Source organism: Rhinolophus sinicus, linkage group LG12 (assembly GCF_036562045.2).
Source record: "Rhinolophus sinicus isolate RSC01 linkage group LG12, ASM3656204v1, whole genome shotgun sequence".
Classification (NCBI taxonomy): domain Eukaryota; kingdom Metazoa; phylum Chordata; class Mammalia; order Chiroptera; family Rhinolophidae; genus Rhinolophus; species Rhinolophus sinicus.
In genome coordinates this window covers 45827480-45883485 of record NC_133761.1, presented here as the reverse complement: position 1 = coordinate 45883485, position 56006 = coordinate 45827480, and the positions used below count along the sequence as shown (strand labels likewise).

The 56006-nt window shown below is 46.3% G+C and overlaps 1 long non-coding RNA gene across 2 annotated transcripts; it reads right to left on the bottom strand.

The window, feature by feature from the left end:
* Positions 1-22020: 22020 nt before the first annotated feature.
* On the bottom strand, positions 22021-38211 carry LOC109455439 (uncharacterized). 2 transcript variants are annotated; one of them, XR_002138652.2, is made up of 3 exons: positions 38027-38211; positions 25854-28119; positions 22021-25380 (listed from the first exon to the last, which is right to left on the bottom strand). It is a non-coding gene; the product is annotated as an uncharacterized LOC109455439 (long non-coding RNA). The 2 variants fall into 2 exon arrangements; XR_002138653.2 differs by having other exon boundaries at positions 22021-25331.
* Positions 38212-56006: the final 17795 nt, after the last annotated feature.

The following is a 56006-nucleotide window of genomic DNA, read 5'->3' as shown; positions in this document are numbered from 1 at the left end:
AGCTAAGAGAGTGACAGGAAATGAGAGGGAGCCATGTGTAGGGCTCTGTTGACCATGGTAAAGGATTTGGGTTTTGTTGTAAGCCATGTGAGGGTTTGAACAGGGACATAAACTGTGCACTCACCCCTCACTGAGATTATCCACTCTCATGACTTCAAATGGCTTCTATATAGCTTTCTAAATATATATTTTGAACCCAGACCTCAGCTCTGAATCCCAGATTCTTTATATCACTGCCTACTCAGCTCTCCACATGGATTACTAATAGATATTTATATGTAACATGTGTGCATTATTAGCTTGTTCCCTACCCCATATCTCCTCCTCCCACAGTCTAACCAATGTCACCAATGGCAACGCCATCCTGCTGGCTCTTCCAGTCATCTTTTACATCCTGTCCGACTCATAAGGAAATGCTGTTGGTTCTTCTTCCTTCTGCAATCCCTGCTTCCATCCTCCCCTTTTTTTCTTCTGTTCTCCTGGCACAAGTATGGCTGTTGAAAAGTCTGATGACAACTTGATTTTCTTTACCTTATAACTCACTTGGTCTTTTTCTCTTTTTTCCCCATCCCCTCCTCTCCCCTAAGTCACTTGGTCTTTTTGCCTGAATGTCTAAGGGATTTTGTATTTTTCTTGAAAGTCTAGAGATTTTGCCAGAATACAGTTTGGTATTACTTGTTCTGGGTTGATTTTGACTTGATATATGTAGTTTAATTTTTTTGATTAATTTCAGAAAGTTTTCTTGGTTGTAGTTTTTAATTTTTGTTCTCTGCTTTGGTATTCTGTTTTAAGGACTTCTATTATATAAATGTTGGATCTTCTTTGCTATCATCTATGTTTGTTATTTTGTCTCAAATCCCTTTGCATTCTTTCTTCATTTCTTTTGATTTAATTTTTTCCTTTATATTTTCTATGTCTCTTAAGGCATTATTTGCTGGGTTTATGCACTCTTACTACTACTGAGATCTGTCTCTACTTATAACATTGTTCCCTGCCCTATATCTCCTCCTCCCACAGTCACCAAATGGCAACCCCATCCTGCTGGCTCTTCCAGTCATCTTTTACTCCTGTCTTTCTCTCACATCCTGTCTGACTCATAAGGAAATTCTGACACCAAAGGTGTGGGTTTTCCACACTAAACAATTCTCCGGCTCTCTGTGGATGCCAGCTAGATGTCCTATAATTTAACTCAGTTCTGACACTACCTGGAGATAGTGCAGACCCCACAGGTTAAGGGCTTAGTCCCACAAGACTGCGTCCCACTTCAGATACCAATCATAAACAGTGGGTCCCCACACTTTTGTCTGATTTGGCTACAAATCAGGGATTCCCATGAGCTTCTCCTCCCTCAGGTTCTGTAATTTGCTATAATGGACCAAGGAACCAAGGGAAACACTTAACAGTCATATGAAGAGGTATATAGGGCAAGGTCTGGAAGGGTCCTGAGCACAGGAATTTGGGGTGCACCAACCTTCTGGAACATGGATGTTTTCACCAGCCTGGAAGCTCTCTGAACTCTTTTGTTTAGGTTTAGGTTTTTATGGAGGTTCCATTACATAGGCATGGTTGACTAAATCATTGGCTCAGTCCCTCTTCCCTCTCTGGAGGTCGGAGAATGAGGCTGAAAGTTCCAAACCTCTAATCACATGGTTGGTTCTTCTGGCAACCAGCTCCCATTCTGAGGCTTTCTATGGGCCCCTAAGTGTTACCTTATTAGCAAAAACTCAGATATGGTTGAAAGAGGCTTATTATGAATAACAAAATTTGCTCCTCTCACCCTTAGTATTCAGGAAATTTCAAAGGTTTCAGGAGCTCTGTGCAGGGACTGGAGACGACAAAATATATACTTGTTATTATATCACAATGTCAATACTCTTGTTTTGTTTTTAATTTGATCTAATTTCTGATATGATTTAAAAATTCTTAATACTTCCCTGAATTCTATCATTTTACTTCTGAGTTTTTGTAGCTCTGATTTATGTTGTTCTTTTAGCTTTTTTTTTTTGGAAATAAGTTGTAGACTTCATCTGTTTTTGTGGGCATGTCTTTCTGGCATGTTTTATGGCCTGTAGGGATGTGATTCTACGACTTTTATCTTTTTTTTCCTAAATAATTTTATGTGTTGTTCTTTTGTGTTGAAAATTTATATGAAATTAGATTTTCTGAATCTCGAGAAGATGTAGTTCTACGTGGCTTCTCCAATTTCATTGTTCTAGGGTGTTCAAGAATATGGTGGCTTACTTTCTGAGGCTTTGTTCCTCTCACCCTTTTCAGATGCCCTTTCTTTTGTCACAGACAGCTCTAGTCCTTTTAGACCTATAGTGCAAATCCTTGAACTCACCATTACTCGAGTGGGCAAAATCCTTCCAATGTCAGCTTCTGTTCTCAAATTGGCTCTCACAGCTTTCCATCAAATGCCTGTTGGGTATTTGGGGATTTTCCAGTTTGTCGGATTTCTGATTCTCTCCTTTGCTTCCTCTTGCACAGTTGTTATTTCTGTTGGTGGTTTGTCCCCACCCACTTACACCTTGAGGATCATGGAAATACTTTGCCAGTTAGTTTTGTGGTACATATTGCCCATGAATTTTTGGTTTTGTTATCTATTTTTCATGGTGGAATTTGGAAAGATTCAAAAATCATGCTATAGGCATCATCCCAGAATCTCCTTCAGTCCATATTCAATCTGTTATCCAGAATGGTACTATTAAAATGTATATCAGATCATGTCACCACTTTAGTAAAAATGCTTTAGTGGTTCTCCATGTCACTAGAGCAAAAGCCTAAGTCCTTATATTGGCTTTTGAAGTGCTGTGTAATCTGACTTTCTCTGCCTCTCTTCCCTGTGACCTCTCTGAACTCATATCATACTACTCTCCCTTTGCTTGTTACATGAGCATCACACTGGCCTCGTTACTCTTTCTGAAGTTTGTCAGGAGGGGTTCTGCTTCAGGGTCTTTACTCTTGACACTCCCATTGGTCTTTATTTAAATCACTGTCTCTTTGTCACCTTCCCTGGCCAATCCTATCTAAAATTGCACCCCTTCCAACATTACCTATTTCCCTCCACCTTTCCTGCTTCATTTTTTATTAGCACTTATCACTAGATATTTTTTATTTATTAATTTCTTTACTAATTTTTAAAATGTCAACTAGAATGTAAATTCCATAAAGGTAGCTATTTCTGGTCAAATCTAAATTTTTGTTCCATGAATGAATCCCCTTCACACCTCCCTGTAGTTTCACTGTGGAGAACTGTAATGTGCAGCGCACCAGAGTTTGAAGGGAGAGACTAATTAGGTGGCTCCTGCAGTTACGCAGGCAGAGGGTTGTGCTGGAAGTGGGGATAAGTAGTTGACTTTGTGATCTATCTTAAAGGTGGCACAGGCAGACTTGCTACTTACCAACCTAGGTTGGTGGGAGCTGCTTAATTGTTTGATTGACAAACTATTGGAACATGTGGGCATGAAAATGACTTCGTGACTGGCTGATCACAGCTCCTGGTCCCAATAAAGTCTCAGTTGGTTTTTCATTGAGAAATCTGCCAGGTGCAGCTAGGGGAAAATCCAAGCGTCCCCAAGGGAGAAGACATTTTGGAGGTGGGGTTAGGAAACGTGTTTCAGTAAGAATTTGCTACGTAATAAATCAGCCTAAGGCTTAGTGACCTAACACAACAAACAGTTATTATTTTTCCATGACTTTATGGGTTGGCTAGGCAGTTTCTCCAATGATATTGCCTGGGCTCACTCATGTGGCTTCACTCAGCCAGAGACTCAGCTGGGCCGAAAGGTCATCTCAGGATGGCCTCTCTCACATGTCTGGCAGCTGGGGCTAGTGGTCCAGTTGAGGGACTCTCACTTCTCCATATGGCCTCTCCTCTTCCAGTGGGCTAGACCAGCTACCTCACATAGTGGTCCCACGGCAGCACTCCAACAAGGCAAAAGTGGAAGCTGCAAGAACTAGCCTTGGAAGTCACACACTGTTACTTCTGCTAAATTCTGTTGGTCAAAGCAAAACACAGGTTAGGACAGAGTCAAGGGATTAGGGAAATAAAATTCAACTCTTGATGGGAGTAGTAGCTAAGCCACTGCCAATGGGTATGTTTACTAAGACAGGAAGAACCTGGGCCCATGTTTTGCAGTCCCCCCAAAGAAAGGAACCAACATTTATGGAGTGTTAACTGTGTTCCAGGCACTGTGCCAGTAGGACATGCGTGATTCTGCTAAGCCCTCACAGCAATCCCGGGAGGAAGGCCACTGGAGAAGGGGAGATCCCAGGACCTGTCCAAGGACCCACAACCAGCAAGTGGAGGCCGGCATGCAAGGCTAAATTGCCTAACTCTGAAAACCTGTTTCCTTCCTTTCCTTTTTAATGATCAGACTGGTCATGCATTATCTTGGACATGAGGGGGATTCAGTTGACTGTACCTCTCCCCTGCCCTTTTTCCCCCCTTTGCAGATTTCATGAATTCCTCACCTTCTTTGGGGATTTTTTTTGGGTGACATGCTTAATAGTTAACATTTCCTGAGTAATTACTGTACATGTACCACAGTTTTGTTCGTGGTAGACCCTGATCTCCAGACACAGCGTCCCCGGTTGACTGGGCTGCTCTGAGTTGCTGGATTGGTGAACATTCATTGTCCCATCAGACTGACCTCCTGTCCCGGCTGTTGTCAGTTTTCTTTGCTGCAGATCCCTGCCCAGTGGGCTGTGCTGCCCTGCCGCCTGGCCTGAGAGTCCTCTGTCTTCTGAATTGTGTGTACTACCAGCTAGCGTTTTGGAGAGCCTGGAGCTGCCATTCAGCAGCAGGGCGGTCTCACTGCTGGCTGGGGAGAGGGGTGTACTTGTGGGTAGATTTGCTCTCTGGCCTCCATTTCCTGTTTTCTGAGGGGAAAGGTGAGCAATGTTGTTTCCTCTCTGGGTAGGAGACAAAGGACAGCAGTTGCCAATTGGTGAAAGCCTATCCATACAGCAGGTTTTGCATCTTCTGCTGACTGCTTACCTTAGCATGGCCTGCGAGAGTCTCACAACACTTCCACATGCACGGTCCCATGAGAACCTTGCACCATTCCTGTGAGGGAGGCAGGGCAGCTGATCACGCCCACATGTCAGGCATGAGGAATGTGAAGCTGTCCCATGAGTCCTTGTGGCCTCCACGTTAGACCTGGGGCTCAAGTCCAGGTCTGTCCAACTTTAAGTTTCACTTTTCTGCCCTCTTACTAGGCTGCCCCTTGAAAACCAGGTGACAGGATGTGAGCATCAGGGAGGAGTCTGGGAGCAAGGGAGGAACAGATGACCTGTATCTCTCTCCAGTATCTACTAGTCACTACCTGGAAGCCGGCAGCTATGATGTAACCACAAGCATTTTCAGTGATGGCTGCCTTTGTTCTGTGGGTGGGATGGCCATGCCGGCTGGCTGGGGAATCCCACTGGTGACAACACAGCATCCTTTCGAGCTGACACGGCAGTAGACACCCCAGACCAATTCTAAGCTTGACAGAATCTCTGCGAAGCATGTGAAGGGACAGCAGACGTCAGAGCCCTCCTATAAATCTACTTCACAAAGATTCTCTGTGGTTGATTCACTGATGACTCATTTATAACCTGGTTTCAACATTGTGAGTCAAAATGCACCACTTTCATTAAAAATAACATTCACTGGGAGCTAACGGCTTTCTTTTTTCTGTTTTTTACTGTACTGTGTGGTTTCTCGATAGGAAGCCGTCAGATGGCAGGCGAGGTGTCAGATGGAGCGACGTGAACATAGTTACACAGACTTAGCTGCTCCAAGGGTCATCGAACAGAGAGCCCGTACCTGCTGTGGGTCCTGCAGCCTTCTGAACCGCAAGTGTGAACAGCCAGTGTGAGCCTGTGGGTCTCTGCCCTCTAGGAGAGTCTGGTTTGCACACACATCTGGAAGGATTAGGGGCATCTTTGGCACTTGTTAAAAATGCAGACTCCTGGGCCTTACCCCACACCCTCCCAGGGTGGGGCTTTGATAAATTGCTCAGGAGAATTTTAGGCACAGTGAAGTTGAGAACCTTGACCTTGGGTGAGAGGGATGAGAACTCTGTAGGCCGGCCTTCTCTGAGAATGGAGGAGTGAGGGGAGAGGTTGGCAGGGCTGCGAGACTGAGAGATGCTGATGTAGTAGATGAGAGAGGGAAATGCAGAGGCGGGTGGGGTGGGGGTGAGGCAGCACTGAGGATGAAGTAGGCCCCCAGAGTCCCCTGGGCAACTGCACTAAAACCCCCTGCTTTGTTTGAGGCACCCACGCTCTTTCTGGTTTGGGGACCAAAACTTGGGCATCCCCTATTTCCCTGGTGAAAAGAAAACCATACAAGGAGGGTTTAGGGGGCATTCTGCAGGGTAAACGGCCCCTGCTTGGTCATGTCATTATATTTTGTGTTCTTTAGTGATGTGGAAAAGACATTAACAAGACAGAGTTGAATTTGATCTGGAGGACAGTTTAGAGGATGCTACCCAAGGGGCCAGCTGCTCTTGGGGAACCACTGTTTTGTTTTTTTTCCAGTCATTTGTAATTTTTTTCACCCATTCTTGTTGTTGTCGTTCTAAAATTTTATTTCATGAAGACTTTTCCCCCAAGCTCAGACCTGACTCACTTGGGTCATCCTCCCCTTCACTTCCTTGTCTGAAGGGTCTTCTCTCCAAGATCTCCTGGAGCTCAGGCTCTCTTAATGATGGGGAATGAGGTGTGAGGTCCGAGAGTAAGGCTTTTCATCACTGATGGCCTTGTTGCCATGGGGACTGTGGGCATTGTCACTCAGCATCTTTGCCCTGGCCTGGTCCCACTGTCTGACCCTCCCGGCGCCCCCTGACTCAGCTGGCATGAACACTCAGCCCCTTACTAGGGCACTGCCACGGTCCTCACCTCCTCTTCTTCTCCATCTCCCCAGCCTGAGTCTGAGCCCTCTTTCTGTGGCTTCTATGACCCCTCTGGCCTGAGGCCTGAACTCATGCCTCCCCAGCTTCCCTCCTCTGCTGTGATTCAACCAACTTCTAGTTGCTTCCATACCAAGGGACCTCCCCAAATGCTTCCCCAGCACCAGCCTACATGGCCGCCATTCCTGCAGGGTCTCCCTCTCTCCTGGAAGGTGATCAGACAGTTGGATTGGAACCCTGGTGGCTCAGTGAGGGATCTTAACATTTCCTGGTCCTCACTCGCCTCTCTTGGTCAGTTAGCTACATCTTGAGGCAAATGGCCACAGGTCAGGAGAGGGTCTCCATCCTGGGGCTCTGTCTCTCAGTGCTTACCAGGAGCATCACCTGGACTGGTACCTGTCACACGGCCCAATTTTGGTAAGAAACTTTGGCTGAATTAATTATTAGGGTGCTTGCTGTTGGCTTTGGAGTTGGTTTGGGGAGGTGCTTTGTTTAGAAAAAGGAAGCAACATAGAATATTGGCTAGGATGGCTAAATCTGGAGCCAGAGTGCTTGGGTTGAAATCCAGGTTCTGCCTCTGTGTGGCTGTGTGATCTTGGACAAGTGACTTAACCTCTCTGTGCTTAGGTTTTCTCATCCATAAAAATGGGTATGACAATAGTGGTGCTCATCTCTGAGAGTTTTCTGGGGATTAAATTAATTAATATTTGTGAAGCATAAGGAACAGTGTTGGGTGCCTACTCAGTGCTGTGTGGATTTGTACAATTTATTTCCTTTACTTTTACAGAGTAGCAGACAGATCCAGGGAGGGGGAGTAAGCAGCGGGGCCAGCACATGCACAGGGGTCTTTTCGAGTCACTCCTCCTTGTGGGGCCCCTTGATACCAGTGACGTAGAACATGACCCAGGCTCTCCCATCCAAAGACATTTGCACGGGGCTTTAAGGTTTAGGCAGGTCTCTGCCCAGTGACCCGACTTTTGGTCAATGTCTGAAAATATGTCTAGCACTCATCTCAACACCCCCCCAACCCCCGCTGCTCTTGTCTCAGCATCCAGAATTCTGTGAGGTGCTCAGCCAGAAACCAGGGTGACAGGCTGCACTTCTCCCTCACGCCTGTCCCAAGTGCCACCAACTGTGCCTCTTAGTGGCTCTGGAATTGACCCCCACTGCCTGTGCTCTAGTCCAAGCCACTGTGGTACTGTCTTTGGACAACTGCTGTAGTCTCCTAGTGACTGGAAAATATCAGGCCCTAATTGGTGGAACCTGTCACGTTACCTTCTGTAGGAAAGTTTTTGCAGATGTGATTAAGTTAAGGAGTGTAAAAAACATTTAAACTGTGGTGAAATACACCACCTAATATTTGCCGTTGTTTAAGTGAACCGTTTTTTTAAGTGTGCAGTTCTGTGGCATTAAGTACCTTCACATTGTGCACCCAATCCCCCCATCCAGCTCCAGAACTCTTTTCATCTTGCAAAACTAAAACTCTGTCCCCATTAAAGTCCCCATTCTCCCCCGATCCCTGCTCCAGCCTCTGGCAGCCACCATTCTGCTTCCTGTCTCTGTGGACTTGACTCTAGGGACTGCAGAGTGAAAGCATACGGTATCTGTCTTGTTGTGACGGGCTTATTTCACTCAGCATACTGTTCTCAAGGACGTTCACTCATGTTGTAGTCAGTGTCAGAATTTCCTTCCTTTTTAAGACTGAATAATATTCCATTGTATGGATGGACCACATTTTGCTTATCCGTTCACCATTGGTGGACACTTGGTTTGCTTCCACCATAGGCTATTGTGAATAATGTGCTATGAACATATACAAATACATGTTCGAATCCCTACTTCCAATTCTTTGGGTTATACACTCAGAAGTGGAATTGCTGGATCCTATGGTAATTCTATGTTTAATTTTTTGAGGAACCTCCATACCGTTTTCCATAGTGACTGCACCATTTTACATTGCCACCCACAATACACAAGAGTTTAAGTTAAGGATTTTAAGATGAGGCGGTTATCCTGGATTGTCCAAGTGAGCCCTAAATGCATGCCAGTGCCCTTATAGGAAAAAGGCAGAGGCAGATTGAACACACAGTGAAGGAACTGAGAAGATGGTGGCAAAGGTTAGAGTGATGGGAAGAGGCAAGGAGTGGGTGGTCCCCTCAAGCACCTGGAGAGAGCATGCCCCTCCTGACACCTGGACTTCAGCCCCGTGAAACTGATTTCAAACTTCTCTCTTCCAGAACTGTGAAAGAGAAACCATTTTTCTTTTGTTTTAAGCTATCAAACTTGTGGTAATTTGTTACAGCAGCCACAGGATGCACTGGTTTCCCCACATTCAACCTCCTTCTCCTCTCACTCAGGCACTTCCAGGGTTCATTCAAACATGCAAGCTGGATCATGTCACTCTTTGGTTTGGGTACTTTCAGATGTTTCCCACTGCCCTTGGCACAGTGACCACCTTCTCCTGAACAGGCTTCTGTGGCCCTCAGGACCGGCTGGCTGCCTCCCTCTGTGGAGGCATCACCTCACTTTCTCCTCGTGCTTTGTGCTTTGGTCATAGCCATTTTTCCTTGTTCCTCAAACACACCAGCCCCTCTCTGGGGCTGCTTTCCATGACCTCCAGATGATGTTGGCCACCCGAGGCTGTGTGGTCCCCAAGCTCTTCGTGCTTGTCCATTATCACGCTCCTCACACCTTGCTACAGGAGCTCATCTGCTGGTCTGTCTTCGCTGCTGGACTGGGAGCCTCCGACAGGCAATGACTCTGCCGTGCTTACCTCTTGGTCCCCACTGTCTAGCTCAGAGCTTGGCTCATGGTACACACCGCTGACTCTGCTGGTTAAATGGCTGAGCAGACATGGGAAGGGAAGCGAGGAAAACTTCCCTCCAAGACAACAGGGAAGATGTCAGAAGTCATGTTGTATGTTGTTCCTTGTATCCCCCAGAAAGCATGTGATACCATGCTGGGTGCCAGGAGTGGGCACCACTGTTGGAGGAAGATTGGGATACTCTGGAGCCAAATAAACCACCTGAGCGTTGCTCGTCGCTGGCCATGGGGTGGCCCCAGAGATGTTACACAGATGTTACTGGTCCATCGTGCTCTTCTTGAATCTTGGCTAGCATGTTGTCACCCCTCTCTTGCCTTCCCCATCCCCCAAGCAATTCAACACTCAGACACATACACCACCCTGACTTGCAAAGTATTTTTAAAGAAATTGAAAGAACATATAATAGAGGTAAAACACACATAATGTGAAACTTACCGTAACTATTTCAAATGTACAGCTCAGTAGTGTTAAGTACAGTCTCATTGTTGCACAACCATCGTCACCATCCATCTCCAGAACTCTTTTTGAGAGTTCTGGAAACCCTGTACCAATTAAACAGCAACTCCCCATCCTCCCTCCAACCCCGCTCCAGCCCCTGGCAACCACCATTCTACTTTCTGAGTAATATTCCACTGTATGGATATAACACTTTTTGCTCATCCATTTATCCATCAATGGACACTTGAGTTGCTTCCACCTTTTGGCTACTGTGAATAATGCGATATGAACATGGGTGTACACAAACATCTTTTAGACTCGGCTTTCAATTCTTTTGGGTATATACCAGTGGAATTGCTGGCTCAGATGGTAAGTCTATGCTCAACTTTTGAAGAATTGTCATACTGTTTTCCATCACAGCTGTACCAACTTACATACCCACCAACAGTGCACAAGAGTTCCAATTCGCCCACATCACTGGCTCCCAAAGTTTTGATGGGTTTTGTAGACTTTTACTGAATGATTCTTGGTGGAGGTTGGAGGGAGGTGGTGACATTCCATATCATACCACAAACGTTCCTAAAAATGTCCTTTAAGCATCTCTCTCTTTCCCTCGGATTCTATTTCTGGTGGCAGATGTCTCCTCTTGCCCCATGCTCTTCCCCACCGACAGGAACTTCCTGCTAGTCTTATCATCCCTTTTATTATTTATTGTTTCAAAAATATTTTTTTCTGGCTCTAAAAAAATCCTTGTTTTGGAGAAGTTTTAGGTTCACAGTGAACTTGTGAGGGATGTACAGAGATTCCCCATATGCCCCCTGCCCTCCCCGCAGCCTGCCCCATGACCAATAACCCCCACCAGAGTGGGACATTTGCCATAACTGATGAACTTACATTGACTCATCACAGTCTCCAAAGTCCACAGTTTATGTTAGGGTTTACTCTTGGTGTTTGGATGAATTACAATGACATGTGTCCATCAAGGTAATATCGTACAGAGTATTCTCACTGCCTTCAAAATCCTCTGTGCAAAAGTGCTTTTGGGTTAGTGTTTGTCCATGTGGGTCAGCACTGAAAACGTTCACAAGTCCCCCTCCCACCCACTTCCATTCCCCTGAGGCCACCCATGTGTTACCTCCTTGAATACATATATTTGGAGATATTTTACACACATATGTAGGAGAGCAAATTGACGAGGGTAAAGTGAAGCACAGCAATAACAGGTTGGCAACAAAAACAGAACTGAAAGTACCCATACAGGGAAAAACCAGAGAGGTCTGTTTAACACCAGCTGAGCTCATGAGATAGGATGGAAAGTAACCATCCGGTTCTTGGTATGATTTGGACAATGAAAGCACACGTCTGGAAGACAAGCAATTTACATTAGTACCATCGCCAAGGTACCAGGTAGAACAATCTGGTGGGGCAGTGGCTCAGGACCCCTAACCGAGATCTTGAGGAGAATTCTAGGCAGACACAACAGAGGGTGCAAAGACAATAGGGGGGTTGGCATTTAGATAAATATATATATCCAAGCATGCAAATTGGAGACATCTGGGGTATTGCAGACCTGCTTGCTTCCTCTCTGCTCCAATCGGTTGTCAATGCAGACGTTTTCACTTTGGAAGTGTCACACTGAGTGCTTCCCTCTCCACTTCCCTGTCATTGGATCTCACTGGGAGGACAGGCTCCAGGCAGGGCAGTGGTGGTCCACATGTTTGGCTGTGCTTGTGAATATCTGTTTTCCTCCTCTCTGGTGCATGGCTTATCCCTCCATCAAGCAGGGCCAAGACTGGTTTTCACCAGTGGAGCATGAAAGGAAGTGATATTGTGTCCAGGGACGAGTGGTTCCCTGGGACAACTTTATTCCAGGGGAGCAGACCATGACTCAGAAAGAACCCACGTTCTTAGCCTCTGTGCTCTCCTGCCTCCTCTTAGTCGCCTCTAAATCAGATCCGCCATGAAAGAATAAGTATTTCTTCTTCATTCCATCATCAAGGGTATTCCTGTGGGCAATCTCAACTCTTCTGAGGCAGCAGCTCCCTAGGGCTGGAACCTGGGCTGTGCCTTGGGCCCTCTTAAATCTATTTAAGGATACCTCTGTCTTCACAGGGGCCACTCAGATATTCATCCTTCACTTTAGTGGATGGAATGCAAGTTCCTGTGGGTCTTGAGAAGTACCAGTAGCATATTCTAATTCAGGATTAAACAAAATTTCACAATCCTGAATTTACATGTTATTATAAAAACCTTTGCTAAATGATTCCAGCTGTAGTGGATGGTGTCTGTGTGTCGCCGCATAGTGTGACTGGTTCTGAGCCTCTTGTCCCCTCATTGTACTTCCACTGCCTCCTGTAGTTCCAGCCTCCTCTCTGCATCCCTCACCCATCAGTCAGGAAGACCCATCTTACCGTAGGCCATCATCATTGTGACATCTGTGTGCAACAACAATCAAAACCCAAGTAGAATTTCTCAGATCTTCCCTCTGGTTAAAAAAAGATTCCAATAATATCTCTAGGTCAGGGGTGGCCGTACAAAAATATTGTGTTCATTAATGTATATATGTATATTGAAGGTACGTGTTTTGTTCTGACTCCGATTTAACAAAATGGATAGAACTCTGAATAAATGAACGTGCTTTTCATGAATTCTGGCTCTGGCAAAAGTAGTTAATGGATAGAAACATTGAGGATTGTCCTTTGGCATGTGAATGAAGGACAGAATCAGTAATCCTATTGGGGGCAGGGTCTGTGTGTGTGTGTGTGTGTGTGTGTGTGTGTGTGTGTGTGTGTGTCTGTGTGTGTGTGTGTGTGTCTGTGTGTGTTTTCAGCACTAAACTATGACAGAATATTTCTGAAGCTGAACTCCTGTGAGAGAATGTCTTCCTCAGTACCTGCAGAGGTCAATGTGTCTGTTTAGCTTCACAACATTTTTTCATGAGACTTGGTTCTGTCTTCAAGTTTTGCAGGTCTGTTTCAAACCCTTGGTGACCTCTTTCTGCCTTCTCTGCTCTCTATTTCTTCTTAATTAAGCTCCAATCAAAAGTTGTCAGTGAAATTATGAAACTGATACATGTAGGATTCCAGAAAGAAATACAGGTAAACAAGGATTCTTTTATTCTTGATGTGACTCTTGGAAAGACTGGTTAATTTCTCATGAAATGACCAGGATCCTCTTTTAATCTTGCCCTGGAAACCTGTGTACTTTGGGATTCAAAGGCACATGAATCTTCACTTGGCAGAAATGTAAATGTTTTGAGAAGTCTGTGTCTTTGCGAGTTTGAGCCACTGCAGAACCCAAGGGACCAGTGGATGAAGGATGGATGCTGTACACTGATGATCTGGGCAATTTCTAACTCTGACAAGACACAGAGACTGCCATCTCCCACCCCCATATCTCCTGTCACCTTCAGAAGACACCTGGCTTATGGGGGCCATGGAGAGAATGCCCCCTTCTCCCTGATTTTGGTCCATTATGACATGATAATGAGGGGCTAGAGGAGCGCCCCAATTTAAACCCAAGCAATGGTTTATACCATTGCTATTCCTTTGCCCTTTTTTGGGGGTGAGGATGGGAGTGTGGGAGGTAGTCTCAGGCTCCTTTGTGAATTTTAAACTCTGCATGTTTGACCCAAATGGACAGTCCATAAGTATCCTCAGAATGGGGTCCTGCCTCCATCAGATACCTGAAACTAAGAAGGAGGAAAAGAATGGAGAAAACGGAGCTTAATTTGGGGGTTGTCAGATGGTTGGGTTCTAATGAAATCTGACGGACCCTGTTTTAGCCAAAATGGAGAAAAAACAGGCCTTCCTGCTTTTCTTGTTTTGTTCTCCAGTCCAGCAGATGCACTTGAACGTCCACCTATTACAGCAGGTGGCGGTTCCACCCTTGGCTGGTGTTGTTTACAGCTGTGTAGACACACCTGGGGAGCCATGGGGCTGCTGAACGCCGAATTTGTGTCTGGAGACCAGGTCCAGCCCTGCTATTTGTTAGCTCCATGGCCTTTGGCAAATTGTGTTTTTGTTTATCTCCAAAGGGTGATGGTAACGTGGATACTGTTCATGTCATCGAGGTGTGATGAGGGTCACGTGAGTGTGGTGGCCAAGAACTGAAGAAATGCGAGCGTTAGGGTTGGTTCTGAGGACTTTAAAATGATGGCTCATGTGAAAGTTGAGTAGGACCTAGATCTTGTCTGGAAATGTGAAAATCCAGATAATCAGACTTTTAGTGTGCTAGAGCTGATGGAAACAGAACAAATATTTACTCCAACCCTTCCACTGGACAGATAAGGGATTGCCTCTTAGAGAAGTGCGTCACTTGTGTTGTCTGGGGCAGTGTGAACAGCCTGGAAGGGCCCCTGAGCGACTGTACTCCACAGTGAGTCCACACCCCATGCAGTGACACGGCTCCAGGGCTCCAGGGACTCCTAACACGTCCTAGACGAGGAGCACCTTGCCAAGCCAAGGGGATAGGAAGTCTTGCCCCTTCAAATAGAACTGACCATCTGAAAGACAGATGGCAGAGCCAAGAGGTCAGACCCCTAAATGAGGAACAAAGGCCAAGGGAGTGAACCAAGGGTAAGATCCAGAGAGTTCTGCTGTTCCCATTTATTGCGAGAAACCCCTTTGCCATACGAGCATAGGTAACGTTGGCCAACCCTCCCATGTCCCTGAGGACCAAACCCGCCTGCGAATGATGGCCCCTCTTGGGTGGCAGGGCCCAGGGGAAGCCGTGACTCACAGACACTGCCTGCAGAGGGTTCTTTCTCCACAGCAAATAGCACTGGTGGAGCAGGATAGGTGTGGTGAGACCAACCGCAAAGGCTAGACTTTAAGGGCCTGAATAAACGCTGAGGAGTGATGCCTACTAGCAAAAGAAGGGGCAACGCAAGCTCTTGACCCCACCCAGCGAGGCCTTGGCTTGTCCAGTGGAGCCAGGGATGGAGGAGGTAGAACGTGGGGGACAGTAGCAAATGAGAAGCGCAGGTGCCATCCCAGGAGAACAGACGAGTCTTCTTTCCAAAGATGTGTGCACATGCAGGTCCTGGGATCTCGGTGCTTTGAGACAACCGACACCTGCAACTCTGATCACATGGGGACAACTGGGCAGGGACAGCTGTATGCTTGTCACCTCTGGAATGTTGGAAATGCTAGCCCCAGGAAGGACAGTAATCCCCACACGCTCAGATTCCCCACCCACCCCCTCAAGCACACCAGGTCTGTGATCCTCTCGCAAGATGTCTGTACTCGGCCCTGTTTTCTTGACACTGATGACACTTCTCCCTGTCAAACCTACATAATGAATTACAGCAGAACATGGGTTCTCACGTCTGTACTGGAAGAAAACAATATCTGCCTTCGTTTTCCTAGTCCATTGGACTTGGTATTAAAGAGACAGAAAAATGGCTGAGAAACAGCACAGCTGAGGACCAGGGCTACAGAATTGGGGCTCAGGCCCCTGTGTGGGAAAAGGCAGAGAAGGAGGGAGCAGGCAGCCCTCTGATTTCCTTGGATTTGCTATCGGATTGAGCCTTTGGGCTGACAAACCACAGAGGAAGGTTGATGATGGTCACACATTTGCTGGGAAAATGGGGGCCCAGGAGGTTTAGTGGGAAGGTCCTGCACTCTGTCCCAAAACACAGACTGTGAAGGGAATAGCTGTTTTTCTTCTAGAAGCAGCCTGCACACGGCCCTAAGGATTCAAGCATCGCCGGGGAGCCTTTTCTGCAGGACTGGTAGTACCCGTGGCTCCCGTCAGTGAGGGGAGACTACCCAGATGCCCTGGGACTGAGTCTGTGAGGGGAGTTGAGTCAGAGGGAATGCCATTTCTTGCCCTGGAATGAGGCCAGGGCACGAGGGGGGACTTTTCTAAAAATAAGCCATTCATGTTTGGACACCATGCTTCTGTCTCCTCAGAGACCGGGCACTTTGTGCCAGCCCAACTTCTGTGTGCCCAGGGCTGACTCAGGAGAAAGTTCCTTGACTCTTTTTCTGCCAGGGTGGGTGCAGGGGAGGCCATGCTGGGTGCTGAGTCTCCCTGTGGCAGCCCTGGGCCTCCACCAAATGTGGGGGTTATAGGAGGAGCTCAAAGCAGGGGCTGCTCAGGCTCGAGGCCCCTCCCAGGGTGTCGGTGAGGTCTGCTCCCCCAGGGGCTGTCCCTGGGGCCTGTGCTGGCTCCCCGCTCACAGAAACCCAGCTGAGCCCTGGCCCCTCTGAATGCTGACACTCCTCATCAGCTATTAATGGGTGTGGATGGGGGATGTGAGCAGTTTTATTCCAGAACAAATAGAACTTTATTGCTATTTTTTAAATGAAAACGTAGGTGTAATTATTTTTAAAAATCAAACTTATAAAGAAGAAGTTAAGAAATCACCTCTATCTCCCTTTTCCCGTAACTTTCTAGAGGAAATAGATGTATTTTCTATATAAGTATGCACATTTGCTTGAATATATTTTCTTTTTATGGAAAATATTTGGCCTAAGAATGGGACTAAGTTAACATTTTCTACCTGAGTTTCTTCCTTAGTAATATAGTGTGTCAGCTCCCCACAGCCATGTTACAGGCTTACATGGTCATCTGAATCGCTGCACAGGTAGGAGTCATGATTTAACCTGGGGGTCGGCAAACTTTCTGTAAATGGCTGGCTAGTAAACATTTTTGGTTTTGTGGCCAGATGGTCTCTGTTGCAGCTACTCAGCTCTACAGTTATATAGCTCCAACGTGGTCCAGGATCATCTGTAAAATATGTGAATGAACAGGTGTGGCGATGTACCAATTCAACTGCATTTACAAAAACAGGTCCTGGACTGGTTTTGGCGAGTACACACGTGCACGCACACACACACACACACACACACACACACACACACACACGATCCAGCTGTGTCTCCTTGTCTGATAGCATCCCCTAGGATAAATTATAGGCTGTATTTTTGCTAGGATTTCAGAGGGAAGGTTGTAAACCAGCTCTCATGACCTTCGTCTCTGATTTCACTAGGGACAGCATCTTCACCAGGCCTGGAGAGAAAAGCAGTGCTTTGACAGGCCTCTTCTTCAGGTCTCCCCTGCAGATATCACCTTACATTCAGAAGATGCCTCCCTCCTCCAAGCAGAGCCTGCCTGGGAGCTCTTTTTCTGACAGATGCCAGCTGTCTAGGTGGCTTCGGAGAAGAGGAGGGAAGTGGAAATCACTTCCTCCAGGACACAGCGCTCCCATGGGGATTCCAGGCACATGCTGGATCCTGGCCAGGTGCCCTGGTGACCCTGAAGCTGACCTAGCCTTTGAGAGACAGGTGTGGGCACACACTTTTTTATAGAACCCCCAGGGAAGATGGGGACCAGACGGATAAGATTGAGGGCAGCATCTGTCTTCCAACACTTTTCTCTTTAGTATAAGAAGCAGAGCCACCCTTGAAAGCGTGACCCTGCTGCCCTGAGAAGCAGCATTACAGGGACCTGGTGCCAAGGGGTCTGAGTGGTGCCGGCCATAGAAGGCCACTGCTACTTCTTGTGAGGAGGTCAGACCTCTCCGGTGGGGCTCAGCCTGTCATGTGCTGGGAGTCAGGGTAGGCTGCTCACTGAGGGCTGGCGCTGGCGGAAGAAAGCTCAGAGTTCTGTAGGAACTCCGAAGAGCAAGTGTGGGCAAAAAAGCAGGAGTGGGAGCTGTTCAGAAGAGCACTGGGTGGGGAGAGAGGGCGCAGCTCCAGGCCACACTCACTGTCACGTTGGGGGTTGTTGGCACGTCACTGAGCTTCTGGGGCCTCTGTGTCCTCATCTGCAATGACAGGGCCTTGATGACAGTGCACCTGACATCTAGTTCTGTGAGTAAAACATGAAGGTAGAAAAACGTGCATGCATGTGCATATGTGTACATGAGTAGTATGCACACACATGTGCACATGCACACACGTACACGTGTATGTGCATGTGTATATGTGAATGTAGCAAACACGTAGTCTTTTCGGTTTATGATCACCTAGCATGAGGTGTGTGTGCCAGTCCTCCTGCATCTGTCCTATGCCCGACACACCTGTCATGGCCTGTGACATATACACAGGGACTGGGCAGCCTGAGCTGTGGGGCCGCTGGGGTCTTTGCCCACAGTTCAGTTTACCCTGGGAACCCATGGGCCTGGCATTGAAGACCTCCAGGGTCCGCTCCAAGGAGAACTCGTGGTTCTGGGAGGGAGATGGATTGCTCCGTTTGGAAGTTTGAGAGACCCTCGATGGCTCCAATCAGCTGGTGTGACATTTGCCCTCTGAGAAGCGGTAATACAGTGTCCACGGATCTGATGATTTCCAGTAAAACCTCCACGGACAACAGTGCCAGACCTGGCTGGATGCAGACTTCTGTCCTCCAACCACCTTCACAGGCTTCCTGTCACACCTGTGTCGTCCTTGTTCCCACGGTTTGCTGGAAATGAGTGGATTATATTCCCCCTTGCCGGGGTCAGTTCTTGCCTTTCAGCTCTGCAAAGGAAAGAAGCCTCTTTGGGCCCGTACCGTGGTCTTGTTACGTGGGGACCAACATCTAAACTGCTGCTTGACTAGGTAGCAGGAAGCTTTTAGGCAAAGGATATTTGTTTTCAAATGTCACTGAGCACAATTTATTCATGTCCTCCAGGTTCATCCATGTTGTCGCATATTGCAAGGTTTCCTTCTTTTTGAAGGCTGAATGGTGTTCCATTGTATGTATAGACCACACTCTCTTTATCCCTTCATCTGTTGAAGGACACTTAGGTTGTTTCCATGTCTTGGCTATCGCGAGCGATACTGCAATGAACACAGGAGTGCAGATATCGCTTGAAGATCTTGTTTTCAATTCTTTTGGATAATTACTCAGAAGTAGAATTGCTGGATTATTTGGTAGTTCTATTTTTTGAGGAGCCTCCGTACTATTTTCCATGGTGGCTACACCAATTTACAATCTCATCAACAGGGTACAAATGTTCCCTTTTCGCCACATCCTCGCCAACAGTTATTGTCTTTCCTTTTTTTTTTTTTTTTTTTTTTTTTAAATAATAGCCAACATGACATGTGTGAGGTGGTATCTCATTGTGGTTTTCATTCGCACTTCCCTGATGATTAATGATGTTGAGTATCTTTTCATATACCTATAATTAGCTCCATTATAGATGGAGGGAAACTGAAGCCAAGAGAAGTTTAAGAGGGCCCGTTCCCAGGGTCACACTGTTAATAAAAGAGCTGGGATTCAAATGTGACTGGACAGCCTGGCAATGTCATCTTTACACTCCACTCCCTGCTATGGGCTTAATGCTTATGTCCCCCCCCCCCCCCAATTCATACATTGTAATCCCAGTGCCCAATGAGATGGTATTAGGAGGTAGGGCCTTTGGGAGGTGCTTAGGTTATGAGGGTGGAGCTCTCATGAATGGGATTAATGCTCTTATAAAAGGGACCCCAGAGAGCTCCATCACCCCTTCTGCCATGTGAGGACACGGGAAGAAGTTAGATGTCTGCAACCTGGAAGAGGGTTCTCACCAAAACCCCGCCATGCTGACATCCTGATCTTGGACTTCCAGCCTCCAGAACTGTGAGAAATAAATGTCTGTTGTTTATAAGCCACCCAGTCTGGGGTATTTTGTTATAGCAGCACGAACAGGCTAAGACACTCCCTGAGTAATTAGGGTAGGAAACAGGCCAGTCAACTGCACGAGGCAGGGGGAGCAGCAAACACTTAAATTCAGTCTGAGTCTTGAAGAGAGAGTGGGAGTGGGTGGGAGCTACAAGAAGGGAAGGTAGGGGAGGGAGAAAGGCAGATCAGGGACCAGCAAGTGGAATGAGAGGGGCAGGTGGGCTTGGCCCGTCCCCTGGCTTGTAGTCTGCAGTGGGAGGTGCTGGTGAGGGGGGCATGGGGACTGAGGTGGAGAGAGGCAGGACTGATTGATGTTTGGGGGAATGTGGGCTCGTGTCTTGGAAAGGCGTTAAGCTTGACCGGGGCCTACGGAAGGGCCACAGTGTTCCAGAGACAGGCCGGTGGCATAGCTCTAGAAGAACCCTCAGAATGGGATGCAAGGCCAAGCGGCTGCAACTCAGTCTGGAACTAACCCAAGTGTCCACAGGGGCTGTTTGGGGAAGCCAGAAGAAGCTGACACAGGGCCATGTTCTGAAGCAAGGAGGTCTTTGGAGAGCTAGGTCCTGGCACACCCTCTTGCTCACATCACAGACAACTTCCTTAGGGATGAACTCCCTGGGCTGCCTGTGGGGAGTAGTACATGGGTGCAGTGGAGAGAGCAGTCAGGAGGTTCCTTTAGTGCTCCAGTGGGTGGTGATGGTGAGAAGGAAGCCAGAGCAAGGCATTTGCAACAGATACAAAGATAAAGCCATCCCTGCTGATGTTACACATGAGGGGAAAAGAGAAAAGTCAAGGACCACTGGTGTGCTTTCCTTGAATAGGAAAAGTCTGACACTGGGGTGAGGTTGAGGCTGCAGATACAAATTGGAGGGTCATCAGGAAGAGATGATATTTGCAACCACAGAGTGAGACCACCTGGCCCCAGACTTGGTCCTTGAGTCTGGCTGACTCTTTTGAGGGCTTTTTTGCTACAAAAGGAAGCAGAGAAATAGGGAGCGTTGTGGGGTGAATTGTGTCCCTCTCCCAAAAGATGTTGAACCTTAACCCCTGTTCCTGTGGATGTGACCTTATTTGGATACAAGGTCTTTGCAGAAGATGAAGTTAAGGCGAAGTAATTCGGGTGGGCCCTAATCTGATATGACTAGTGTCCTTATAAAAAGAGGAAGTTTGGACACAGAGACAGACACCTACAGAGGGAAGACGAGTGCAGAGACACAGTGAGATGACAGCCATCTGCAAGCCAAGGAGAGAGGCCTGGAACACGTTCTCCGTCAAAGCCTCAGAAGGAACCAATCCTGCGGACTCCCTCATCTCGGCCTCCAGAACTGTGAGACGACAAATTTCTGTTGTTTAGGTGGCCTGGTTTGTGGTACTTTGTTACTGCAGCCCAGGGGTGTAGCTGAGGTAGGCGTGGGGTTCACTGGAGGTCTTTTAAGAGGGGAGATGAAACAGCACACTTACAATAAAATGGGAGTGACCCAGAGTTGAGGGAAAAATAGGGGATGTGGGAGAGCAAAGAAGGATTCTCTGAAAAGACCAGTTCTCTGCGCCTTGGGCCTTTGCAGGTGGTGGTAGTGGTAGGGGTTCCTCTCCCCAGACCCCGCCCACCTGTCCAGGCCTCAGCTGGAGGGGCTGCCTCTCTATAGGGCCCTGGGACTCTCCTCTGTGCTCCAGCCACACTCACCACTTTCCACCTGGTTTTGTGATTGCTCCTGTGGAATGTCTGCATCCTCCATCCTCCCCTGCCCAGCACTCAGAGGGACCAGGACGTGTGTGTGCCCAGCTGAGAGCCCAGCCATGGGAGGGACCCTGTGAACACGCTTTGAACAAAGAATGTGAAGTCCTTCTGGATTGTTCTCGTCCACATGGCACTGGTTTTAGAAGTTGTTTTGGAAAATCCGTCCTGGCATGCTCCTGTCTCTCCACAGACTAATGTTGGTTTTGTCCTGTGTTTATTCAGTGCTTTGGGGGCTGTAAGTCTGAAGATGCTGCACCAGGAACTTTAAACTGGGGCAGAACCTGTGAACTGTGTAATCTTGAGCAAGCTACTTAACCCCCACAGCGCTTGGTTTTTCCATTAGTCAAACAGGGCAAAGACCTGGCCTTTCTCTGTCTCACAGACGTGGATGTGGTGGCCCCAGCTAACTGCTGTAGCAGAAACAGGTGTGTGGATTCCTGACAGTGTAGGCTCTAACTTTAAGGCACAATCACTGGGTTTCTTCAAGAAGGGCTGGTTGACATGCATATGTGTAAAGAGGAGGCAGATTTAGTCACTAATACTCTTTATTTGCAAGTCTGAATTTTTAAGATTTTTAATTAAAGATTTTAAAAATTGTGGCAAAGTATATATAACAAAAATTTACCATCTTAACCATTTTTAAGTGTCCAGTGCAGTGGCTTGAAGTGCATCCACATTGCTGTGTGGTCATCACCAACATCATCTCCAGAACATTCTCATCTTCCCAAACTGAAACTCTGTCCCCATTAAGTACTAACTCCCCATTTCTCCACCCAGCCCTTGGCAACCACCCTTCCACTTTCTGTCTCTATGAATGTGACTCCTCTAGGGACCTCATATAAGTGGAACCATACAGTATTTGTCCTTCTGTGACTGACTGACTTCACTTAGCATGATGTCCTCAAGGTTCATCCATGTTGTAGCAGATGTCAGAATTTTCCTCCTTCTTAAAGCTGAATAACATTCCAGTGTGTGGATGGACCACACTTTGCTTCTCCATTCACCATAGACACTTGGGTTGCTTCCACCCCTTGGCTAATGTGAGTAATGCGGCTGTGAACATGGGTGTGTAGTCAGAACTCTGCATTTCATGTCATGGCTTGACTTACATGCATTTCCTCGTCATCCTTGGCATCCTTAGTCCCGTGCTTTGATTCATCGAAGGGTCTGAGAAGCCTGGCATCACCTGGGCTGTAGCTCCTGCACAGGTGATGCCTTTAACAATTCTTTAATATTTCCACGTGGTCTTTGCCGAGGGAGTTAAACATTAGATAATTTAAGGGATTATGGTTTTGAAGTTAGGCCACTTTTTTTCTCTCTCTTTCTGGAAGATCATCTGTTTTATCTCCACTTGACTTTTTAAAAATGCTGGAACTGTTTTTCGATTGAACACAAAGGTTTTTTTCTTTTCTTTGATGTTTATACTACTGAAGGTGGAAAAATAAGACCTTTGCTTATTAACAAGATGAATCAATCTCTTTCCCCCATGGGAAACTGAAAACAATTTAGAGAACAGAGTAAACTTCAGATTTTCCTGTGATGTGCATTCGGTTGACCTTTCCCAAGGTAAGATTTAAGAGAGACCTAGCCGGACTTGACAATGACACAGGCGGGTGTCACCAGGTCTCACCCCTCGCCTTGCTCTCGCCTATCTGTGCAGCCTCTGATGGCACTTCTAGAGAGAGTAGAGTCAAGGCCCAGAGAGGTTCAATGTATTAGTGAAGATCACTAATCATGCTGGTGCTCAACCCAGAGCCCTTCATTCTGCTGCACTGGACAACGGCTCTGAATAGCCACTTCTTGAAGGCAGTACTGCTTGGTATCTTTCTTCCTGTTCACTTGGTATGTGCCACGTGTCTTTGGGGAAATTCCCCATAAGACGGGTGCATGGTTAACACCTCCTTTGTCTGACCGGGTCACATGTTCCCCCTTTGGAGATAGTGGGGCCCGGAGTTTCCAACCTGTTTGATCTGGAGCCACTGCCTGTGACTCGGGGCTCCTGGCCGATGCTGGGGAGGCCTCCTCCCTGGGCCTGCCCCGAATCTGGTACATGCCCAGGAATGGGAAGTGGAGAAGAGACAAAGCAAAGAGACTGTGTTGGAAACAGACTGCAGAGCTGAGAAGATATTGAGAAAAGTGGCTTCGAGCCAGCCCCTCCTCTCTCCAAGTATGCCAGGAATGCTGGGCCCAGAGGAAGGGGACAAAACAGTAGAAAGAAGGAGAAAGAACAGCGTGTCACCAGGGCGCACTCCTAGCTACTCCAGTTGTCAAAACAAAGCAAAAGGATACTCTTTGCCCAGAATAAAAGTGGATCAGAACTCAGAAACAATTGCTACTGAAATTTGCATTTATAGTAGGTGAATACCTTCAAAAGCAAGTCTCTTAGCCTTTTTTGCTTCCCATTTTTGGATGAGGAAGCAGCTCAGAGGGCCTTAGGAGAGAATTTGTTCAAGCACAGAGGGAGTGAGGGAGCTGAGATAGAATCTCCAGTCTCCAGGGAACTGCTTAGGGTTGGGGATTTGCTTCCGAATTTGAGTCAAAGGGCAAGACAAAAGGACAAAAGGTCGAAGGGTACACAGTGGGGGAAGAAAACAAAACAAAAACAGGAAGTGGCAAGCCCCGGGGTTTTCCATGGGAAGGCTGGTAAACAGGTCCAGATATAAGGAGGAAAAGGAAGAAAAAGGAAACCTCTGAATCTTGTAGAAGCCGCTTGAGAACTTGGGAAATGGGGGTCTCAGCAGGATCCAGCTGGATGGAGGTGCGGCTGGGATCAGGACCCCCAGATGGGACACCTGAGCTCTGGACTCAGCACTGGCTCATCCTTGCCTCATTAACAGATCTCTCAGTGCCCCCCTTCTCCTTTTGGAAAGAGAGTTTGTCACCTCTTGCGTCCTTTAGAGAGGTGTGTTCATGAGTGTCCTAATGCTGAAACATGAAAAGGGGTCTAAGGTAACCCAAAAAACACATCCCCATCTCTGAGCAAGTAAGAACAGGGTATTTCTGATGTACATGGGCATATGGTATTTAGACCTGCTGTCATACAAACGGAAAACACGTGTGCTACCAGAATTTGGGAAGGACAAGGCCAGAGATGGAGCTGGGGGAGGCTGAGGGAGGCTACCTGCCGTCCTTTCCCAGCTTGAATTCTGCCCGTCCCTCTCCTAATCAGGTCAGGGGCAGAATTCCCTTGTTGCCGCCTTCTCAGAAGTCAATGGGTGGAAGTCTGTGGGACAGGGGAGTGACAGGTCCTGAGAAGGGGTCCAGGAAGGAGGTTCATACAAGAGCAGAGGGCAAATATCCTGGAGCCTGATGCCCGACGCAGTGGCCACTGCTTCCCTGCAGGGCCTGACTCAGTGCCACACAGAAGGTGTTCAACACAACCTTCTCGACTTGAATTGAAGAGGTTCTTTGCCAACAACAGGAGGGAAAAGATAATCTCCATTTTCTTCCTGGCCATGTTCTGTCTTGAGATCTTGTTTTGGTCCTTAGTTAATCAAAGAAGTCAGAATTTTATGTGAAAAGAGAGCATGTCAGTGTGTTTCTAACACAGTGTATGCAAATGAGCCAGTAAAGTGTTTTACAGGCAGCCACCAGAGGTCAAAGGTCACCCTCCATGTTCAACAATTATTTTGCTCAAAATAAACAGGCAAGCAGGACTGCAGGAAATGAGTTGCAGCAACTTCAACTCATGTGTGAAAGTTTCCAATTAGGAATTCAAAGAGCTTGTTGTTTAATGAAAAAGTGAAATGCATTCCTTTTATGTGTTTCCCTACTTCCTTGGTGGCCTCTGGCTGAGAGCAGGTTCCACTCGCAGGAATATGGCGGTCATTTAGTTCACCTGATAGGAGGCGGAGTATGACAAGTGATTACATGACCAGAAGTAGAATCTAAAGTAAGGGAAAAACAGTTGATCAGATCTTCTAGTTCGAGGGTTGGCAACCACTGCCTGGGCCAAATATGGTCCACAACCTGTTTTTGTAAATAAAGTTTTATTGGCACACAGCCACACCATTTGTTTGTGTACTATCTATGGCTGCTTTCCCTACACCAGGGCAGAGTTGAGACCATATAGCCTGAACAGCCAAACTATTTACTCTCTGTAAATATTTTTTATAGAACACGTTTGCCAACCCATGCTCTAGTTCACCACTTCTTAATTGTTGTTGTGTGATAGGATCTCTTCGAAAATATGACAAAAGCTCTTTATGCACCTCCTTTTAGAAAAATACACGACCTCCTGGTTAAGAATGCCTACGTGTAACTCTAACTAGACCCTCCTCCAGAGCCTGGGGCCGTGGTCGAACATTCTGGACCCCTCACAGGAGGGGTTTCTCAGTGTGTGAAGCATGCCTTCACTTACCTCCACCTACTACACTGGTCCCAGTTGTGATAAAGCAAAAAGAACCTTGGATTTCAGTTCAGGAAACACAAATTCTTCTCTTCTGGGCTCTGTCACTCTTAAGCTGTGTGACTTTGGACAAGTCACTTCACTTCTCTGGGCCTTGGTTCCCTCACGTGTCAAATGAAAGGTCCAGAATAGATGATTTCTTGAATATCTTTCTGGATTTAGGTTTCTATGATCTTCAAGGATCTGGAATTTATTTCTGGAGCTGAGTAGATAGGAGTGGTGGTTCATATATTTTCAAAACATCTGAATCTGCTTGGCAACCCAGACAAGTCTGTGTTTGTTAATTTAGTTGTTCCCAAGCACTGAAATCTGGGGTTTGGTAACCACACTGGATATTAGGCACCTGTGGGAGCAAACCCTGCCATGCCCCAGCCTCCATCCCAATCCTGGTCAGCCATCCTGATAAATCGAGTTACCACACAAGGACTTGTTCAGAGAGTAAGGGTTGATCCGGTTACATCATCAGAACTCAGGAGAAACAACTTAGAGACCAGGGCCTCCTGGAGAATGGTTTACGGTGACATCTTCTACCAGAGTGACCACATGCAACTTCTCTTGGGCAGATATGGCCTTTCAAGGAGACAGACAGGTTTTGCATTTATGTTGCTTTTGGTTTTAAAATGAAAATAAATATATATATTTTCTCTGATGATAAAAATGCTTCATGTTTCTTGTAGACAGTTTTAAGAAATACAGAGAATAATAATAAGAAGGTAAAACCCATCCCGAAATCCGGCGCTGCAGAGATGAACGCTGCTAACAATTTGATAAGCTTTCCAGGTGTCTCTTTGATGCACACACACCATCAACACATAAATGGGTTAAGCTTGCTGTTTTGTCTCCTACTTTCATTGATCAAAATGATCCATGCAAATATTGTTCTATGGCTTTGCATGGAGATTTCCAACATTCTTTTTAATGGTTGTGTAGTATTTTATCAAATGTACTGTAATCACATCTAGCTTGTTTCAATTTCTTTTTTGTATTTATTTACCAGACTGTGATGACTGTCTTTGCACTTACATTTTTGTGCATTTTTCTGGTTGTACAGCTGAGGATAAATTCTTAGTTTTGAGATTAAGGGGTCAGGGGTTGTTCCTTAATAATTACAATGCACAGGATCAAACTGCCTTTGGGAAATGTACGCTACTTTATGCCTAGCGGTATAGAACAGGACCCATTTCCCCACTCTCTGGCTAATATGGGCTGTTTGCCACTGTCAATATTTATTTTTGGTCAGTTTGATAGGTTAAAACTGATGTAATATTGCTGTGTTGATTTGCATTTCCTAGATTCATTCTACTTTTGAATGGCACTGTCTATAATTAAACAGAGGCAAAAAAAAAGATGACTTCATAGGAGGTTCTCATTCCTCCACAAGAACCCAGGACTGTACGAGGCAGACAAGTTGGTTTTCCAGAGGAGCCAGTAGCCAGACACAGACGAGTTTGATCCTCTTTGAGGACGATCATCTTTCATTGATTTATTAATTCATACTGATGACTACTTTGGGGCATTTATTTGTTGAATGCATCTAGAAGACCACATGGTTCCGGTCATAAAGGAGCTTGGATGACAGGGATGATGTTTGTATCATAACTGCAAGGCTACTTGCAGGCAGAGAGCCAACTCCCCATGAGCTGGTGGCCTGCTCTCTGTCGCACCCACCTGACCTCCTCTCCCTTAGTCCTGAGTGGATCAATTTCTCTCCCTCCCGGGATTGGAAGATGACAGAAATGCCTAAGGCTGCCTATGACCCAGTGCGAGGATGAATCGGAGAGGAGACGGTGGGAAGCCGAGTGCCGGGCGGGGAAGCTCTGTCCAGCGGGCTCTGCTGTGACCTCATGCCACGATGACCAGTGGGGCAGGACAAGGCTGCAGGCGTGTGCTGCTCCTTCTAGGTCTGGCATGCAGTGGTTTCCTGTCTCGCTGAGTGGCCGTTGCTCCGCAGTGATGATTCACGGCATTTGGAAAGTGTGGCTATGTTCTGAACAGGGAAGTGAAAAATAACACAGCCAAGGGCAGTGCAGGTCAGGGTAGGGGCTGTCACAAGACGTGAAGCTTTACTTTGGAAAACGCAGGGGGCGGGGAAGTCACAGTGAAGTCGGTGGTGGTGGCCCACACTGTGTGAGTGTGGCCCTGCTTGCTCTTCTTCAGCTTTTCCGAGTGGCGGTCACCAAGTTGCCCCTCAAAGCGGCTGCTGGTCTTGGCTGAGCTGCTGTGGGTGGGAGGAAGTGGACGGGTGATTCAGTGAGTGTCGGCTTCCTCTCTGACTCAGGATTGAATCTGTTTCTTAGGGTGGTGCCAGGGGGGGCCCATGTGGCTTTAGCTAGAAGGCTTTGATCTTGGAGTCAAAACTGAGACTCTGACCCCTTTGGTGTTGGCCCTCCTTTGACCCTTTTGGATGAGTAAGGGGATTAAGCTGGATTCCGTGGCCGCCCGGCAAGTTGGGTAAGCCCTCTGACTCGAGGCCTCCCTGTGGTTTCAGCTGTGGAGACTAGTGAGATGGCAGCTGAGGCACCTCCTGGGTTTGTGCTCACCTTCGGGGCTGCCTCGTATTGAGGGTCATATTTGGGGGAGCGGCTGAATTCTGAGGGGCTCAGCCTACGCAGGTATTAGACTGACGAGACTGATGGAGGAGGTGGTTGAACTAGCTCTCCTGGAGTCCATGTGTCAACTTAGCCATTGTTACGACAGGACAGGGCCAGAGGGGCAGCTGCTCCCTTTCCATGAGAAGGGTCATGGTTGGCTTTTTATTCCAGAGCACTGTTTTCCAAGGATCTGTTGTTAGGGTGCTGCCTAAAGGGCCATCACTGCTGTCACCTGAAACCTGTTCTAAGAAGTACTTCAATTAGCCAGATAATTGCCTCTGCCTAAGAGAATATAACCATGAAAGTATTAACTTGATAAAGACTTTGAAATCCTCTCAAAATTGCTATAGGAATTTTGTATTTCATGCCCTAAATAACCTTGGATGATGGTTTCTTCTTCCAGATCCTTTCTTTCCCTCTTCCCTTCTTCCCCCTCCGTCCCCTCCTGTTTCCATGGCCAGCGCAGAGGTCAGCTGGTCTAGCTCAGGCAGGATGGCTGGTATCCAATCACCAGTGTTTGTAACGAAACTCTATTATTAGCCACATGCCAGAGAAATGCAACTCAGACCAGCTGGGGCTTCCAAAAGGGGTTCTGTGTGACAACTGTGAAAGGAGAGAAGGGGCTGTGAGGACACCTGCAGCTGGGACTGGACCATGCCAACCACTGTCTCGTTTCTCACATCATCTTCCACCAACTATCGACTTTAATCTCTTGGGTAAGCTTTCTCCATACAGCAGGGAGTGTGCACGATGGCAGCTTCTGCTCATCACACCTTACAGCTTCACTGAGAGTGCAAGTCCCAAAGATGGTCCTCACTGGGGCCAGGGGATTGTCCGTGGCTCAATCACTGTGTCTAGGGGACGAGCTCTGAGCAGATGGCAGCTCACATCTGGACCCTCTGATCAGGGCAGGAAGAGAGGATTTTCCAGAAGCAGGGATTCCTGCCCTGGCAGACAAACAATAGGCCGACCACCCCGGAGCTGAAGCTTTCCCAACGCCCAGGCTGAGCCCGGGGCCCTCAGTTGCCTCCCCTGATGCCGGTGGTGAGGGGCAGGACCTGGGGGGGTCCTCCTCTATCCTCAGGACCCATTATTTCGTTGCTTGAAAATACATAAAGGATGGGGTTTTCTCAGCCACATTTGGGGGGATATATGTCTGGGACTGCAGCTGTGTGATGTTCTGAGGAGACTGCCTTGGAGGATCTAAGCAGTGACTGAAGGAAGAACAAAGGGGCCATTCTCAGAAGCATGGCAAAAATGAAACCAAATAAAAACCCCATAAAAATCCCTCAGAGGCCAGAGGAAATACCAACTCAATGTTCTGAGCTGCACACTTGGTCCTAAAGGACAGATTCAAGGATGGGCCATCCTGACGCCACTTGTGTTTGGACCTAAGGGAGCACGTGCTGGGAAACAATGAAAGGGAGCCGTCTGTGGGGGGGAGGGGCCATTGGTGTGTCGGCCGTGGGGGGGAGGGGGCCCGTTGGTGTGTGTGTTTGTTGGCGTGTTGTTTAATCCAGGAACTGCCCTGTGACCAGGGTTCACGGGGACCCTGGGAGAGATACGGCAGGAACTGGTTCAAAGAGCACACAGCACATGCCTGTCAGCTGGCCTGCCCCCTGCTGGCTCTGCTAGATGGTCGGAGGAACTCTGACCTCTGTGTGGTCACCAAAATACCCGTTTGGAAATCTCTTTGAAGATTTTTTAAGTAAACACTCCTAGCGCAGATAATAATCATCGAGTGACAAAGCTGAAGTATTTGTAGGAAATAGACGAATGTGCTGACCACGAAGCTGGCAGGCCTGTTGTCTTTCTGTTCCTCTAACCTGCCTTCCTTGCTATGGTTGCAGTTTCGGGCCCAGAGAGTGTTTTAAGGGGATGGGGTTGAGGATGTGGACACTTTCACTCTCATTTCATGGGTGTGACACGACCCCAGGGACAGAGCATTACCCTGTCACCACACAGCAGCTGGCTGGGGCCTGTGGCAGGTAGCCCTCTAGGCACAGCTAACCTTAGATGCTGCTTGTGGGGGCTTTCTGTCTGCTTTTTGACCTTGGGCTGCCGTGACCCACAGTGGGACTGTGTCCCCCCAAGTCTCCCAGGACACCGCAGGGTGAGCAGGAAGGGAAGTCTGGTTTCCATCTGGGAGCATCACACCTCCGTGCAGCATGCCTCTGCTCTCAGTTTTGGCTAACTGGACAGGAGCTGGCCAGGCTTCTCTGGGCATGGAGCAGTGACCCCTTTGCCACGTTACTTCCCTAGTTATCTCCGAGACCCTATTGTAGATGGAGGTGGGAACGGGCTGTCAGTTCTGGACTCATCCGGGTTTCTGGACTCAGTATGGTCATGTTTGTTCACCCTGTGGGCTCCGGGAGCAGTTCTGGTGATTGTCCATCAATTCATTCATCATTGATCCATACGCTTACCCATCCACTAGGGCTGTCATTTAGTCATTCAATCACAATGAGACTGTGCTTGCTTCTCTTTGATCTCTACTTCCGGGCATAGAGCCAAGCCTATACCAGTGGCTCTCCACACATTTGCTGCCTTCTTTCCCTGCTTTCCCTTTGTTATGGTTGAAGTCTTAATCCCCAGGGCCTCAGAATGTGGCTATATTCAAAGATAGAACCTTTAGAGAAGTAAAGTTAAAATGAGGTGATTGTAAGTTAAAATGAGATCCCAATCTAATCTGACTGGTGTCCTTATAAGAAAAGAAGATTAAGACACACACACACACACACGCACACGCACACGCACACACAAAACGATGTGAAGACACAGGGAGGAGACAGCCATCGACAAACTGAGGAGAGCGGCCTGGAACGGATCCTCCCTCATGGCCTCAGAAGGAACCCATCCTGCCGACACCTTGATCTTGGACTTCCAGCCTCCAGTAAGGAAATACATTTCTGTCTAAGCTGCTTAGTCTGAGGTACTGTGTTATGACAGTCCGAGCAAACTAAGCCATTTCAACACATTCCTGGAGCACATAACCATTTGCAAGGTGTTTTAGGAGGTCTGCAGACTTTTGTAGAGAATACAGGAAAAGGGGAACAGCGATGGGCCCATCCTCTCTTTACATGTCTCCTCCCAAACCCCTCTCTGTTCAGCCTCTTCTTATTTCCTCCCGCAACAAAAATCAGAAACTCAGGGGGAAACAAAACAGAAGGTGTCCCAGCAGATACCACCCTACAGAAGCTTTGGAATTGATGAAACCCTTTAACCTGGACCCAGAAGCACCATTTTGTCCCCCACAAGTTCTTATTTAGCGCATGTGTGTGCACACGTGGCCAGAACACACCATGGCATGATGGAGCGGCCACGTGTGTGTGTCTGAGGAAGACAGGGGGAAGGTCCACAGCTATGGTACACACACTGTTATTGGGCAGCTGGCAGCACATTCACTAGTGTGTCCCCAGCCCCAGCGTCATGGTGCGTGGAGGCTGGCAAGGGCCACAGTGAAGCCTTTCTCTGGACCATGCATTAGACCCCTTGTTGCCCTTGGTGACTAAAGATGATGCCCACATCATGATTCCACACAACTGCTACAGGAGGGCTGTCCTTTGATTTCTGGCCCTGACCAATGGCTATGGGGCTGTGATCTCTGTCTGCAGGAATCATGAGCTCATTTCATCATGGAATAATCTTGAGATGTCTGGGAACATCTCTGAGACTTCAAACCTATCCAGCCTAGTAAGAAGCTAAGTCCATCTTCAAATGCCCTGTATGTAAGTCTTGATATTTCTCCTTCTACGGTGTCTACCATTTTCGATCAAAAACATTTTCCACCACCCAATTGAATAATAATCCTGTCCCCTTACAGGGTCCTTTCGCAATCGCAGCTTAGCTCACTGATTTTAAAGGGAACTGGGAGTCCAGGAGCTCAGTGTTAACCAACCGGTCCACTGTTGCGTAGTACAGGGTCCCTAAAGGACTTCGGCAAAGATATTACTGCCAGTGTGGTTGTAGTCAGCTTCTGGGTACATGCTAGGAGGGAAGTTTGCGTATCCTGGTCACACACAGATAGTGGCATTTTCTGAAGTGTGGTGGCATGTCTTCATGTAATGTTGATATTTAAACAAGCTTCCATTCTTTTCTGCACGCAGACAAAGGAACATATTCCAGGGATGGTCTGAGCGCTTGGCCAGCAAGAGTGTCACAAAGCCACCACGGCAGGGGCCCTGCCCACCCACTTTGTCCTGCAGTGCCCTCCTTGGCTGGCCCTCCATCCCTGCCCTTTTCCTCTTGCTCCCTCCTGGTTGCCAAGCAGAATCCCCTACTTGATAAGACCTGAGGTGCGACCAGGTCTGGAGGTTATCTACATTTTAAATGAGTGACTCCTAACACCTAAGTTTCAAAACCCAAAGAAATGATCTTCCAGTGCTTGACTGGAGCCGTGAGTTTCTACCTGGACTGGCTGGGTTGATAGGTCTACTTTGGTTACTCAAATAACCAGGCCGGTGGTCAGCCTGGCTCTAAGTCCAATGGGCACCTCCTTCCTTGGTATATCTGACATGGGGCATGCACCTTCTCCTTCTCCAACCAAAGCCGCAGTGTCACTCAAGGATAGTTATTATGTATCTTGCTGCAAGTGGAAACTGACTTGGATTTTAGTGCCATCTCTCTGCCACTTCCCCCTAGCCACAGAGCTAGCAGGTAAGAAAAGACAGATCTGTGTGCTTTCAAATCCATGCCCTCTCCTCCCATGCTTCGATTTCACAAATGTTGGTTAGCACGCATGTGCTTTTCAATGACCTGCTGACTTGTAGTCCACTCTAGACAATGAGGGCAGAGCTGTGATCTTTAGATAAAAGGCTTCAGGGGTCATGACTCATCCTGGGAGACATCTAGCCTGCTTGGCTGGTGTTAAGTGTTTGGATCTGTAAATATTGACAGTTAGAAACCATCCCGAGAGCTACCAAGCAATGATCTGGAAGGTGATGTATGTGAATATGACCTGTGATTAGGCAATGCTTGTCATTTGCTAAGATGCAGCCACTGATAAATACCACCCCATGACCGCTCTTCCTAATAGTGGCTCATGTGCTTGTGTGACTCATAGTTGGTATGTGATGGGGTCTGATTCGGCTAGCAAATTTGGCCTGCTACAACAGAGAATGACATCCAAGGCCACTGCAGTTTCTAGGCTCACGGCTTCTTAATAAGTGTGGCTTTGCCAAGGAGGAAATACTCAAAAGCAGTCTCCACCACTAAGAAATTAAAGAAGGCATAGAGGGATAAGGAGCAGAACAGTGCTTGTCACCATTTAGAGCTGATGCTTTCACAACTATTTGTCCCCTGGGCACATTTCCATTACAGCTCACCTATGGATGCCTGTGGCTCTGCAAGGGGCAGACTCTTTGTATACACGCACACACACACATATAGACACACACACAGTCACACACACATACACAGATACACACACACACACACACTTGGCTGTAGCCCTCTGCAAAACCACTTGGCATTTACTGTGTTGCCCTGTCGTGAGAGCTGAGCTCTGCCATGCTGACTGCATGAAGAGGCAGCCCGGCTGTGAGGGAAGCATGCCTCGGGGCCAGCATGCACCGGAGCACGCGTTACCTCTATGTAAGCCATCTCTTTGCCACTGGCTGTGCAACTTTGGGCAAGTTGCTGAAGTGCTCTGAGCCTCAGGTTCCTTATTTGTGAAATGAGGACAATAATACCTACCTTTCAGGGCTAGTGTAAGTTAAGATAATGTATTTAACACACATGGATCATAAAAACTGCTCAGTCGATTGCAGCTAGTATTGTCTGTAGTGCGAAACCACTGTGAAAATTGTTGCTGCTAACCATTTGGGGTCGTTATGGATTCAAGTTATGAAGGGTCTGCTATGAAGTCTGAGGTTTTATATGCATGTATCAGCCCCTCAAGGAGCTGTTATCCTTATCTCACAGAGGAGGAGCCTGAGGCTCAGGACGCCAGCTAGCCAGCATCTGTGTCTGTGGAGAGCGTGTGCTGGCCATTACCTGCGCCACCTTCCAGGGAGGCAGAGGACACGACTGTGTGTGTTTAGTGGACTGGTGACTTGTTGCGTCGGGAGGACACTGGAGCATCTGCTTCATCTTTGATCCCATCTCACGGGCACATACTGGTCTGTGTGCTGTTAGCCAAACCACCTGGAAGTGGCTGAGTGTCCTGGCCTTTTGTTCAGGTAGATTACATACCTGCCAAGTTGCAGAGTCGTGTTCCAGAACCTGTCAACAGTCCATATTTTTAATGGACTGTCAGTGGGTGGGTGATGGGAATGCAGTCTGTTGGGATGTGTGTGTGGGGTGGGGTCCAGGGGGCCTGAATAGTGGGAAGGAAGCTCAGGTTGAGTCATCTGCTCGGTCTTGGTGACCAGCTGGACTCCTCCTCCTGGTGGCCTCTCAACGAAAACTTTTTACATGACACGACGAGATTCACCGTTATGCCCTCATGGGACAGCATTACTAAAAGCACATCCATAGCATCAAGGCTGGATGGATGTTTCAGAGAAAGGGGAGGACTTCAGCAGAGCAACATGCAGACCATGAAGGACAGAAGTCCCAAAGTGGCCAAAATGAGTAGGGGATGTTTCTTGGAGAGAAAAACGTGAGGTGGAGGAAAGGGTCCCCATGACGACATTCAAGGAGAACCTGCTTGTGCTTAATAAACTTGAGGCACAGACACTTCAGTCGGGCGAAATGTATGTTCCTTGTTCCCTCTCAAAGGTGAGAAAGGCCCTGAGACCCCTTGGCATCACGTCTGCTAACCTGAGTCCCTTAATGTCCCAGAAGGTTGGACTGGGCTCCCTGAGTGCCCAGAGATGACCCAGCAAGGCTGGTTCGGGTGGTCCCAGAGGAGCACACGTGGGGTTCATGGGGGTGACCTTGAAAGAAGGGCTTGTGTTTCTGAGGGAGGAGGCACAGCAGAGCAGAGGCAGACCGGCTTTTTCTGCCTGGAGGTCAGAGCTTGGTGCTGCCTTAGGGGTCTGCAGGGTAAGTCAGCAGGTGAGCAAGGGTCCCCTCTCAGCAGGGACCAGTGGAGGCAGGAACTACAGTGGAGGCAAGATGAGGCAGGCAGGGCTGCAAAAGGGTCCACGTTGACCAGCTTGGAAGACCTGCCTGGGTTGCTCTCGTTGGAGACATCTGCTCCAAGTCCTCCTAAACCCTTTGGGTCCAGGGCTCTCTTCCTTGCTGCCCCAAGGAGCGGACATACCCTCAAACCAGCTTCTACCTCCTGAGAGAACTAAACAAGATGGTGTTCTGAAGACATTCGCAGTATCTGGTACATGGGACATGTTAAATACGTGTCACTTATCCTTACCTCAGACTCCTGGTTTGCGTTTACATTTTAGAAGTCTGTTCTTTTTCAAAACAAATGGTTTTTCCCCAGAAATGCTCCCACCCCATCCTCCTCACCTCCCAGAAAGTTTGGGCTCCTTTCTTGCTTTCTTTGTGTTCTAAACAAATTCATTCCTCTCATTCATTCACTTGCTTGTTCAGCCCAACATTTATGCTAAGATCTACTGTGTGCCAGGCCTGTGCTGTGGCTGAAGTGGTTATCTGCTTATGACACATCCACGTAAAACTTGCCCCCAACCCCCAAAACATGCACACGAAAGTTTCTCTTTCAGGTTCCAGGTCTCATTTCTGAATAGATTCATTGGCCTCACTCAATATTTTTGTGCGTATATTTTTTCATTGGCAATATGCTTTACAACAGGAACCTCATGCATGCAGAGCGTGTCTGCAGGCTCTGATTTACAAAGTGCTCCCTGTCCCAAGGTCCTCTGAGGTCCTCGCTGTCCAGATCAGAGAAGAAATGAGGGAGGAGCCACCACATGGCCCAGGGAGAAATCGGGCTCCTGGGTAGCTGTGTAGCCTGGGCCTGCTTCCTACCTACCTGCATGAAGCATGTTTCCTGGCATGAGGTCTGGGACAGAGTTCTGCTTTTAAAGCGCTGCCTGGGCAAAGCATGACAGAGGCAGGTTACTCTCAAGAGCAAGCAGTCTTGCTGAGGCTGCCTGGTAACTAAGAGCCACAGAGGGAGTTGCTCACTCCGCTGACACTCACCATGTGACTGCCAGCCAGACCCTGCCATGGAGTGCCCTGGCTGAAATCATGGTGCCAATGAAAACAAATTAAAGGAAAAACAAAAATACTGCAGGGTCAGGCTGCACATGCTTACCTAGCTTTGGAAACTGTATTCTAGATCATTACCCTGTTAACATGGGGGCAGCTGTTGCTGTCTTTGATGAGTGGAGGAAAAAACTCTCCGGTGGAAGAGGTCTGGGGGAGTGAGGGCAGTCATGGCCAGACTGGGTCCCTGGATGTAGTGGCAGGGAAGCAGGGCCCTGCTCTCCAGGATTCTAAATCTGGCTGACTGGAGAAAAGAATGTGTTCTGTGCCACAGGAAGAATGTTCCCTCAGACAGAACTGCTAATCAGGCAAGATGAAGGGAGGAATGCACAGCCAGGGGTGGTTCCTGCTTGCTTTCCAGCAGCCTCTCCCCTCCCTCCTGGTCAGTCACATGTATTTTTGACTTGCTAATTTAGGTGGTGGCTGAGAGTCCCCTTCCCCCAGCCTTCATTTTAGAAAATGTGGGAATTTTTGGAGCCTGTGAGCTGTGTTGCAAAACTGTGAGCGATTTTCCAGAGCTACCCTGTGTCATCTGTCTCCTTGACACGAAGAAGGAAGGAGGAGGGAGGGAAAAAAGAGACGGGCGTGGACGGGGGAAAGGAGCCAGCAGGGAAAGGAGGAGAAAGGGAAGAGCGACATCTTGCTGACGTCAAGGACGACCACCCGCTGCAGGATAACTGCACTTGGTTCCTCAGCCACCCACTCCCTCTAATTTACTAGAAACCGAGCACACTATTTTGAAACCTGTAGCCTGCACTTTGTTTTGTGTGTGCCGTTCTCCCTGAACCAAAAGGGCCATTAATTGTGGAGAGTTTGAAAGCTACCTGATTCCCTGAAACAGAGGGGATTTCCATGAGTAATAACTCAGCCCGCGCTCGGGTGGGGCGCGGAGCTGCAGCCAGCCATCCAGCTGCTGGCGGCCCCGGAAAAGGGCGCGGGACAGGGCGTCACGTGGCCAGCTGCGGCCCGGGAGCTGGCAGGGGCCCGCCCTCTGTCCCCCGCCCGGCCTGCCAGCGTCCACCGCGCCCTCAGCCCGCGCCCCCTGCGCCCACCCCTCGCCAGACCCGTGCCTACTGCCCCCCTGCTGAGCCGCGTCCACTGCGCCCCTGCCCAGCGCCCCACTCCGTGTCCACCGCGCACTCTGTCCGCGCCCCCTGCCGCACTGCGTCCATCGCCCAGCACCCTCAGTCGGTGTCCATTGCCCCCTGCCCCGCGTGAAACCACACTCTCTGCCCGCCTCTCGCGCGCCCCCTGCTCTGCCCGGGGGCCACCTCCCTGCAGCCCGCCCTGACTTCACAGGGTGAGAGCAATTCTCGGGTATGCGTGGCAACCTCTTTCTTGGGAAATGCAGGAACCCGAGGATGAAGGGGCGCCCTATCTGCTAAGCTCCAGGAAGAGAGTCACCTGTTTGGTCCTTCAGCGGCCCAAGGCTGCCCTTGCTGAAACGACGACGGTGCTTCCCAGAAGCCCTCCAGCTCTGCGGTCTGGACCCCAGGGCCTGTTTACAAGCTGGCGGCAGGAACCTGTGTGTAACCCGAGGCTAAAGAAATACCGATTCCACCACCCAGATGGTAGAGTTCAATCTGCTTTCTGGCCAAGGCCGCATGAGTTAATTTTTATCCTAGTAAAAAATAATAAACACGGCGTTAGCAACTAAATGTTTATCAATTTGCAGTTCATTTCCAGCCAGATCGTTTCCCTCCTGCATGTTTTTACTGTTAGTTGATGCACTGGGGTGCTTTTTGTGAAACCAGATGTGACTGTTTCAGGCCCAGCTTTTGTAGCATTTATATGGCGTTTTACACCTTAATTGGATAATACTATCTGGCTGTTTCAGCCATGGTCCTCCAATATCGCATTTTAATGATAAAGACACCGCAGTGAAGAAAGTCTCACCGACTGGGGATCCCCCGCAGTTCAGGGATGGTGGTTAACAGGAGTTTTTGTTTTGCTTTGTGTTCTGCATGAGCCTGTGTGTGCCCTGTGTGTATGGGACCGCCTGCCCAGCGCGGCTGCCTTTGGGCTGTTTCTTTTCCTCATCTTATGGTCAGTTAATACTAGAGAAGGTGGCTGAGAACAACTGTCGAGTGGAGTAGGAAGTCTGAGTAGGCAGCTGTCACATCAGTGGACATTAGCGAGGAGAGCACATAAAGAACGTGATGGAAGCTCCCGTCCCTGCAGCTGCCCATACTGCTGAGCCTTTCTGCAAATGCTTTGGCTAGTTTTATTGTCTTAGTGGAATTCGAGAGACCATTTGGAGGTGTCATCTATTGTTTATCACCAGACTATTATAGTCAGAAACAACAACTCGGCGACGCAAAATGAAGCAATGGCTATACAGTGCATCATGTAGACATCGAACCCTTCTCCCAGCTTCCTCTTCTTAGTTTGAGGCTGTAATAGAAACCTTGATATTGCCACATGGTTCACAGTAGATCTGAAGTGGCTACTTGGGGAGAGGGAGAGAAAATAGAGCTTGCAGAGCATAAGTCAGACCTATGTTCCATCTTTATCTCCTCCAGAGAACAAACAACTCACTTTCTTGAAGCCTCAATATGTCCCCTGTAAAAATGAGGGGCTGGTAGGACATCTCTCAGAGGGCTGGCATTCACATAAAGGATGTAAGGACTTGGCATAGTGCTTGTCACCTAGCAGACACTCAAGAAATGTTCTAATGAGGAAGAACAGGCTTGGCAGGGCCTGGTAGGCAATGGGTTGAAGATACCACATATGCAACTCCAAATCTGAAGCAACGCCCCATTTCCCAATGAGCAGGTTACAAAAGTCTTATGTTTTTTTTTCCTTGGCCAGCCTGAATATGTACGCTTTAATGATGCAAGTGAAATAGTCAAATTTCTGGTAATAAAATTTAATGTATTGATTTAATTACATCCACATCAAAAATTGCATGCATACGTACACTTATTTAGAAAGGTTGCCCTTTTTTACTCATTATTCAGACTCTCTGTCATCACTCGAGGCCTTGCTGAGTGGTGTCACTCAGGCTTCCCGGACACACCTATTGCTTCTGTCCAAACGTCTTTGACATTTAGTGCTTTCTGAGTCCGTATGTTGTGATCACTGGAAATGTTATCTCAAGAGCAATATCCATGCACTATTTGTGATCTTCATAAAGCTGACTTCTTGGACTACTTTTGAAAGGGAGCTTAGTGAGGTTGTAGCTATGTGAGGACATGGTCATGCGTTTCAATGAGGAATACGGAAGTATGAAGGTGTGAGATGACATGAGGGCTGGGATTTTCGTTAAGGTAGTTCAGCAAAGAGAAAAGACCAAAAGCATGACAAAGAAAATGTGGAAAAATCTGGGTAATTATTAATCTGGGTAATGGGTATATGGAGCTTTATTTGACTATATGCTCTTCCTTTGAAATATTTGAAAATTTTCATAATAAAATTTTTTAAAAAATGAGCTTTAAAAGACCTGCTCACTCTATCGAATATTTACAATCAGAGGTTATATCTTCAAGAATAATGATAAAAAGTTCAAATTTCTTTGATTTGAAAAAATACCAAACAATTCTTCCAGGCAACCTCTATAAAACATCCAGTACTAGCACATGAAATCTAATTCCTTTCAGGGTATCTTGTGATTCAAAATAAAGGAATTGAGTGAGCACTCTGTAATATGAGGAAATTTAAGACACAAATATGAAGGGACATCTTATATTTGCCCATACATGTCATTTTCTGCTATGCTTTGGTGGTCTGAGGGGATGGGGTTGGTAATGACCCCAAATGCAGCACTTCCGTAAGATGCGAAGACCTATTGGAGGGGCCTTTGTCAAAAGTACCCATCGCCTAGTGCCCTTGCTGGCATCTGAGCTGCCAGGCCCAGGATAGCAGGGAACATGCAGTCCTGGAAGCAGGCCTGGTGGCACAGGCTGGGGAGGGGTGGCAGTAATGGCGTACAAGGGGAGAGGCAATGCTTCATTGGGTAATGCTTCTCCCCTGGAGAGGGCACAGGGCCATGGTCTACACAGCCAAAGTGAGAGGCGGTTGGGCAATTGTCCCCCACGCTCACTCTAAGGCAAGAGTATTGAGGCCCAAGAGTCCCTAATTACCGCAGTCTGCAGGGATCAGAAAACTGTTCACAATTATATTAGTTTTGTAGCAATGGCTTTTCCAAAGGAGGAATGGAAAACTTACAGTTTTTTAAACATTTTTTAAGAATAGGATGCTTTCCATACAAACATAGTAGTTGGCTTGCCAACGAGTATTACAATTAAAACTATTACTTGGCCTTTGTAGGAAGTCTGGAATTCTCTGGAATTCTTTTATTTTATTGGATTTTCCCCCCACAGAGGCATTGTGCTATACCAAAGTAGGCCAGTAATCTTTGAGAGTTTTACTTCTGACCCTTTTTGGTATCGTTTCATTCACTCTCAACATTTCATAAGAGAGAATTTTTAATATTTTGAAGGAACCCTCCTGCCAACATAAAAACCACAGCAAAATGGCTTTATAGTGTCTATCTCAACATGTCATTGCTGGCAGATTTATTGGAATGCAGAAAAATAAAACAAGATAAACAAAATACCAGTGTGCTCAAACTGAGAGCAGGTTCTTTTTGGAAGATGTGTGTTTTTTGGATGAGCTAAGTGTTGATTCTAACCCAAAAAGACCAAAAAGTGTGAGGTTAGATAAGTGTCTGCTAGATTCATTATTGCCATGTGGATTCTGTGAAGTCACTGTTCGTAGCTGCAGAATCAAGTTCACCAATTATCCGTCCTTGCCCTGATTGGGCAGTTCCTAAAAATCGGAACCTGCACCACCTTCTGGAAGCCCTCTGTTAACTTCAGGTCTGCATTAGGAGGACGGATGCTTCTAGCAAAGGAGCTTAGGGTGAATTCTGCAGGCGTTGCTTGAGCAATGCCAAGTGGCCACTGGCCAGGGTAGAAGTTGAACCAGGAGACGGCTATCAAATGCGGTTGTTAGGTTTGGCCCATCTCTCGAGCTGCTGTGCTGGGCAGGAAAAAGAGAAGTTTGTGGATTTAGCTCATGAGTTCTGTAGTGCACTCTTTAATCGGAATCTTTTTATTTGCTCAAGAGAAAAACAAGTCTGACTTGCATACTGTGCAGGATTTAGAAGGGATGGTTTACATCTCTCACCCATGCCCCATGCTTTTCTATTTATTTTCTAGCAACCTCATTCGCGGTTTGGGATGCCTTTTGTCTGTATTTAAAATTTTCCAATAGATTTGCTGCAAGTCCTATGATGAATATAACAGTTTCCTATGAATTGTGATGACTTCGTACACTGCATTTGCACACGTGTGTATGTGTTTGCATGAAAAATAGTATGGCTGTGTGAAGGAACACTGATCTGACTGCAAAACAGTTTCTGTTGAATTTTCTTCCATGTGGTTATCCTGCCTCCTGGTCAGTGAATCAGGGTCATTTGGATAGGATCTGACATAGATACTTTAACCGTGAAGCTTAATGGATAACTAGTATGTTTTTCTTCTGTGTCAGCAGTTGGCAACACGATACTGTAAATAGGATTCTGGTGAGTAAATGGATGTCTGTGCAGTGAGGGGAGGGGAAGGCTGGAGTAAGCAGTTTTGAAATTCAGGCCCGTGGTTGCTGCAAGTGATAAGTTAATTTGAGTAACCTGTAAGACCTGTGGATTCACAGGTTTCAAAAACAGGAAAGTCTCTTATTTAAAAACCCTCTAAAGCAACATGTGGGCTTAGAAAAGCACTAGCTTGTGGTTTGGTGATTGTACTTCCTTATTGATCTAATGGCTGGTGACGCAAGGGCTCCTGGGATTGCTGCCTGTAACCACAGGCCCGACAGTTACCCTGACAGGGTTCTGAAACAGGCCCGGGGCTTTCTGGACGGATGAGAAGTCTAAAAATTTCCCTTTTCATTTCCTCTCTTGTGTGACTGTCATTTTTTTTTTTTTTAAACTAGTAATTGAAAAGGGAATTTTGCCCATGCTCTTAAGGAGTTTATCTTGACAGGGCAGCTTTCCTCCCACTCCCCAAAAATCCCACCCTGAAAACCCCAAGCTGAAAAAAAAAAAAAAAAAAAGAATCATCTATTCTTGCAGATTTTTTCAGTGGGTCTCTATGTTTGATTAGTCTGCTTTGAGGCTAGATTCATAACAAGCAGATCTTTTAAAAATTGTACAACTTTTGAAAAACACTCTCCATATCCTTGGCCTTCTGGGAGTTTAAAGCCCAAGCAAATGCTATGTCCTTCTGGAAAGCTCAGCTCCTCAAAGACAACTGGGAGCCTCACTGGGCGATTGCTCCGGGAGCCATGATCATGTTCTGAGATAAATGGAAACACGTGCAGATCCTGTGTGACACAGCAAACTGACCACAGCACGGCAAGTGCCGCTGGCTACATGCGTGGGGGCTCCTAGGCCCTGACAACAGTCTGCACTAGAGCTAAACTGCAGAACAAGGTCCTGCTCTCCTGGGTGCCCTGGAGAAGACTCGAGTGTGACAGCTCCGTGGGCTGAAGGTGCCTTAGGAGGCTGCTTCTCATGCTCTCCCTCAGGGAAGAGAGAGGGCGCACGGGGGAACCCACTCCCACACCCAAATTCCTCCAGAATCCTTGGGGCTTGTTCTGTTACACATGCTACATGTGCATGTGGATACATATGTGTGCAAGTGTGCACGCATGTCTGTATGTTATCTAGGCTATTAGGCCCAGTCCTAGAGTTCCTCTTATGTTTCAGTGACTTTTAAGAAGATAATAATTGGAAGAAGTGTATATTTCAGGGCTCCAGCAAATTACCAGTCAAATACGCTGACTTTCACCAACGAGTCCCTCTGGCTGATCCCCGTCCTGGCCCCAGTGATCTACCTGGGATATCCGCACATCAGACTTGACCGCGCTCTCTTTTTCTCTCTCTATCTCTTCTTGGTAAGACCAATAAATCTGCCCCATTCACGTCATTGAGGCCACAAGGAAATATAATCCTGCCAAACGTGGGAGCTAACAAGCCGTGCCAAAATCTTAAGGCTACAGTTGAGAGCAACAACCACTTTCTGGGTTATGTATGGGTACTGTGTGTGCATGAGTACTGTGTGTACATGAGTACTATGTGTATGTACTGTTTGTGCATGTGTGTGCTGTATGTTACACAAGTACTGCACGTGTGTGTGAGTGCTCATGTGTACTATTTGAGCATACACATGCATGTGTACTGTGTATGAGACCCACGGATTGTCACATATCCAAGGAGGCAGTGACCAGGAGGATGCTGGGGTGAGGTGGGCCTGCCAAAGGACAGGTCAGTCACTTCAGTATGAACTGCTTTCCTTCGGGTTTGTCACCCGTTCCCCCTTAAGCAACATGCACCGAGGTTGCTGAAACCATCAAGATAGTTAAAGTGCATATTACATTTCTTCTCGCTGCCTGCCTCTCAAGTTAGTTCTTTTTAAGAGTCTTTTCTTCAGCCTCAGGAAAAAGGAGAGTTTTGGACTTGAGAAGATGAATCAAGGATTCAACATCACACTGGTGTGTGTGTGTGTGTGTGTGTGTGTGTGTGAGTGTGTGTGTGTGTGCTCTGTGTATCCAAAAGAAATAGAAGAGAAGGAAAAATAGGGACTCAGATCAGAAAGATAGTATGAATTTGTATTCATAAAATAAAACTTTTATGCCTCTACCCAGGACTCTGCCCCAATTTCCTGTCTCTAACCTCGGTGTCAGTGCTGACCCAATTCTGGCTATTTTTGTTTCCTTGAAAATGCTCACTGTGTGATTAGAGCTGATTCTTGTCAACTTTGTTCTCATCGTCCCTGCCATCGAAATCCAAAAGTGCAGCCCTGCCCTCCTCACTCTCAATAATTATGGATGAGATCAGAGTCAAAAAACAGCAAAGAGGGTTTTATTGGCGATGTGAGACATGAGTGACCCCTTTCCTTACAATGAGAGACAGAGGACAAGCAGCCACTGCTGACACACAGAACTTTGCACCTTCTGCCTGATGTTCCTCTCTGAAGCGTGCAGGTGCCACTCGAGATAGCATTCCCTCCTCCCAGTATTCCTGGGGGACCCCTGTGCTGGTCTCTCACCACGGGTGGGGGAAGGGGCAATGAGTGAGCAGTCACTTATCTCAGATACAACCTGAGTCAACAGTGGAACAAGGAAGTGGACTCGGTCTGGCACTGTATGGAAAGTTGGCTGTATTTACTTTTAAAGCAAACTTTGATTTGCTCTTTAATAAGTCACTAAGGATATAGTTCTGGAGAAATTTGATTTGGCACCCAAATCGAAGTCACATATTGATAACAGAAGAGAGGGAACAGGGAGTCTCTTGCGTTTTTCCAGCTTTATCATTAACCCCACATGTGGAAATATATTTGCTTTTAGAAAGGTCAGTTTCCATGTTTTCAAGAAGGTGATAATTCTCTATGGATGAGGAATGTTGACACGCTTAAGCGAAACGTGTTATAACGGGTAGCCACTGCACAGTTGAAACCCTAGAGGGGCTATGTGACCAAATAGTGGCCTTTGCTTCAGACAGGTTTAGGTCTTGGCTCTATCACTTCCTGTGCCACCTGGGGAATCCTTTGCTTATTCGGCCTCCATTTTCTCATCTGTAAAATGGGGATAAAAATGATCGCCCTTGGAAGGTTTCAGTAAGGAGACATATGTGAAGGGCAGATGGGGACAGTGGAATGTAGTACACACAGTATCAAGCTGTTAGGATGTGTATTCCTTAAATCATTTTTATTTTATCTTATTGTGTGGAATAAAACTTTTGTTTTCTCTTTCTGGAAGTGTCTCCAGGAATTCACCTGTACAAGTGCCTTCCCGCTCCTTCCCACGTGAGTGGATGGAGTCACCCTCCAGGGACTGGAGCAAAAGACGGTCTTGCTCACTGGCGATAGGGACTCGGGGCCTGGGAGTGGTTGGAGAAGGTTTCCTCTCCTTTATTCTGACAGCACTTCCTCATTAAATGCAGCCATCTGCAAAAGAGGAAAAAAACGCAAGAAGGAGAAGAGGGCCCCAGGGACCCTTCTCCTATGTCGGTGGTGATCCTGGGGTGATGACTTCCTCGCTTGCCCCAAGGGCCCACGAATAACTTCTAGGGAGCAGAGCACCCTCTTTTGGAGTTCTAACGGGCCTCTGCCCCGATTGTTTCCGCAGTAGAGACGTCAGCAAAGGTGCAGATCACTTTTTATGCTAAGAGTGTCAGAAGAGAAGGAGTTAGGGATTCCCCAGGAGGTGAGGGTGCAGGAGTGTGTGTGCCCCCCATGTGGCCAGGAGGGGTGCACGGTCTCCAGAGAGCTTGCTGCTTTTATTGCTACTCGCCATGCACCAGTAATTCTGAACAATCCCAGTGATGAGGTTCCCTTCCAGCATGTGGCCAGTTCTGCTCCCTCTTGTACTGGAGAGTCGAGTAGAAAGGAGATAGCATGGCCCAGAGTGACAGGAACCTGCAACACGTCTTTCCTCCCGGAGTGGCTGGAGAAGCCAGGTGCTCAGGCATTGTGGGGGTCAAAACAGTGACAAGAGTGAGGGAGATGAATAGTGTGGTGACATGTGCCTCGCTGGCTCTCTGTCTCTACCCACTAGTTCTGAGGCAGGGCCTGGGAGTGGGGCCCACGAGGGGGCAGGGCTGGGCTGGGCTGGGCTGGGGGGTCATACTTTGGAGAGAATCTGGTAAGCAGAACTTCCAGCAAAGCAGACCGTCCTGGAAGTTGGGGGTGTGACACAGAACTGTGGCATCCTGCGTCTGTCCTGACCTAAAGGTGGATGCTCCTTGTGCCTGGCTATGCTTATGCCATTTCTAGTGGAAACAGCTCTAAAGCTTCCTTTTTACTATCAGGGTGGGTTCATTTAACCATTACAACCACCTGGTGAGGTGTACAGAATTATACCTGTTAACAGATGAGAAAACTAAGGCTCAGAAAGGGGCAGGAACCTCTGTGATACCACCCAGTGGGAAGCGAAGCATGTGGGAACTGTTTGTCCTGAGTCTGCCACCCCCAGGTCTCCCTGCTCTCAAAGCGATCTTTTCTTTCCAGTGCTTTGTGCTGTGTGGAAGATCATTCTGGGGAGAATGTGTGGAGCTTCCCTTAAGCTCAGTAGGCCACTTATCACAATTCAGCCCAACTGAGAGTCCTCAAAGGGCACAGTGCCAGACAAACAGCCAGGTCCCCAGGAGCAGGGGCTGTCTCCAAAGGGGAAGGTTTTCCACGCTGGCAAGATCGCACAGCAGCAGGACTGACCTCAGACGCCAGTGGCTTTGAGGTGGCCTTGGAGGCACATGCTCTTTCCTGGGTTCCTGGAGCCCTCGCTCAGAGGCAGTCCTGATGGGAAACTGCTGGCTGACGCCTCCTTGTTGCGAGGGAGTTTTTCTTTTTTTTCTCTTTTAAAAAATTTTTTTTAAAGATTTTATTGGGGAAGGGGAACAGGACTTTATTGGGGAACAGTGTGTACTTCCAGGACTTTTTTCCAAGTCAAGTTGTCCTTTCAATCTTAGTTGTGGAGAGTGCCGTTCAGCTTCAAGTTGTTGTCCTTTCAGTCTTAGTTGTGGAGGGCACAGCTCAGCTCCAGGTCCAGTTGCCATTTCTAGATTCAGGGGGCACAGCCCAGCATCCCTTGTGGGAGTTGAACTGGCAACCTTGTGGTTGAGAGGACGTGCTCCAACCAACTGAGCCATCCGGAGCTCAGCGGCAGCTCAGCTCAAGGTGCCGTGTTCAATTTTAGTTGAAGGGAGCGCTGCCCACCATCCCTTGCGGGAGTCGAGGATTTGAACAGGCAACCTTGTGGTTGAGAGCCTGTGCTCCAACCAACTGAGCCATCCGGGAGGCAGCTCAGCTCAAGGTGCCATGTTCAATCTCAGTTACAGGGGGCGGAACCCACCATCCCTTGCGGGACTCGAGGAATTGAACTGACAACCGAGGAATGGAACTGACAACCGAGGAATTGAACTGACAACCTTGTGGTTGAGAGACCACTGGCCCATGTGGGAATCCAACTGTCAGCCTTCGGAGTTAGGAGCATGGAGCTCTAACCGCCTGAGCCACCGGGCCGGCCCGCGAGGGAGTTTTTCAGTGGAAAATCTGAGAGACTCACCACCATCTCCATGCTCAGGATTTGCTCATCTATTCCCAACTACTTCTCAAGCAAAGAGGAAGCCTCAGAAAATGGGGGAAATGTCTTAGGTGGGATGAGGGGGACTGCGTCACTGGGGCATGTCTACCGGGTGCCTTGAGCCAAGGGCACCTGGAGAGCCGCCCTGCTAACAGGACCCTGAGCAGCTGGCCTGAACTCAGGCCAACCTGAAGAACAGGCTTCGCTCAGGGTTCAGGGCCATGAGCCCGAGGTGTCAGATGCAATGGTCTGCCCTGTGCCCTGCCTTCCTCAGAGTCTTATCTCTTCTGAACTGGAGATCACCCTTAGAGAAGGAAGACTTGCCTGTCCGGGTTATTTATGTGTCCCCACATCCACCTTTGTTCTGCGGAGCGGTGTGCATGAAAGGCTGGCGGGCAGGGCAGGAGTGCCAATCAGTGCCTCACACAGGAAATTGGAAATTGGAAACCGAGGGTCTACCCCCACTCAGCCTCTGACTCATGCTTAAACAAACCCAACGCCCGCCTGACCTTTGCTCCCTCCATCTGTGGCAGGCCCTCTCTCACTGCCTGGCCAAGGACTCGCGGAAGTCCTGCACTCGGCCAGCTTCCTGTGTGGGACAGAGCCCTTCATGTCCAAGCCAATGTTACGAATGCAGCCCATGATTTTTTTTTTTTTTTTTGTCTTCAACAAAGCGAATGCTTAAATTTTTTTTCTCTTTAAATTTTCATCCATTATATTCATCAACGCAGAGAGATGGAACATTTGGCAAAATTATTTTAAGTAGCACTCCAACCTGTGATCATAATTTCAAATCAAGGAATTTGCTGAGCAGCTGTGGGGAGAACAAAGGGCCTGGGAGTGATTTAGGGCCTGGGGAAGGGGAGGCTGCGTGGGGGCACAGAAGCAGCTGGGGATGCAGGTTGCATGCACACCCAGGGGGAGTCAGCCATCTACACGGTGACACTGACGTTTACATCTGCCAAACACACCACACACGGCACTTAACACACATACACAAAGCAGAGGATGAGATTCAGTTTAATCCGATGGCCAAAACTTCATTTTAGGAATGGGACAGACCTGGCTTTGAATCCTGGCTCTGCCACTCATCAGTCTCAATGAGTCATCTCTGAAACGGGGACAATCATAGCAGCCACATCTTAGGGACTATTATGATATATATTCCTTTATCTGGCTCAGTTTCTAGCACATGGTTAGTTTATTTGGCCTGGTTACTAACACAGAGTAAATGTTCAAATTCAATTATTATTGCCAATTATTGCAACTGATTCTTTCAACATCTCTTGAGAACCTATTATGCTCCAGGTGCTGAGCTGGGAGTTGTAGGGGTACAAATATGTAAAGCATAGGAATAAATATGCTATTAGACAAACAAAAAGACTTCTATTGAGTTAAAAAGTAATCATGACTTCTAAGAATAAATAATTTACAAAGAACCTCTCTTAACAGATGGTCTATTAGAAACAACTTGAAAAATGTATAGAGTGAAAAAAAAAGGAAGCTGTCTTATTTCTAATTGTTTTTGAACTCATTGCTTTTCAATAAAACTCATATAAATTAACTTAATTTCTTAAAATAAGCCCTGCTTTATACCTGAGAACTTCAATCAGCTAATTTGCAGATAGTCAGATCTATTTATGAACAATCTGGTTTGTCTAAGTATCTTTCAAATATTGACTCATGGATACTCCAAAAGGGATTATCCAGTTCTGCTAAATTACACTTTTATGAATTATAAGTTATGTAGTCCAACCTCTTGTCCTTGTAACGGAATTCTGATAGAAAATAGTTGAGCTGCTGCTCAAACTCTGGAAGGAATGGAGAGTTCACTACTTTAAAAGGTAGGTACTAAGGTTTGAGCAGCTCTAAATGTTCAAGATGGAATAATTAATGGGAGATTAATTTCAGGGAATTTGCATAGCACATGGAAAGCAAAAAAGGCTTTTTGGTGGCTTTCCTTTCATCTTGCTCCCCGTCTCTGTCGTTTGGTCTTGCTTTGGCTGCCTGTCCCATCTTTCCCCTTTCACACCAAGCTGCCTGCCGCCTGCCCTCTGCCCTGAGGGACCAACAATAGCGCCGGTCACCGTTGGGTGGCCAAGCATACGCTGCCTTGGAAGTTGAGAGCCCGAGTCAGTTCCTTGCTCCTTGCCCTGTTCTCTGGGGGTGGCTCAACCAGGCTCTGCTTTCATGGAAAACAACAGTGAACTTTGTTCAGCCAAAACCTTATTTCCCAAACTCTGATATTTGCTCACTGGCCCTCCTCCCTCCAGCTGTTCCCAACTGCTGACCACTTCTTACGCGCGCTGCTAGCTGCTTCCGCTGTTCCCGCACTTCTTGGAAGGCAGCCACCAGGGGCCAAGGCAGATGCAGCACAAGCACAGTTGCTTGTGGCCGTGGCTTGCGGTCTGAATTCATGACTGGATCATTTGGAAAGGGTGTGTGTGTGCCTCCTTTTGAAACCAGCGGGCTAAAAAGCAGAATGAGCAGAATAGCTCCACTAAAACCTACGGTGGCTTTATTTTCTTCACACTTCTGGTTGCCTGTGGAATTGTTAGATTTTTTTTTTTTTTTTTAAAGCAAGTTGAGAGAAACTAAAGTGAAAAGAGAAAAGTGATAAAAGTGGTAGGTTTATTTTTGGAACTCTTGAATTCTGAAAATCCTCTGACTCTCCCACTTGTGCTAAGTTGGCTGTTTGTTCTCGTGGGGGCTGAAAGTCTGTGCTCTCTCCCTAGGCGGTCAGTCCACGAGGCCCTCTGGCTTTGTGGATCTTGGATCTCAGTGATCTCCTGTCCCAGCCTTCTTACACCCCAAATCTGATACCACTGACTGGATGCCTACTGACACGTGCTGGACAAAGCCATGCCCCTGGGTGGACAGGTTCCACACCGAATTCTGAGGGGCTCACCCAGAGATCTCAAACCCCATAGACCTCATCTGGAACATCAGTGGCTTCTGCTTGGCCTGAATCATAGTTAAAATAATTTGATTTAGTCATCAGCATTTAAGAAACAGGAGATAACAGGAAAATGCAGATATTTAGCTTGTCTTGAAAAGTTGGAGAACGGGCAAGAGTGGACCTTTGCTCACCCTGGAGCTGAGAGGCCGCTGCCCCTGACATGTGGCACATGCTTTTCATTTTGCCACCATCTCTGCAACAACAGTGAAGGTCTTCCTGGACACAGAGACCAAGTATTTAGATGCTATTGGTCAGCGAGCTTCTCTCCCTGCCACCCCCAGCCTACCTCATTCAGAAAAGGCCTGCCTGATTCTTCTGGACATTTGAGCTGGCTGTCCCTGCTGAGTGGACTTTTTTTCCTGCAATCCTTTCTCTTATCTCTAATGGACTCCTAGCCCACCACATTTTTCTTTCCTTCCTTCCCTCACTCCTTCCTGCCTCCTGCCCTCTTGCCTCCCTGCTTTCACTCTCTTTCATCACTTTTAAACTGTAAAATAAAACGTACCTATGGAAAAGTGTTCACAGCAAAGACCTACAGCTGAAAGTCAGCACGGTGCCATTACCAGTTAGGTCTGCCACCCTCTATAAACTCTCCCCACTCCCCCTTCCCACCTTCACCCCTCAATCCCCACCGCTGTTAACCACTATCCTGACAGTCATGGTAAAACGTTCTTGAGTTTCTTTATCCAGGTCCTTAAATACTAACGTTTAGGTTTGCCTGTTTTACAACTTCATATACATGGAATGACACAGTGTGTATTTTTTCATGCATGGCTTCTTTCACTTCACATTATAATTGTGAGCTCCACCCGGATTGTTGTGTGTAGCTGTAGTCTATACATTCTCATCACAGGATAGTATTACCCTTTATAAATGTAACACAATGTTTGTCTGTTCTGTTCCTGATGGACACTTGGACTATTCCAGCTCAGGGCTAGTGCAAACATTGCTGCTGTGATTCCCTTCTGTACTGACACACTGGTGCACACCTTGTGCGTTTGTGTAGTACCTCCAAGCCTGTGGGTTTCTTTGTGGAAAGGTTTTAAATTATGGATTCAATGTATTTAATAGTTATTGGACTGGTCAAGATTCATACTTTTTCTTGTGCCAGTTTTGATAAATTTATCTAAAATGTCCAATGTAATGGCATGACATTTTTTATAATAGCTTCTTATGATCTTTAATGAAAGTGGGCTCTGTTGTAATGTCTCCTTATCATGCCTGACATTGATAATTTTTACCTTTTCTTTGCTCCCTCTTGCTCAATATAGGTAGGTGTTTTGTTTTTTTTCCAAATCAATTTTATTACTTTTTCCAAATAATCCAACTTTTGATTTTGTTGATATTTCCCATTTTATATTTGTTTTCTAGTTCATTAAATTCTGCATTTATCTTTAATTTTTTCATCTTTTCTCTTTCTTTGGGTTCAATTTTCAGTATTTTTTCTAACTTCTTGGGATGGCTGCTTAGTTAATTGATTTTGAATCTTTCTTAAAATCTAATATATGCAATTGAAATAATAAATATTCATCTAAGTGCAGCTTTAACGTTTCCTTATGAGTTTTAATATGTAATATTTTCATTATCATTCAATGAAAATGTTTAAATTTTAATTTGCTTTCTCATGGGTAATCTAGAAATATTTCTGAAGTTTCAAATACATGGGAATTTTCTAATATTTTTATTATTGATTTTGAGCATATAGTTAGAGAGTATATTATAAAATTTCAGTCATTTGATATTTGCTAAGACTTGTTTTATGGCTCAACTTATGGCTGATTTTTGAAACTGTTCCTCATGTTTTTGAAAAGAATGTACAATTAGTAGTCGTGAGCTCAATATTCTATAAGTAACTGTTAGGTTATAGTTGCTGATTGTGTTGTTTGAATCGCCTATATTCTTACTGACTTGTTGTCTACTTGTTCTATTAGATATTGAGAAAATTGTGTTAAATTCTTCCATTATGATGTTGCTTTTTGCTTTACATATTTTGAAGTATTAGGTATATATAATTTTAGAAGGTTATAACTTCCCGGGGGATTGGAACTTTTATGAACTTGAAATACTCTTCTTTATCTCTAATAATACTTTTCACTTTAAATTCTATTTTGCCTGATAATTAATATAGAAACTCCCATTTTCTTGGATTAGTGTTTATATCAGATACATTTTTCAATCCCTTTACTAGATAGTCTTTATTTTTATGTGTTATATATAAGCTTCTCTTGTAAATAGTATACAATTTAAAAAACTAATCTACTCTGACAATCTTTGTCTTTTTATTGGAGTATTTAGTCTGTTTATTTTTAATAATGGAATTATTTGATTAATGTAATTTAATTTGCATAAAATTTAATGTAATTCCTGATATATTTGGATTTCAATCTACCATGTTATTAAGTACATTCTATTTGTTCCACGTATATCCAATGTCTGTTTTTCTCTCATTATATTGCTTCTTTTGGATTGATTCTTTTTTAATATTCGATTTCCTCCCTCTATTATTTTGGAAATTGAATATTCTTTTACTATTCTTTTGGTGATTTGCCTCAGGATCACAGCATAAATTCTTGTGTTATTAAAGTATATTAATCGGTGCTTTTATGCTCTTCTCAGGCATGTCAAGGATTCTGAAACAGTCTAACTCCATTTATACCTCGCAAATTTTATAATGCATTTGAAGCAATATATATTTAATTTTTTTCTGTGTTTTTAAAATTGAAGTATCATTGACATATAATATTATATTAGTATCCGGTTTACAACATAATGGTTCAATATTTGTATACATTGCAAAATGATCACCACAATAAGTCTAGTTATCATCTGTCACCAAAGTTACAAAAAAGTATTTTTTCTTGTGATAAGAATTTTTAAGATTCATTCTCTTAAGCAATGTATATTTTAAGTACAGCAATTAAAAATTGTTTTATATAGTCACTATCCACTTATATTTATCTGTATATGTGCTATTTTTTATGTATTTCTTTTCTTCTTTCATCTCTGACTTTCTACCTTGGACTATGTTCTTGAACCCGAAGAACAGTCTTTAATATTTCTTTTAGTGTAAGTGACAGATAGTCTTACTTTTGGTTTCTAACTATCTTTAGTTCATCTTCACTCTTGAAGGGTATTTTTGTTGAGTATAAAATTCTAGGTTGACAATTATTTACTTTTATCATGTTAAGGAAATTCCATTATGTTCTAGCTTTTATTGTTTCTGCTGAGAAGTCTGTTGTAACTCTCATTGTTGCTTCTTTGACAGTAATGTTTTTTATTTTCTGGCTTCTTATGATATGTTTCTCTTTGCTTTGGTTTTCAGCAATTTTGTTATGATGTACCTAGGTATGGATTTTTTAAAAAAATATTTCTTATATAACAGGGCTTGACATTTTTAAGGGCTTCTTGAATCTGTAGTTTTATGTACTTAATCAGTTTGGGGAAAATCGCAGAACTTGCCTCTTCAAATATTGCTTCTTTCCCATTGTCTCTCCTTGTTTTTCAGGATTCCAATTATATGTATATTAGACTTTTTCACTCTTACTATTTTTCTCTCTCACCCTCTATTTTTGTCTTTTCCATTCTTTTATTCCCCCGTGCTTCATTTCATATGTATTCTTCTGACCTAACATCTAATTTACTTTAGCTTTGTCTAGGATGCTATGAAACCCATCCATGATTTTTAAATTTGGTTGATATATTTTTGAGTTATAGACTTTCTATTCAGTTCTTTTTCATGGTTTCCCATTCTTTTCTGAAATTCTCTATCTTGTCTTTTATCTCCTTGAACATTCTTACCTTAAAAATCTATGACTGATAACATCAATATCTGGAGACCCTATGAGTTTGTTTTTATTGTCCATTGTTATTCTTGTTTTATTCCTGCAATCTTTTCCTCTTATTTTTCTATTTTTCCTTTTTATAGTGTATATATTTGCAAAATTAATTGTGAAAGTAATTTGAGGCCTAGGATGATGTCATCTTTTTCTAGGGAGGATTTACTTATCTATCTTGGGAGCCCAGTGGCACTAACATCCTGGGATTAATTTAATCTACTTGCATGAATTGAAATGATTTCAAGGTAAGCTACAATGTCTGCAAAGGTCTGGCTACTTCTGGGTAGTTTTTTCTCTTGTGGTGCATTTCTTCAGGGTCCCATCTCAAAGATAAGAGTCTTCCTGGGACACCCAACTTGGCTGGCCCTGGACCCCAACCCCTGACCCTCAAGCCATATAATGCTGTCAAAAGTGCTACTCAGCCTCTCCGCCTCTCTGCTGCCTAATCGGGAGTTGGCTAACAGCCCAAAGAGAGAGCTTCATACTCTGGGTTTACCTCCTGTTCTTCCATTTCCCCCAGTTCTTGGCTTACTAATTCTTCACTCTTGTGTTAACTATCTGATGCCTCCAGAAAGATGATTTTTATATTTTTTGCAGCTTAGTCCTCATTGGGAAGACTGGTATAAATTACCTAGCCTGCCATGATCCTCCACCTCTAATTTCTCCTCATTGTCAACCTTGCTTTTGTTTTTTTTTCACATCTTAGAGAAAGAAATGTCCCTTCTTCTCTCTAAAGCAAGCCCTTATTTGTGTGACTTGGCCCTTTCTTTCCATGCTTGCCTAGAATCATAAAGAATCTTTTATCTCTCCCTTGATACGAAGCCTTCCCCTACAAATATGTTCAATGATCCTCTATAAAAAAAAAACTATGCTAAACCTAAACCCTATGATTCTTGCTAAACATCAGCTTATGTGGTACTATTTTTTATGACAATTCTTGCTAGAACAGCTTATCGACTCCTTTTTTTCCAGAATAATGTTGACAGATCTGCTCAAATTAATGTTCCCATCTTGATTGATTCACTTGGCTAGAATAAGTGTACATCTCAGTGGAGAATAGTGGAGAAGGGTAGGAAAAAGGGAGAGATGCAAGAGGAAATTTATAATGTTTTAAATTATGTAGCCTGGCATGTAATTTTTTTCTATAAATGTTCTCTCTCCCTTGTTCCTACTTTGTTTTTTCTCCTCCCTTTTAATATCCATTCAAGGGTAATGCATTCCTGTTCTTTCCATTACCCAAACATACATTTTTATTTGATGGTCACAAAAAGCATCCTAGTTGCCTATTCAATGTCCTTTTCTCAGTCCTCATTCCCTTTGATCTTTTTGCAGTTTGTTATCATGGTTTCAACCTCTCACTGAAATTCTGTGGTCTAGATTCTGGGATGCTTGACTTCTTAGCTCCCTGACGACTCATTCCTTTTCACCTTCCACTCTTTTCTTCTACTTCCTAAAGGTAGAACTTCCTAAAGGTTTTTGGCCTTCGTCTCTTCCTCCTCATTTCTTC